General features: G+C 35.9%; 1 protein-coding gene across 1 annotated transcript; it reads right to left on the minus strand.

Moving 5' to 3' along the window:
• Positions 1–980: 980 nt before the first annotated feature.
• Positions 981–57,914, minus strand: TMEM30A (transmembrane protein 30A). The gene is made up of 7 exons (XM_074237336.1): positions 57,502–57,914; positions 25,108–25,218; positions 14,389–14,496; positions 8,810–8,897; positions 6,715–6,855; positions 5,020–5,226; positions 981–3,840 (listed from the first exon to the last, which is right to left on the minus strand). The coding sequence occupies exons 1-7, from the start codon at positions 57,775–57,777 to the stop codon at positions 3,647–3,649; spliced, it is 1,125 nt and encodes a 374-aa protein (XP_074093437.1). The 5' UTR covers positions 57,778–57,914; the 3' UTR covers positions 981–3,646.
• Between the last annotated feature and the right edge of the window lie 14,175 nt (positions 57,915–72,089).

Here is a 72,089-nt window from a genome sequence, read left to right on the forward strand (position 1 = left end):
GGAATCTCTTTGCAAATGTTCAGTGTGTAAAGCAATGTGAGATCAAATATTTCATGAAATATTTTACTTATATTTATATTTTAAATTATATATAGATGTACAATAAAACTTAACTTTTCCTCTTTTATGTATACTAAGAATATCTGTATGGTTTGATTCCTCTGGTAGTTTTTTTCGGTTTATTTTTCTATAAAAATTAAATATTTAGATACCAATAATTAAAATAATTAAATAGACAGACTTAAGAACTTTGCAATTTTTGCACCCTTGGTAACTTTTTTATGCCAATATGCCACTGCCTCTGTAAATGGACAGTACTAAGGGCTCTTTTGTATTTTCATCAGTTTCTGGCATTATCCTTAGCCAAAAGATTCATTATCTAATGGCTAATTGAGTTTGTTTTCCTCCAGTGGATAATAGATAATAAACCAGGGTCATCTGCACACAAGAGTTAGTAAAGCACAGACTAGTAAAGCACCAGAAACTGGTAGAGGGAAAAATTATATCTTGCTTTCAAAAATCTCAGGAACCTGCATTTACACAGTTACTCAACAGCAGCATAATAATACTAAAGTAATGTTTCCAAACCGGATGTTAAAAGTTTGAGGAGATGACCAAACTGGGTGCCTATTCACTAACAATTTTTTCCTTTCATTCAAAATAACCAGCTAACTTCTCAATATCAAATAATCTTTCCAATATGTCACATTTTATACCTTCTTCACCTCTTTTACTGACATATTTTTACTTCTCTTTAATACCAATCTTAAAACAGTTTGACTAGAGTTCAGGTGAGAATCTGATAATTTCTTAAATAGTAGGTAAGAAAAAGTTTTCAAACATAGAAATATTTATCCATTCCCCACCGTATCCCACTTCAACTACTGCAGTTATGGTTGTTTGTAGCACCTAACACTACTACATATTAATATCCTCTGATTTGAAATATCCATAATTTTAAAAAAGTAAAGATGACAGCACTGGAAATATTAAATAACAAGGAATCATTAATATTTATTCATTTAACTTAGGCTGCAGTTGAATTTGATTGATAAAATATATTATTAACAAGACATGGCCAATATAACAAAGTAATCCAGTTCATTTTTATTAAGGTATAACGATGCTAACAATCTTTCAAAAATAAGAAATTTCATCACCATCCAATAAACAAATTATATACCAACTGAACTCTCCCTTTGGTTAGGAATTTCTCTACTAATATATAATAAATTTCCAATAAAAAAAACCCTGCTTTATGATTTCAATAAAATTTCTTAAGCCTTTATTTACTGCATAACTACTTAAAATGGGAAACCTTTCAACAACTCAAAATAATTACAGCAAATTAACACACAATTCTTTAATGTATTTACTAATCTTCTCCAAACTATAAATTAGGTGCCTTTAAAATTAAGTTTAATTTTTTTTGGAAGAAGAATGCCACCTTTATTATAAAGCCCAGAAGTTGGCATAAAGCCTATAAGGTAAAAATATTTCTCTTCCCTCATCCTTCACAAAGATCAATAAATATTGCATATGGACTATCACTAGATAACAGGATTTTTATATGGCTCAAATGAGGGGAGAAAGGAGAGAATTTAGACCTAAACCATATTGATAAATGGATAAACTTGAAAGCCATTTTAGGTTCCATCTTCAATACAAATTAGATATTCATGGAAGAGCTCTTCATTTGTTCTTTTAATGGCACTCCTAATGGCTCAGATTAGATTAAAAGATGTAAAATATTTCTCCTTATACTCCTTGACATCAATTTGTACAAGAAAGAGAGAACGTCTAATTAGTGTAATTCCTACAGAAATAACTTATAAAGTGGAATATTTTAAATGTTGAAAACAAGTGACAGACTATGGAGAATTAACTTTAAAAAAAATGGCTCCCATATAAGGAACATATTATATATTTATAGGGTCCGATTATTGAAAGTTTCCGCAGTAGTCACATGTAAAGGATGCCATACAAGTAAATTTCTTATGAATGAATAAGGTCAATGTATGACTCATATAATCTAATTGTAAATTTATATAAAATATCAAGACGTGTGGCACCTTTCATACTATTAACCATTACACTGTTGAAATGAGCATATGTCTAATAACAATACAACACCCAGACTTTTGATTTAAAACATAACATGGAATATAAACCACAAATTCAAAACAAATTTAACTTTTTCTATGTATATGTATAGATACATATACTGAAGACTGAATTTAGTAAACAAAAACAGTTTGAATTCAATTAAGCTGTCTTTTCTTATTAAAACATGTTCATGCATGTAGAAAATAACTTTACATTCACTTCAAGAATAAGTTTCATTAACAAATTACAGCATTTATTTAATATTGAATATGTATAATTTACCAAGATAGCTGCATATAAAATAACTTCCACCATATACAGTATAATTTATCATATGCATAATTTTCCTTAGAATTTAATCAGTAAGTTTTAAAGAACTTTGTTTAAAGTTAATTCCTAGGAAAATCAACCAAAGAAATTGGCATCTTAATTATATAAGAGGTTGAACATACACTCATACATCACATCTATGAAAATGGAATAATTCCTAGTTAAAAAGAATAATATTCTAAATGTGTTCTAGACTACAGCTTTAATACACAAGTCAAAACACTTACCTGTAAAAATAAACTTAGTTTGAGATACTTCAATGCTGAAACAAATTTCTCAATGCTAAACATCTCCCATAATGAAATATTAACTTTGTATATTTAAACCTGATTTATCCTTAGGCAGAAGGCATGGCTTTCAACCAAAGACTACTATTTTCCCTTTTCAGTTTCTCTTCTTTTTTCTCTTGTGAAAGGGAAGCTCCAAGGGAAATAAATAACCAAGATGTGAAACATTTATAGTTAGCTGGCACACCTGGCTTTACTGACTTAAACAATGGAAATAAAAAATTTTAAATTCGATCCAGAAGGTAAGTGGCCCAATCTCTTTAGGCATGACTAATAATTTATTCCTATGCTACGTATATTATACGTGTCCTGTTACATCAGAGCTAGGCTTGAAATAGGTCTCTAATGGATAGACTGAATATATTAACTACCTTAACAAAGATGGTACTTGAAGCCTATACACACAACTTTTGGAAGAGAGGAAATGTTTTATTTAGATCTAGTTTTCTTTTTCTTCTCATAATCTTTTGATTCCAGAAAGGATATCAAGTATTAATATATTCTTATACATCTTGTTATCCTTTTCTTGACAAAATAAACATACTTATACAGCCTTATAAATGTATATAATATTACCCATAGAGCACAAATATTAAAGCAGCAGATAACATTACAAGGGAAAGAGGTTGTTTACATCATGTGGCCTGTCCAAAAAAAAGCAAACATAAAAAATCATTTTAGCAGTCACAGTGTTGACATGATCAATATAGCTATAGCTAATTTCTGTTGATATACCCGTCATATTTTCACAAGTCATCCAAAGTGAAGAAGCATGGGACAAGGCTCTTAAAAAAAATTAAGGGAAAAAAAATATTACGCATCCAGTTCAGAAATGACCTACTAACCAGACATTTAGCATTCAACAGCGAGGCTGGGTTGGACTGGCCTTGACACACATGCAGATTTCTTTTCACAACACAAAATTAATTGGGAATGTCAGCACTATTATTTCGGTTTCCATATTTATGATGAATTACTAGCAGTACAACTCCCAAAAGGAAGCAAATGGATCCAACAGTGATGTAAGCAATTCCTAAAAATGGATTTTTTCCTCCCATCCAGGAAATGGTGCTCAAGATCATCCGTTTTCGTCCATCAAAACTATGTACTGGATAATCTGAAGATAGTATAGGAATTTTTTTTGTGTAATCAGCTAACTTATTTTGAAAACACTATTTAAATCAGCATTTTACACTTTAAATTTTTTTTGACACAATTAATTTTTTGCACTTTGTTTCCAAGATGTAATTTTCTTATAAATACCCAAGAGAAAATAAATTCTAAGATTGCTAAAAAATTAGACATGTTAATTATGGGACTGGGGAAGAATGTAAGTGAACAAATTTGAGATATTTTCAATAAACAAAAGGCTTATCTAAGTATTACTAGAGGACTTACTGTTCAATTTATAAAGCAATTATGAATAAATATGCAGTCTCCTTTTATATATGTATATACATACATATGTATATATAGTGAAGAAAATCTTAGTGACTTGACCAGGATCATATAGTTAGTGTTTGAGGTCAAATTGGAACTCAGGTCTTCCTGATTCCACTGCACCACCTAATTGCCCTTACTCTACTTACTTAGTAAGAAATATAAGGCAATACTGACAAATTATCTGGACTCCTTGGATGAATTAGCATGTAATTGTTAACAGTACAAGAAAATTTAGGTTTCTTAAAACTTAAAACAAAACATTTATAAGATAGGTTAACTACATTCAAATAAAATAACCCATCCAGAGAAGCAATGTGGTATAGTGAAAAGAGAACTGGCACTGGTCAGGAAGTTCTGATCTAAGTCCTTTATGGTTCTCAGAACTTGAGCAAGTAACCGAAGCCACTCATGGTCTGGCCAACTCTTAAGATGTAGAGTGTGTCAAGCTACACTGCTGGTGGAAATCTCCTCTCTTGAGTTTCCTTTATCAATGAAATCACGGGTCCAGTCGTTATCTACAACCCATTCATACTCTTATTTTTCATAACTAAACTAGTATTTCATCTGATCTTTGCAGCTTGCTGGTTACAAGTGGAAAAAATTTTAAATACTTTTGTCATTTGATGCGCTCGAATCCCTAAAGCTGCATTGGTTTCCAAGGAACTTTTCTGAAAGCTAAGATTTGTTCAGTTCAAACAGAAAGCATGCTCAAGTATAATCTTAAGTAAAAACACAAGCAAATAAATAAGATTACGACACAAATTAAAAACCAAATTTGTTTAGCCAATACTTAAAGATATCTCAAAGAATTTTTTTTCTAAATCTTGATTCTATAAATGTAACAAAAGGATACTGTAGGTGACTCTCAAAAGGTAATGTCCAACAGGCAGAGTTGGATGTAATCCACCTTTTTTCTCTATCAGACGATAAAGCTTACGAAAAGTGGGTAATGCTGCAGTACGCATCCAGACAATAAAATCCTCATTTATGAATCCATTGTTTTCATCATCTTCATCCAATTCATACACTGGCTTAGGCCAGTTTATAGGCTTTGTTGTACCTGGAACAAAAAAAAAAAAGCAAAATTTTCATTCCATCAGAAGTTTTATTAAAAAATTATATAAAAACTTAAAAATACTTAATTTAAAATATTTTTCTAGATCTTCTAGATTTAAATGTAGTCATCTACTGATTAACTCATAATTTCCTGTTTTGCAAAAAACACCTGATTACACTAATAACTAAAAAGGTAGACATTTGTTGGCATACAGAACACTAAAATATATAAATAAAACACTGAAGTACCTTTCAAAACACAATTTTTTTAAAAAGTAAAGATAAAACAATGGTAAAAGATCAGAAGAAATTTTTGAAAAAAATCATCTAATGTTTTTATTTTTAGGGGAACACTTAGCCACAATATGATGTAAATATTAAATTTAAGTGTAAGAAGACCTGAATTTAAATTCTAGCTCCAACATCATTTAATTTATTCTTGGTTTTTTTTTCAAAGTATAATATTTAGATAACAGTACTCATGAAACCTACTTCAAGAGAGCTTATGAGAATATATTCTGTGAATAATTCTAAAGTAATCATATAAAGACTTATATAAACTTTAAAACAAAGAATATTCATGAAATAGCAGTAACAAATTATCCCTTCCACACTGTGGGATTAGGGGTATGTTGCCCCAGCAAACTGGAAAATCTGTTTAAATTTTTTTGCCTCTCTGTACCAGATAAGAAGTCTGAATTATTATAGAACTGAATGACAAAATATGTTGCTATTATACAAAACTATACATATATTTTATGCATTTCTGTTTTTTTAAGCTTTTTTTTTTGCAGGGGGGGGCAGCGGCTAGGTGGCGTAATGGATAAAGCACCGGCCTTGGAGTCAGGAGTACTTGGGTTCAAATCCGGTGTCAGACACTTAATAATCACCTAGCCATGTGGCCTTGGGCAAGCCACTTAACCCCATTGCCTTGCAAAAACTAAAAACAAAAAAAAAAAAACAAAAAAAAACAACTTTTTTTTAATGTTGTCTGCTGGTCTTCACATGAGAAGCATCTGCATAATCCCCCCCCCCATTTAATTTCTTACATTGACCCATGATAAATCAAAACCAGAATCAGAAAAGTCAAGATGTGAAAGGGATAACTATAATTTCAGGATTAAAAAAAAATAATTCCTTTAACAGCAAGGAGAGGGACCACTGGGTGACTGGTATAAGGAGTTCATAGTGAGAACTCTACCAATGCAAACCTATAGTCTTACAAAATTAACTGGGGTACTGAGAAATCAGGTGATTTGCTCGGAATCACAATACCTGATTCTTCCTGACCCAAGGCCAGCTCTCTATATACTGTTAACCAAACAATTATTAAATCATCCTACAATTTACCTGTAGAGATAATTAAGTTTTAATAGGCAAGACTGGAAAGTACAAATGACTCTTCTAGCATTCTTCAGGTTCCCTACATATGCTATTTAATATTTATATATTAAAATAATATCAAGTTTTGCTTGGTTATTTTTAATCTTACCTTTAAAAATTTCAGACAGGTTACTACCTCCATGTGGATTTCTGAATTTCACATTTTTATCTGTCCACCAAGCAATACCTTTCTTATGCAGAGGAACACGTATAGGTAAACTTCCATTCATCTGAAATAATTCTAATGTATCTAAAATGAGACAAAAAGGTATAGTAACTTTATGCTCTTACTTGATAGTTTCTCATTCTTAACCCATCAGGGATTATTGTTCTTGTACTTCCCTTTCTTTCTATGCTTCATCCTCCTAGGGTCAGCTAATTTGCTAAACTCATTAAACTAATGAAAGAAAGATATGAGTTCCTTAAGGAACTTCCTATTGTTCCAAGCCATAGATGCAGAATTTTATAAAGACAATGAGGGGAGAAATAACAATAATTTGATATTTCTAATTTATTTCATTAAATAGTAAAAATTTATAAATTAATACAAATGAGATTGATGTAAAAATCTCTGGAATCAATTAAGATAGATACACAACAAACAAATTAATTGCAGGAATTCTTAACCAGTTTTATGTTACAGATTCATTTGACATTATGGTGAAGAATATATTTTGCTATCTACTTTCAAAATTAACTGAAATGTTAAATTCACAGAACCCTAAGATATCCATTGATAGATCCCAACTTAAAAGTTTTTGATTTAATATGTGCTTTGTTTTTAAAAACTGTATCCTGAGAAAATTATCAATAATGTTTCTGACCTCTGGTATCTCAGATCATTCCCCTTTTGTTTTTATATTCAACTAAACTTATCATAAAAGTACAAAAATATAATCCAAAATAGGAACTTATCAATAAAAGTCTACATATATACCTTTCTGATTCCCATATCTACCCTTAAAAAAAAGTTGTTGTTTTTTTTTAAAGAGAAAGCCAATGTGATATAGTGAATAAAATGTGGGACTTGAAGTTAGAAAAATTTGGGTCTTTGGTAGGAATATCATTTCCCCTACCATGACCAGGTCAATGAAACTCCCTAAACTTTGGATTATTCTCTAAAACTTCAAAAATCCTAGATTACAATGAGTTTCCAAAATCACAGGTCCTTGATAATATTCTTTGACACAGCACAGATATCATATTTTCAATTTTGTTAGTTGCACTTTTTGACAATAAGGCTTGTTAAATATAGTAATTTCTCTATTTCTGAACTGTTAAGATATCATTTTTGAAAAATGGTACACATAAGATATCACTCTAACAGTCTTCTTGTACTTAACTTATTTCAAATTTTTCACTATTACATACAATACTACTATAAACATCAGTATATAAAAAGTTATTTCCTTTTTAGGTGTTTTCTGGTAGCAATTATGTAATGCATGTTTTAATTACACATTAATTTCCCATAATTACCAAGTATTTTTCTAAATACATCATACTACTAGTTGGCTACATAAAAAGGGAATTCAGGTGTATGTTTTTGTTTCTTTTTTTAATGACCAAGTAAATGAAAATTAGAAAGGTAAAAACACATTCATACCCACATCCACTCACCAAACTACTCCAAAAATTCAATAATGGATTGCTAAGTTAAATAGCATTTGCATTACCCATTGCTCCTCTAATTTATTAATATTAATGGTTAGTAGGCAATTCCATTATGTATCTAATATAGGACAGAAAGCTAATGAAGTATGTATTTCCTTTGCTAAGTACTGATCATTCTTCTTTCTTTCCTGCCCTATGGACAAAAGGTTTCCCAGGAGGATAGAAAAATTTACTAAACAAGTCACAAAATACTAAAGATTTTACAACGTTTTGAAAAATAGACTAAGAGGGTAAAGATTTATCAACTTTCTCATATATATATATATGTATGTGTGTGTGTGTGTGTGTATACACACATATATGATATATAAATATTTACTTGCCAAAAGTCAATAGCATTCAAAATTCTATAGTCTCAAAATATAAAAATATACATTACTGTTATTTTCTATTTAATAAAGCCTTGGAGATATTTTTATTCTTAAAACTGTCATATTTATGGTTCTATTCATGGGTTTACCAAAGCATTAAATTTATAACAGACTATATAAAATGTCATAAGATTTTAAAACAAGTTGAAAAGATCATACCATTAAACATACTGTTGGCAATAGCTCCACAAGGAGCAATTGGCTTAGACTCATCCGTGCGATAGGGTTCACACTCCTTACTGGGGCTCTAATTTTTATAAAGAAAGACAAGTAAAGAAAAAATGTAAAGACAAATATTTATTTATTAAACCAAAGTCTAAATTCTCTAAATCTGCCATATAAAATACCCACAAACCATTCCAATTGGTTAAGTATAAGCATGTAAACATGCTTACCTTTAAGTATCTTATGTTGGACTTCTCATGAAAAAAATGTACTAATATGCACTAATTTTTCATTTACATCTTTAACCTGAATTTTTTTTTTATCAATACAACAAGAAGAATTAGCAATTGACATAACTCTATAATCAGAAGAACTAGGTTTGGATCTCAGCATCACTACCTAATGTTGGTATAATAAACACTGAGGAAGTCATTTCTCAGGGTCTCAGTTTTTTTCCTGTAAAATGGTAAGATTGGAAAAGATGGTTTCTGTAATCCCTAAATCCTCAACACATAACATGGTGTCTGGTACATAGTAAGCATGTAATAAATGCTTATTGGCTTGACTTGATCTTTTACAAAAAAGTTAAATATCAAGTTTCATGTTGCTATAAAATTGTTGTTAAAATCCTTGTTATCATATCAATTCCTACATTGAATCTCTCTTCTTTTATCAAGATCTCTGAGGTGTTTTGAAAAAAAGGAAAAAAACTATTTCTCATCCTTATTACACAGAAGGGTTTGCACTCACATTATATTTCCAAAGGTTGTACTACAAAAAGGAATAGATAGATGAGAGAAGGGCAACAAATTTGAAAGATGATTCACATCACTACATTTCAGATTTCTCTGAATCAGACAGTCACATTTATTCAGGTCCTTTAATAATCTGTACAAATATAATAAGTATAGTGGAGCTATGAAGAGTGATGAAAAAATAAGTCATCAACATTTTATTAAGTGTCTCCTCTTTGCCGGGCACAGTACTAGGTACTAAGGATACAAAGAGAAAAAATAAAACAGCCTCTGAGTTCAAAGAGCTTACATTTTATTGGTGGGAAACAAAATATACTTAATTATTTTAGATATAAAATAAATGTAAGGTAATTTTCCAGGGTAGGAAAGAAGTCCTAGCACCTGGGGAGATTATTAGCAAAAGCTTCACATAGAATATATATGATCTGAGAAGAGTTTGAAAGGTAATGAGATTATAAGAGATGGAGGTAAGAAGGGAGTGCTGTTAGGTGTTGAAGTGGATAGAGCTCAGGCCTGGGAGTGAGAAAGACCTGAGTTCAACTGAATTTAGCTGGCTGTGTGACCCTGGCCAAGTCACAGTATTTGACTCAGTTTCATCATTTGTAAAATGGAAATAATAGCATCTTCCAAGCTATTGGGCTGTTGAAAAAAAAATCAAATGAGTATAAAGAGTAATCTGCAAACTTTAAAGCACTAAATTCATGCTAGTTATTATTAATGTTGTCATTGTTGTTATTATTCTTGGGGATGGGAGAAACTTAAGGCAAGGAGCCAACTGGAAGATTACTGCTATAGTCCAAGCTCTAGGTGATAAGAGCCTGAACCATGGTGGCGACTGTGTGACTGAAAAGGAAGAGATGGATGTGAGTAAGAGGTAGAAATTACATGTGTCAACAAATTGGATATGTGAGGTGAAGGAAAGGTGGAAGCCAAGGGTATAATGCCAAGAATGCAACATGGGTGTATGGAAGGACAGAGGTATTCTCAGCAGAATTAGGAAAATTCTGAAAGGGGTAGGATTTGGGGAAAAGATAAAGATATCACCAAGATATTCTAGATCCAGTAAGCATATGCAGACTCATGAGTGATGCTCAGAAGAGACTGAGACTAGAATAGTCAAAGACATTTGGGAGTCCTCTGCTTAGAGATAGATAATAATTAAACATACAGGAGTTAATGAAATCAACAAGAGAGAGAGGGCAGAGAGAAAGGAAAACCCAGGACAGAGCCACAGTTAAGGAGTGTGCTAATTAATTAACAAAGGAGATTGAGAAGGAATAGTTACAAAGCAGAGAGAGAGAGAGAACCAAGAGAACAGTATCACACAATCTCAGAAACCAAATTATGTTTTCTATAAAGGAGAGATGTTGAACAAGAGACTGAGATAATGGCAAGGTCTAGTGGATTCTTTTTTGTAGGCTTCAGTACAGAAGCCAGTAGGCAGGAAGAGTTGAAAAAAAAAATAGTGGGGCAGGGAGTAAAGGTGAAGGGGCAATCTGCTACAGAAGCCAGGAGGAGCTGGAATAAAAAGTACATGATATTTGAAAAGAAAAGGGATTACATCAAGGAACTTTGAGATGCAGAAAAGGGGACAATAAAGGGTCCACAGAAACTTAGTTTCCATTTCCTTAGTTAAATACAAGTCAGAGTCATCAGCTAAGAAAGTCTAAGAAGAAATAGTATGAGAGGTCTGAGGAAAGAGCAAAAGCTGTTTTCCAAAAGCAAAAAGCAAACAACTATTGGGAATAGAATGGAGAATTAAGTAGGGAGGATTAAAAGAACTATTATCATTTCTATTTTTCCTTATTTTTTTAAATAACTTAATGATTTCACATTAGTTGCATTTCTTTGCAATAACACAGTTATTAAATGTAAATTTACAGTTTATGCACATCATCCATTTTATTAAATCCTTAGGATGCCCTGAAGGTACATCAAATAGATAATATCTATTATTTAAAATATGGTCTAGTCTTAAAAAATTCTTAATTTGGATAACAATAATCACAAATTCCACAGAAAGATAAATATAATAATATGCTGTGGATAGGCCCAATTAAATATTACACAGTACATCCTATTTATTAACAAAGAAAGTTTACAACTTTATAGGAGTATCTTAGCTACAGAAGTTATTCATCTTTGACCCAGCAATACCACTACTGGGTCTATACCCTGAAGAGATGATGAAAAAGGGTAAAAACATTACTTGTACAAAAATATTTATAGCAGCCCTGGTTTGTGGTGGCAAAGAATTGGAAATCAAGTAAATGTCCTCCAATTGGGGAATGGCTTAGCAAACTGTGGTATATGTATGTCATGGAACACTATTGTTCTATTAGAAACCAGGAGGAACAGGATTTCAGGGAAGCCTGGAGGGATTTGCATGAACTGATGCTGAGTGAGACGAGCAGAACCAGAAAACACTGCACACCCTAACAGCAACATGGGAGTGATGTTCAACCTTGAAGGACTCGCTCATTCCATCAGTGCAACAATCGGGAATAATTTTGGGCTGTCTGCAAAGGAGAGTGCCATCTGTATCCAGATAAGAAGCTGTGGAGTTTGAACAAAGTGCAAGGACTATTACCCTTAATTTAGAAAAAAACAGATATCTTATTGTCTGATCTTGTTACCTCTTAGACTTCTCTTCTTTAAGGATATGATTTCTCTCTCATCACACCCAATTTGTATCAAGGTACAACATGGAAACAAAGTAAAGATTGACAGATTGCTTTCCATGGGGGTGGGGTGGGGGGGAGGGAAGCAAGACTGGGAGGAAAATTGTAAAACTCAAATAATATCTTTAATAAAAATAAATTAAAAAAAAGAAGTTATTCATTCTCTTGGATGTATAAGTCTAGCCTATACTTCAAATCCAGGGCTCTTTCCATTATATCATACTACCTCTTTCATATAACACTATCTCATAAAATATTTTTATTTTTGAAATTTGTTTATTGTTCTGACAGCTGAAATTTCTTACCAAAGTGCATTACTTGTAAACAGTTAAGCATAAACACCTGATAACAAAAGCAACACTATGATATGATACTTTCTACTTTTTTTTTTTTTTTAGGTTTTTGCTAGGCAAATGGGGTTAAGTGGCTTGCCCAAGGCCACACAGCTAGGTAATTATTAAGTGTCTGAGGCTGGATTTGAACTCAGGTACTCCTGACTCCAGGGTCAGTGCTCTATCCACTGCACCCCTACTTTCTACTTTTATAGGGTTAACATTTATTATTAGAAGAGGGGGGAAAATATGTACTTTTAATTTTTAACAGTGCAGCCCATTGTATTTTACTTCAATTTTCTTGCTATTTAATGTTTTCAAATTATAGTGCTGTAATTGGTTTTTTTGTTTGTTTTTTTTGCAAGGCAATGGGGTTAAGTGGCTTACCCAAGGCCACACAGCTAGGTAATTATTAAGTGTTTGAGGTCGGATTTGAACTCAGGGACTCATGACTCCAGGGCCAGTGCTCTATTCACTGTGCCATCTAGCCACCCCTGCTATAATCGTTTTGATGTTTTATGTGAGGCTTTATTTTATTAGCCTCTGATACTTCTAATTCAACAAGCATTTATTATTTACATTACCTTGTGACAAAGACAAAAATTAAAATATGGTAATTGTCCTCAAGGAAGCAAACTGTTTATTGGTGAATATAGCAATATTTCCTAAATATACACAAAAAAAGAAATGAGTTTCTTTGAGGTCTATAGTTTTAATAATATATTCTGCACCCCTCCATGGATTAGATCAGTGTTTTTTTTATTGTTTTTTTTAAATAGTTAAATATTTCATTTATCTGTTGTTTCAACTACATGGAACAGTAGTTTTCAACAATCATTTTTTCAAGGTTTTGAGCTTTACATTTCTTCCTTCCTTATCCCACCCTCCCCCTGACAGAAAGCCACATGTAAAATCATGCAAAACATAGATCTATGTTAGTTATGCTGTGAGGGAAGAATCAAATAAAAATGGAGAAAAAACAATGAAGAGAAAAAAATATACTACTTAAGATAAATTTTAAACATTGAACATAGCAAGTTTTGGTCTGTATTTAAATTCCACAGATTCTTATATTCTTAGGTAAAACTTGGTAACATTACTTGGACCTTTGCAAAAAAAAGGGGGGGGGAATTAGTACTATTTGCTGCTAATTAGAAAAATAGGAAAGGAGATCAGTAAACAACAAATCAGTTTAAGTATCTGAGAATTAGGATTGAACTTAATTATCCAGGACTCAATAACCACAATACCATGAACAAATGTGGGAGAAAACGCCCTATTTTACAACTGTTAAGAAAATTGAAAAGCAGTTTATAAGAAACTGGGTTTAGACCAGCTTTTAAACTGTGTTGAATCTGCCCTAAATAGAGGGTACAAAGAGTATCCCCATAAAAGATGATTTGGAGAGAGTTCTTTCCCCACTATGACTAAGGAATGAGTTCTTAATCCCAGAATGGAGAAATTACAGAAGATAAAATAAAGACAACTCAATACAGGAAACTGAAATTTTGAATTAAATCACTGAAACAAAGATAAGAGAAAGTATCCATTTGGAAAAAAAAAAAGATATATAAGATGTATTGAGAATTAACAAGACCAAAAACCATTTTCAGTTATTTAAGAGGCCAAAAGATACAAAGAAAATAGTTCTCAAAACAAGAATTGCATAGCTATATGAATATTTCTACCAATTAACTAATTAGAGTAAATGCAAATCAAAATAACTGAGTTTCCACTGGATATTCCACAAAATTGGTAAAGATGACAAAAGACAGGAAGTTTGTATTTCATTATTTTTTACTTACTCTTAAGGACTTAATATCTCCATTTAGTTGACTATCATCTCGAGATTTCACATAGCGACGATGATTCTGATAGAAATTAGACAGCCCATAATACATAAAGACATGTCCCTGTGGAGATTGAAAGGAGAAAAAAGTTTTTATTTCAAAGACTGAAAATTTTGAAGCAAAAATATATATATATATATGTATATATGTATATATACACACACACATATATATATATTTCAGTATGAATGATGCCTTATGTTTAGCATGATTTTTTTTTTTGTACATCAAGGATCCATGATCTTGCCATTGTGTTTATTCCCTCCACTGATGCAGACTAAAGATTTATTCTTTAATAGATGGTCTTCCTGAGTTGCTACGGCTGAAAAATTCATCATCCCACAGCCAAACTTGGTGATGTCTCTTCAAACTTAGACCAGACTTGAAGCCATTTCAGTGTAGGAGGATCTGCTATGACTTTTGTACCACTGGTATGGCTCTGAGAAGTCAAGATCACCTCAACATAATGATTCATTGATTAGTTAGCAAAAAAAAAATTTTTTTACTATTCATGCTAAACCTTCATTCACTTCCAATTTAATTAAAAATCTGAGATAATTTAATTATGTTCTATGTTGAATTTAACTTTCACTTATCAAGTTATTTCCTTGAAGATAGTGTGCAATTTCCTGAAAGGAAATGTGTGCAATATTTTAAGGAAAACTGTTTTAAAGTAACCTTAAACAGGTTAGAAGGGTCATCAGTAAACAACTGATCTTTGTTTCATGGGTTGAGGTGACCCAAAGATCATTGGAGAGAAAATGGGCACAAGAAAGCTTCAGTTTATTTCCAGTGATGACAAGAAGTGACATATATGATGATACTGAGCAAACATATGATTGGAAAAAGAGGTGAGGTAGTCTTATAATGAAAAAGATGACAAGATGGACAGCCTGAGTGCTACATTGGTACTCACGAAATGGTATAAGACCTAGAGAAAGGCCTCCAGCACATTGGATGGATCTTCTGTGGAGGATCTATGATAGAATATGGACAAGAAATACACAGGATGAGAAAGTGTGGATGGGTTGCTATCAACACTGATGGAAGGAATACCCACAATGATGAGTTCACAGATCCACTGAAGTATTAAGAAATCAATCATTGGTTCACCAAATCACTGCTCCTGAGGAATCTAAGAGGTAAAACTTTTCCTAGTTTGTCCAGCTATCTGTAATTAAAATTTTAAATCCTGCAATTTGAAGATCTATGACTTCCTCAATGTGGGTAGTCCCTCCAGTGAGGCAGATTGCAATCCATTCATGCCTTACTATCCTGTGCAGTTCTAGTCCATTTCCTCCCAGAAATTCACCACAAGGGATCCACCCAGTGAGCTAGGGAATATTTCTCTACACATATTGATAAAACCTGGATATTGATGGTGCATGTAGACTATTCAGTCTCACCCATCTATCTTCTGACCACATATCTCTTTGGGAATAAATCTACACAACTATTCATTTATAATGTATTGCAGCCTGTTCATGAATAGTACTGATCTTTGAGTAATTTCCAACTTCAACAATTCTTGAAGATATGCAGTACAGGAAAAATATTAATATTAAGAGGATGGGCCTTTGTTTCAGGAAGAAGTTTGGAGCCATTAAAAGAACTTCCCCATTTCTCAAAGACAAACTAATATATTCTCCTCCTATTCAATTCTGGACCATATCCTAGTTCATTTTAAGAATTTATGAACTCAAACAAAAAACATTTTTAAGTGTCTACCATGTACCAGGGCCTAGGGATGCAAAGATAAAAATGAAACAGTACCTTTTCTCAAGGAGCACACATTCCATCTGGGGATATATGTGCAGATACAGGGTGTCCCAAAAGTCTTAGTGTATTTTAAGTTGTTGAAGCTTAAGAGCTAAAGTATATATTAATTCATACAAAATTTAAATATAACTATATAACCTAATTTTAATAATTTATTTCTTTAATAAAAGGAACTAATTGTTTAGGGAACATGAATAAGTCTCTTGTTGAAGGTATATAAATCTTGAGATTAGTTTTAAAGGAAACCAGAGATTCTAAAGAGTGGGGGCAAGGAGAGAGAGCGTTACAGATATGGGGACAGCCAATTCAAAGACATAGAGATGGAAACTGAAGTGTATGAAAAACATAGCAAGTAAGCCAGTATGACTGGATCTTATCATATATGAAGGGAAGTGAGGAAATTAGTACAGAAAGTGATAGGGAAAATTGAGTGGACCTCAATGACTCCATCTTGTGAATCAATTCTGGAGCTAGTTCAATTCCCTTTCTATCCAATTTTGGGTCTAGTTCAATTTCTGCCTTATGAAAAAACTATTCAATTATGAAAATTGTGAGGAAAACTGTTGTGTTGTTTGAACCTAGCCCTGTGTGACTGGGAAACTTGGAGCACCTCTACTGGCTGCCTAGAGACTTTTAACTAAGGACTAGGTTATACTGACCAGACACCTGGTCAGGTCCAAGTATTAAAGTCACGAGTTTTCTCACAATTATATATCTCAAAAAACCCCATATGTCTTATCTGAAAACTGGCCTCATACTGGTCAATTAATTATTGTTTCCATGGTCCTTTGATGGAATTTAAACACTTGGGGAAGGGTAGGCGGGAAACATAGTACACCTAATTTTTCTGATTTCAGATAAATGTACCTATTCAACTCTCTTCCTCCCAGCTTTAAAAGTTCTTAATTTTTCCTCCAATTAGAAATCATATTATCTAATTTTATATCCTTTTAATTATTTGTTCTTATTTGGTTGTTTTCAGTACAGAAAAATTTGTCTCCCCCTTTTTTCTAGGTCCAGTGCCAAAGCTGAGGGACCTGTTATGTAATTGGCACACATTGGTTAATAAGAAGTTTGTTTCCTCAGTCATTTCATTTTTAACCCAACCATAGGAGCAATATATAAAAAAACTAAAAAAAAGCAAAAAGTGGTCAAGTTGAACTTAGATTGCTGAAGAATCAAAACATGTTAAGTTTTATGATCACAAATGACAATCCAGTTTATATCTGAAAATCCTAGAGGTAATAGGATTTTTGGAGTTTACTGAATAGGGAGGTGACAGAATGATACTTTTGGTGGCACTATGGGCTAGATTAGAGTAAGAAAAAGGAAGAGAGGGAGGAAGGGACACCAATTAGTCAACCTTAATAGCTCAGTAAGGAGAGAGATGTAGTAAGGATGAGGTACAGGTTTAAGAGTTTTAAAAGGGGGCTAGGTGGCACAGTGGATGGGGCACCGGCCCTGGAGTCAGGAGTACCTGAGTTCAAATCCAGTCTCAGACACTTAATAATTACCTAGCTGTGTGGCCCTGGGCAAGCCACTTAACCCCATTGCCTTGCCAAAAAAAAAGTTATAAAGGGGAAACATGGTAGCTTTCTTCAAATAAATGAAAGGCTGACATGTGGAAGGGGAGGTAGATTTGTTCCATCTGATTCCAAAACTCAAAATCAGGGGCAAATGGAAATAAATTGCAAAGGCAACTTTAGGTTCAATTTCAGGAAAGAATTACAACAGTGGAAAAGTGGAAGGGTTTGCCTCAAAAAATAGTTTTAAGTTTTCCTCCTTGGACCTCTTCAAATAGAAGCTTTGTGGTGTGTGTGTGTGTGTGTGTGTGTGTGTGTGTGTGTGTGTGTGTGTGTGTGTGTGCGTGCGTGCGTGTGTGTTTTGAGTTAAACTAAATGTCTACTCAGGTCCTATGTAATACCCATTCTGTGGATTTATGAATAGATGGAAGAATTTCAGATTTCTTGAACATGGAGATGGAACACTTAAAGATAATGATAAGAATAAATTAATCCCTGTATGCAGCTGGGATGGAACAGAGGTATATAGTCATGGGAATTAAGTAGCTTGAAGAACTGAGAAGAGTATTTGAGGCAGTATCATCAAATATATTGAAGTCCCCAATATGAAGGAAGAATTTGGGTTACAGAATTGGGACTGAGTGAAAGACAATGAATTCACTGAAAAAGGAGGAAAAATGTCCCAGAAACCAGTAGTTGTATATTTGAAAGAATGGACTCCAAAGGAGAAAATGATACTGAATGATGGGGGTAGGAGTCTGGTAATGGCAACGAGAGAAAAAAAAAGTGTATTCTGATTCTCCCATTAAGATTGGAGGTACGAGAGTACAATGAGTATAGTTGTATAGTTTAAGGATGTCTAGAGATTTAGTGTCATTCAGAAGAAGCCAGTGGTGGAAAATATATAACCCAGATGGCTAAATGTTATGGGTTGTCCAATCTTCACTAGGAAGGTAATCTCCAGTTGTGAATTACAGGGAATGTTAAACTGTGGATTATTTAATATCTGTTATCAATGCCAATCAAATTGTGGAAGAAACACCATTGTTTGTCCTTCATTTCCAAAGAAGACCAGTGACAACTTGGGGAGATATCCTGATTTGATAGTGAATTGGATTTAAGTGAGGCAGCGTTGCACATATGCTATCTTCTGGAATCACTGAAGTCCAATGGCACTATAAAAGTCAACACAATCAGCAATGGCTCATGATGTAGTGGATGAACATGAAATCGTTAACTCCATAGCACCTGCTTCTGCTGCCTTTATTAGAAAGAATTGTTCTCTTTTGTCCATTCCATGATTCCTTTGCTTGGGGAAGATATTACCCTAACTCATCAACAAGTTTGAGGCATGTCAGTTACCCTCAGTCTGGTGTAGCTCTCTGTCATGATTGTTTTACTGGGATGCAGCCACTATGCATGCTACAGCTTCCTGAAACAGCGGATGAGAGTTGAGAGCCTGGTAGATGCCAAAGGTGGATGAGAAGCCTTGAAAAAAACTTGGCAAGCCCTCACATCAGAGGTGCTAGTCTCTTCCCTAAATAGCCCCACACACCCCTGTGAGAAATAAGATAACATACAGAATAACAGAGTCAAGATTGAAAAAAAAAATTTCACAGGATGAGAAAAATCTAGTGATTTTAATAGACTGCAAAATCCAAAACAAATGAGCAAAATGATATGGGAAAATATAAGCTGCGTTAAGAGAGATATAGCTTCCAGGAATAAGGGCATAACAATTCCCACTAAACTGATCAGACTATGTCTGGAGCATTGTGTTCAATTCTTAGTGCCACAATTTAAGGATGATATTGATATGTTGGAAGGCATCCAAAATGAAGATAATAACCATGAGCAGATAGAAAAGGGTCTAGGAATCTGTGACAGAGAAATGATTTTTCTTAGGCACATTTCTTACTGGCAATCCCTTAGTCAATAATCTCCAAGAGCTCCTTATTGTCTCTTTGATCAAATACAAATTCCTCTCTTTGACACTTAAAGCCTTGCCTCAATCTATACAACCACACTGTTTCCCCTTCAGCCTTTTGTGATCCTCACAAACTGGACTTCTCTTTCTGTTCTGATTCTCAGAATGTTCTTTTTCCTTTCTCATTTGAGTTCAGAGCCTAGTTTGCAGCTCATATTTGGAATCTTCACCTTGCATAATAAACCACCTCACATACCCTAAATTCCCAATTCTTTAATCTATTCAATCCCCATAATCCACATCTCTTCCCCACCTTAACTATACACACAAACCCTTAATCTTGACACGAACTACAAATTTTCCATATCTATGTCCATGAACCCCGATATTTTTTTTAACTCATAACTTTTTTCTCACATTCTTTCTCTGTCTCACAAACTCTAACATTTTGTTTTTGTCTTTGACCTCTAACCTTTTCACCTCTAGGTTCTTTCCTGGGTCATCATCCCTGTTCTTGCTGAATTTTCCTTCCTTTCCTGTCTCAACTGCTTAGTGAATCAGTTCAACCATCCTCTCTCTGCTTAAATACCCTTACCTGCTTGCCTGCACCCTATCACTAATCATGCCTTATCAAATTGACCTGAGAAGACTCCCAAGTTGCTGAAAATTGTGAAAACTGTGATAACTGGGTTCACTATAGATTTGTTACATAATCTCAACTGGTTCTCACTACAGCAAGGCAGTCTTTTTATACTTTCCTAAATGATTTACTCTCCTAATCACCACAGGATATTTTACAACTGTGCCTGGCATGTGGTAGGTCCTTAATAAGTTCTTGTTGACCGATTATTCCTCAAGACTTCACCATGTCCCATCTCCATACCTTTTTGTGAACTACCGTCCATTTTTGGAGATTCCCTGCTACGTATGCCTCTTAAAGTCCCTTTTTCCCTTCAAAAGGCAACTCTGGCAGCAACTTCTACATGAAGTTTTTACTGATTTCTCCAAATGCAGGTTCTCTACTTCCCAAACTAGTTTGAATTAGTTTTGTATACATTTGAATTATTCATTTTATGCATTTATATATATGTTTTGTGCTTCTTAACGAGTAGGGATTATTTCATTCTCTATATCCAATACCTAGGAACAAAATACAATAAGTGGTCATTTGTATTCTCTCTTTTAATGAATTCTGTAATTATGAAGATGTGGTCTGCTGTAGGATATATTCACAAAAGTCTATCAATTATAATTTCACTTATTCATCAAGTATGCTAGCAATTCATTTGTATATTATTCTCACAAAAATGTTACAAAGGTGGAAAGTGGGAATAAAAGCCCTAAGTTGTTTCCCAACCTTTTATATCCACCCCCCTTCAGATTTATTCCTTGACAACTGATCTCTCAGTTTTGTCAATAATTATGTCTCCTCTAATACATGTCTTTATTTGGTTTAAACCAGCTGATCTTCGTAACTTTATTTTTCTTCAGTGCCATTTTTAGTTCTCTATGCAATACATCAAGAAAGTGACAGTGTAGTACATGTGTATTGATTGGCTCCATTATCCTTACAAGTTAAAAGAATTTATTATAAGGGGCAGCTGGGTGGTGCAGTGGATAGAGCACAGGCCCTGGAGTCAGGAGGACCTGAGTTCAAATCTGCCCTCAGACACTTTATAATTGCCTAGCTGTATGACCTTGGGCAAGTCACTTAGCCCCATTGCCTTAAATTTTTAAAAAAGAATATAAAAAAATCTAGTAATATTTTTTCCATTTTGACCTATTTGGTGTTCTTCTACCTTCATTTTTAAATGTCCTTGAGATGATTTTATTAATGGAGGTTTTTTTGCCAAGCATTCCTCAAATTTCTCTTCCTCCAGTGTTTCTCATTGTTTTAAGAGGCAATGGTGCTTAAAATCTTCAACTATTTGCTTTTAGAAATAAAGAAAATTATTCTAAACCAGAGTTGATTTTATCTGCTTTATCTTCTTGCTTGGCAAAGAAATCAAATATGTGCTAGTTGAAGCAATTTCTAGGTTCCTTTGTGACCTCCCTGATATGACAATTGACTTACATCAATTCAATTTTTTTAGGAAATGATTTTAATTTGTGTCAAAGTTCATTCCTGTGTCATAGCCAACATTTTAGCATCAACAGTTCATTTAAATTATCATGTTAGAATTCTTTTAATTGTATGCAATACCTTGACATGAGTTTTCTATATTGACTTAAAAAAGTCTTTGGCCTTTCATTTCTTTCTCCTGAGGCATATTTTAGTTATATTCTCTTGGCCCTGAAAACACTGGTTATCAAATTTATTGATTTTATCTGGTGGATGTGAAGAATTTTTCATATTCTTTCTCTGATTCAACCTCCACAAAAGATGGTAGGCCATGAACAGCAACCAGTTTCCCTGCAATTTGTAAATCCTCATCAGACAACAAAATCTATTGTGCCTTAGGAAATGATGAATATGAAGTATCTAGAGAAGCATGGGAAGATCTCTATAAACTGATACAGCAGAACGAGGACTACAAATGATATGAATGTTAACAATATAAGACCAAAACTGAATGCTGCATAATTACAATGACTAAGTTTGGCCTCAAAGATGAGAAAATATACCAGTCTCCCTTTTTTAAACAGAGGTTCAAGGCTAAGGCTAGATAATATTACACATATAATCACACTCAGTTGATGGATTTGTTAGTTTTGTTCAACTACTTCCCTATTCTTTTTTATTCTTTATTCCAAGAGATGACTTACTATCCAGGAGAAGGGAAGGAATATATTTGGGAACAAAGTAAAAAATTTTAAACAAAAATACAAAAAAAAAAACCCCTGCTCATTAGGAGCACAGCAATATTAAATGACTAAATGTCCCATGAAATGATGTATCTCGTACAATAAACCAACTCTATCAATTCCTTTAATTGCCTCTTCAAAAAAAAATCATCCTTTCAAATACCTGTAATTTTCTTTTGCCTTGAGCAAGAATATCAAACTCAATAATTCATTTCCTCAAACAGTATATCTATTCTGAAGCCAATGACTAAGAATCTCACCTTTAGCATACCAATATTAAAGTTATGGTCTACAATTGCTCTACAATAATGCCAAACTCAAATAGAAACAGGGCACATTAACCAGTACTTAAGGATCCCCACTGTTTGCATACTGACTTAGAGAACCACATAATAACATTAGTTATGTTTTATTGTATTTTAATTTCTTTTGTTAAATTATTTTCTAATCATACTTTAATATTGTTCAAGCTGCACTTGGAAGTATGGTGGACCACATTTGGTCCATAAGCTATGTGTCTGACATCTTTTTTATACAAGATGTTTAGTATCCATCACTTTATTATTTATTATTACAGCTGTTACAGTAAAAGGAACTACAAAGGACATTTTGCATTTTTGTTTCATGATTTCCTATGGCTAAAAAGTGGTTGACCTACTGGTACTGAGATTTTCTGTACTAAGCTAGGTTATTTCTCAAAAAACAAATGTAAGTCTATCCCTCTAAGTATATTCAAAGCCTTCCCACAATGGGAGCCTGTGCACTGCTAGCAGAATTTCTGATGATCCAGGGTCACCATTCATGTAATGATGAGGCAATAGAAACAAACTTTCAACAATATCTTAAAAAAAGTGTGTGTGTGTGTGTGTGTGTGTGTGTGTGTTGTGGTTACCGATTTTTAAAAAATTTCAACTGGCCACTCTTCCCAGTTAGCCCAACAAGAAAAGTTTTACTTTATTCTTCAATAGCTGCTAAGTCTTTTATTCTTCAGAATTTTAGAACTTTTTAAAGTAAAGTTCAGTATTAACCTAATTACCATTCCTCCTCACATCAGTATGTATATTGGATAAATTTCTTAAATAAGGATTATTTGTAAATTAACAAAGTAATGTTATATTTCAACAACAAAATAAAATAGTATTTATCATGTTCGTTAAAGTCATCTTTGAAATAAAATGATTTTAAAAACGGATTGCTTAAGTTGATTTATTATTAAGTTATAATCTCTCTCATATTCCATTAACATTTTCCCTATATTAAAAAAAATTTGGTTTTCTACCTAAAACTGTCAAATTATACAAACCTTGGCTTTCTGGAGAAAAAAAATTGTTTAAAGGAACTTTTGCAATTTATACAATGAAATTTGATAACAAATATTCATGAAACTATGATGTGATAAAACTATAATAATGAAATTATAAAAATAATTCAATTTTAGAATCAGCACTGAAAATTTAATTCAATAAAAGAAAAAAAATGAAGCACCTTCCAATGAATACTGAGACAAAATAACTTACTTGCATTGTTTTCGTGACCTGACAGTACTTTAGTCCAATTCACAAAGTCTGCTTGGGCTTGTGATGGAATATAGAACCCACAAGAGTGAATCTGTGAATGATCACCTTTGCAGAAGAGAATTTCTGGAATAAGTTCTTTCAATGGGGAGGAATATGAAACTGGAGGCTTAAAAACTTTCCAATTCTCTTTCATCTTAAGTTTGCTGCTCTAACAATAGTAAGAATGTAAAATTCTTAATAATTATATCTACTGTTTAAAAAATTAACATTTTAAAATAAGTTGTGTTTACATATTATCAGTAAAGAATTTAAATTCCTGCCAACTTTATAGATTTGTACTTTTCAAACTATTTCCTGAAATGTTAATATTATCCATCCCTCATTTTGGTACAATAACATCAATTAGCCACAAGGTGGCAGATTCTTTAGTTCTAGCTTAAAGGACAGTAAAATGACACAGCTCTAATTTCAAGTGACTAGAGGGGATCAAACTGTCTCCAATCCAACAGGAAGATCCAATAATCTTTGCATTCTGGTTCCAAAGAAGACTGTTTTTATGGTAACCCCATCATCAGATGAAATGGGTGTGAAATGGAAAAGCAGAGAAAGAAAAAAGATAACAAGTGACAAATGCTTTTAAAAGCAGATGAGACCAATAATGTTTAAGTATTTCATTTAAAAATTATTCTTTTCTAACAAAAAGGTAATACAGATAGACAGTAATGTGCTTTCTAAAATAAAAATTGCATTGAAAGGGGTATTTTTATTAGAATGGCAAATAGACAGTACAAAAATTATGAGAGTTCAAGTAACAATTATTACTAAATAGTTTTAAATACAAGAGTTTGCTCAAGAGTCTAAATAAAGCTTTTAGTCAACATTTTAGAAAAAAACAAAATCACTGTATTATTTAGAAAACTGGATTTGAACACATTATTTCAAAGCTATACAATGTCTTCTGATTACTAATGTACAAAGACAAACAAAAATATTTTTAGCTTCCTAAAAAATGGCATTTTTATACATGGGATAAAATTAATGAAATATAAAATTATGCTCATATATTATAAAACCATAAATTTAAACAGATTTTTTTCTACTCAAACTCATTTGAAATACAAACCTCGAATGGCTGTAGCAGTGTGAAATTTATGTCACAAATGCAAGGCTTTGTATCATTCCAGAGCAAACACTTATTGCAGGGATCTTTTTCATCTATTCCAGTATAGTCAATCTGCAAGGAAAAAAAATTATAATCACCATTCAAAAAGGAAAAGCTGCTAAAATGCTGAAATAACTTATTGCAACAAAGATAGAAAATTAATCCACAGCAGGTAAATTAAGGTACTGAGATTATTTTTAATATTATTTTTAATTGTAGAAAATAGGGAAAAATACTAGCAAAAGAATATTAAAATGGAAAAATAAAATCTAAAAACATTCTATACATCCTAACTTCTGTTGTTAGATACAGTTTTGCCTTAGTACATCTGTCACAAATTTTCTGAAAAAAATATTTATGGATAAGATGCAAAAATTTAGAAGTACTTAACAGAAAAGGTATAAACAGATGTCTGCATTAAATTATTCAAAAGAACACATGAAGGTAATTAATCAATGACTACTTATATAACATTAATTGTATTAATTTTGGATATACGCCTCCTTTTTCTCCCTCCTTTCTTCCTCTTTCTCTCACAATACCAAATCTTATTCTATTAAAAAAAAAACCCTATTGCTTCTATGATAAAATGCAAATGTAAATTCCTCTGATTGAATTTCAAAGCCCTTTTCAACCTAACTCCAAGGTCTACCTTTCTGGGCTTACACATTCTTTACCTTCATGCACACTCTCTGCTCCAAGTCCACTGAACTACCTTCTGTTCTCTGCAGCAACATGCTATCTCTCATGTCTGTGCCTTTGCATAATTTGTTCCTAAGCCCTAGAATGTACTCCCTATCCCTACATTCCTTTACAACTCAACTCAACCACTACCTCTTACATGAGTTTCTTCCTGATTCCCTGGCCTGCAAGAACTTATTATTACACTTTTTTATGAATACATGTTTTTTTTAACAATAAATTCTGGAGGGTGATAATAAAAATAGCACTTAAAAGACTGTAAAGTACTCTCCATGTTATATCATTTGCTTCTCACAATACTTTGTGGAAAAGGTATTGTTATTATTATTACCATTTTACAGATAAGGAAACTGAGCCTGAATGTTTACATAATTTATTCCAGGTCAAGCATCTAGTAAATTGCCTGGGGCATATCCACACTCAAGTCTTCTTGACTCCAGGTTCAGCTCTTCTCCACCATTATCCCTGGCTCTCTTTGTATTTCTATAGCCTAACAGATTCTGAGTAGATATAGCCTAATAAATAGCAGAGATAATTGTAACTCATTTGTTACTTAACTTTGTTTTCCACTCTTCAGTTACCTCTTCTGTTAATATTCCAAGGATCTAAAGCCCCTGATAGAACTTCACAGAATTTCTCTACCTTGAGACAGAAGGGAGGAGCCAATATGGCAGTCCGAACCTAGAATGCTCCTGGACTTTTCCATATACAACATTAAAATGAAGTTTCTACACAGATATTAAAGTTACAGACCTCACCAAAAAAATAAAAGATTGAAACATAGTTTTCAATTGTTGACATCATGGAGGATCTTCAGTGAAGGTCTGTCTCTTTGTGGGGGAAGGGGATGTAAAGCCCAGTTAGGTGGGGGAATGGGAAAGTCAGCAAGAGGCTTCCAGCCACAGTACAGTCCGGGTCCCAGGAGTTAGACAACAGCACTGATGCCAGCAGCTAAATAGGGAGGGTCCCAACTCCAATGTCTGAACCCTAGGAACAACATGGGGGCAAAAGACAGGACTGGGTTGGGAACAAACCACTGCATAGGCAAAGTCTTGACATAAAGGAGGAAACAAACCTTTGCATAAGCAATACCTGGTGCACAGGCAAGTGAAAAGGCAGGGATCAGACCCCAACCCCAGAACAAAAAGCTCAGGATTATACTCTCTCTCTATTCCAGCAGAGCTCAATAATCAAAATGAGTGAATAATCTAAAATAGCAGAAAGCCATGACAAATTACCTAAATGGGAAGTCTCAAAGGAGTCTATGAATTGGACTCAAATCCAAAACCTCATAGAAAAATTAAAAAAGAATTTTAAAAAACAAAGAAGAGAAGAAAAATGAAAAAAAGAAATAAGATCCATGCAGGAAAATTATGAAAAACTGACGAGATATCAACTCCTTTAAAAGTAATAAAATCATACATGAACTGATGCTGAGTGAGATGAGCAGAACCAGAAAAACACTGTACACCCTAACAGCAACATGGGGGCGATGATCAACCTTGATGGACTCGCTCATTCCATTAGTGCAACAATCAGGGACAATTTGGGGCTGTCTGCAATGGAGAATACCATTTGTATCCAGATAAAGACCTGTGGCATTTGAACAAAGTTCAATGACTATTCCTTAAATTTAGGGAAAAAACCCAGATATCTTAGTATCTCTTATCCTTTATAAACGTTTCTTCCTTAAAGATATGATTTCTCTCTCATCACACTCAATTTGGATCAATGTACAACATGGAAACAAAGTAAAGACTGACAATTGCTTTCGGGGGGTGGGGGGAGTAAGATTGGGGGAAAATTTGTAAAACTCAAAATAAAATCCTTAAATAAAAAGGAGAAAAGAAAATGAAGGTCAAAAAACAATAAAAAAGTAATAAAATCAACTGGAAAAAGAATTCAAAAAATAAAATCGGCTAACTAGAAAAGGACGGCAACTCAGTAAAAATGAAAATTAACCAACTAGAAAAGGAAACACAAAAACTAACTGAAGGGGCAGCTAAGTGGTAGATAGAACATTGGCCCTGGACCTGAGTTCAAATTTGGCCTCAGACACTTACTAATTAACCTTGGGCAAGTCACTTAACCCCATTGCCTTGCCAAAAACAAACAAAAAGCTAACTGAAGAAAAAACTCTAAAAAGCCTTGATATCAAGAAGGCAAATTAGTCCTTGAAAGAATACACAGAACACCTCTTGAAAGAGACCCCCAGGATAAAAGCTCCAAGAATTATCAAACTTCAGAATTCTCAAATAAAGGAGAAAATACTGCAAGCTGCCAAAAAGAAGTAACTTAAAAACAAAGAAAGCACAATCAGAATTAAACAGGACTTATCAGTTTCACTACTAAAGGATCAGAATGCCTGGAATATATTTCATAGGGCTAAGGACCTTGGATGACAACTAAGAATTTACTACCCTGCAAAATTCACCTTAATCATTCTGATGAATGTTCAATGAAATAGAGGACTTATAAAATTTCCTGAAAAAATAAAAGACAAGAACTAAACAGAGAATTTGATCTTCAAATACAAAACTCGAGACATAAAAAGGAAAACAGAAATGGGGAAAACAAATATTAATCAAGAACATTAAACTTACATAACTCTACAAGGGAAGACTATGGATGGTTCTTGTCCTTCATTATCGAAGAAGACCAAAACGACATCACTATGTTTGAGACTGTGCTGGGTATTAAGACCCTAACCCAAAATGACTACTCAGAGTCCTCTCAAAGGGGCAGCGAAGACTTAAAAATTTATTTTGGTTCTTGCAAGAAGTGGGGCAGTTCCTAACTCTCTATGAGAGAGAGGGCAGGAAAAGCAGAATTACAGAAGCTGAAGCAGGGTTTAAAAAACCCCACAAAAACCACAACCCATTTCCCCTCCTTTCTGCTGCCCCTTACAACAATTGGTCAAACTTGATGGTCTGAAGAGAAGGAGAGTGCACCTAAGCTTTACCAGGAGGGTCTGTCTTTGTTTACATCTTACATGGTTAGGGTGACATAATTTTTCTAGCCAGAGATCTAGGTTCTCACGCTCACCTGATTCTTGAGAAACAGAAACTGAGACCTATGGATTAGACTAATTTAGCACTGTTTCTGAAAGGCACTTTTGCCTGTCACAATCCCTCCTCTTATTTATTATACTCTCTGCTGACTTTTCACCCATTCTATCCCCTGTTCTGCTTGAATTTTTGTAATAACGCCTCACAATGCTGTTCAATTTCTTTATCTCCACTATCTCGGCTCACAGGAGTCCAACCTTGGTCTTCAGTCAAAAGTATTTGAGGGAGGATTTTATGAACTGCACTAGTAACCAACTGTATCATGCATGGTATACAAGCAGGAAGGATTATCAAGACTCCTAATACTAGAAGTCCGTACAACACTAATTGATGCCACCGGCTCCCTCCGAACCAAGCCCACCATGAAATATTAAAGGGAGAGTTTCAAGTCTGGACAGGGACATGGGCTATTTTTCTAATTTCTGTGGTGATCTCCTTTACCAATTTTCCATTGTCATCAATTTTATTACAACAAATGGACAAATTCAGTTTTCCACAAACACCCCCTTCCTCAGACAACAGATCTCATTTGCCAATAAGTCCAGCCTTTGCTGTTTGATTAGTTATAATTTCCACTACAGCCCGAAGTCTAATGATTCTATTTAATATATAGATTGGTGTCCTGTATCCCCCAACTCCTATCTTGTGCCCACGTAGCAGGGCCACACTCCTTAATTATCCTTTGTGGGGCCCAGGCATTCCCCCAACCATTAGGATCCCCAGTTATCATTGGAGAAGTATCTATACTCTGTTTCAGGTTTCCTATGTCATCATATAACTGAATACCTAAAGAACTTCCTATTAGATCTGGGAGGAAAAAGAACTTAGGTCTAATTAATCCTATATAACAGATCCCTGTCCAATTTAGTGGAAGGTGTGTATAGGCTGTTTGCCCACATACCCAATAATGCCTTTTTAGAGCCGGATTCTTTTTCTGGAAAATCCTGGTCTGATTATATTCTGTTACAGGGTAATACTGCGTATCCTGATCCCCTAGAGGGCCTCCATCACACCTCATCTGTCCATCATTTTTGTACTGGCATTTCCACAATTGTGGCCCTTCCTCCCAACTACATCTCTCAATGCAAGGTTCTCCACCTCTATTTCGGGCACTCCAAAAAGTAATAAAGAACCCTTCCCATCCATTGTCATTTATCCATCTCCAACTTTGGAGCTGAGTAATCAGGGGACCATTGTTCTGATTATACTTTTTACATTCTGCTATGGATAGAGTCACCGTTACACTTTCCCACTCCACTGAGTATATATATTGGCAATGATTCTCATCCTTTTTGCCAGTATAATATCTAACCCAGGTGCCATCATTACACTGTACACGGGTATTATCCCAATGACCCTGATACTTCCCACAATTTGGCACTAATTGTATATTGTCATCCTTAGCAGAGAAAGTTCACCTGCAACTGCTTTGTCCTAAGTCAAGACCCTTCCCAATTTGGTTAAGGCAATATCTCCCTGTCACAGATTCTGTCAGTGGCCACTGGTGTTCTTCCCTTTCTCATTCCAAAATCCAGTTCCACTGTGTACTAAGGACTTTTCACTCAATAACCAAACAGCCATGGCCACGTGCTCAATCCTTGAGGCCCCCCACAAATCCAACAGTTAGTTACATTGAAAGTATTAGCAATGGTTTGAATCAAGTTCTGAAAAGTGTTTTCCTCTTCAAGGAAGGTGTCTAAAACTGAGGCCTGATATAACAATAGGCTCAAATTTAAGAGGGACACTCTTAGAACATAATATCTAAGGCACATTTCTGCAGGATTGTAGTCTTGATCAGAGCCTAGAAAGCGAAGGGGGCCAACTCCAGGGAATGACACTGTAATTACACCCAGGAATGGGTCCCACGTGGAAATCCCTTATATTACATACAATTATACCAGCTAGGAAGCAAAGGAGTGATAGCAAAATTATAACAAAGGGGAGAATACCAAGAATCCTCCACCTCCTGGGCAAGGTGTTGGAGAGTCCATTAGTCCTATACTTGCTTAAAATGCAGTTTCAATTCATTCATGAGTTCAGAGTCCACAGTCCATTCTTTTGGTGGATTCACAAATCTTTTTACTCTGGTATGATGGGTCCAACCTTGCTCCTGGGTCTGCACAGCAGTGTCTTGAGGTCAGGAGAACCTGAACGGTCCTTCCCAATTCAGAGTCAACTTCTCCTCCTTCCATGTCCAGATCAACACCCAATCCCCTGGTTCAAATTTGTGGACTGCAAACCCTAAAGGAGGAGTCTGTGCAATAAGTCCCTTTAATTGAATGCCTTTCAAATGTTGGGCCAGTACCTTTACATATTCCCTGACAAACTTATCCTTATTATCTAAACTAGGATCCCATTGTTCAACTGGGCCAAGAAATGGATGGCCATACAGCCTCTCATAAGGAGATAACCCAGTGTCCCGTCTAGGCTTTGTCCTGATCCTTAACAAGGCAAGGGGCAGGCATCTGGTCCAAGGTACTGTGTCTCAAGAGACAACTTTGTTAAATGTCTCTTAATTTCCTGATTCATTCTTTCCACCTTGCCAGAGGAGGTCGGATGCCAGGGAGTATGTAGTTCCCAGGAAATTTCCAAGGCTTGAGCCAGGGACTGGAGAACCTTGGAGGTAATGTGTGTCCCTTGATCTGAATCAATCCTTTCCACCATACCATACCGAGGAATAACTTGTTCTAGCAGAATCCTGCTGACCATGGGGGCAGTTGCCCTTGAAAGAGGGAAGGCCTCTACCCAGGAGGTCAAATGGTCTACTATGACCAACAAGTAATTGAGGCGGCCAACAGGAGGCAGCTCAGTAAAATCCATCTGTATGTTCTGAAAGTGTCAAATACCCGGAGGCCATTCCCCCTGACTGCCTGTGTTAGGCACTAGGCAGCCCTATTTAAATTTCAACAAATGAGATGCCCATCTACCAATTGCCTGGCTATTGTATGGAGGCCAGGAGATACATACTTGGCTAAGACAGCATCACACAGATTTTGGACTCCCCAATGACTGCCTTGATGTAAAGTCTGCAAGACTTGCCTCATACTTGCTTTGTTCAGCACTTCCCGTCTACTGGGCAAATGCCAAGTGTCCCTCATTGAACTCCATTGCCCCCAGGTCCAACATTTTCTGCTTTTCCTTATTGGTAAAGGATAGTGGAGAGATGTATGAAGGGATCTTTGATATTAGTAATAATATACCTTTTGGTCCTCCAAGCTTTCCTTCCCCAGCTGCTCAAGCAGTCTCATCAGCAAGGCAATTGATTACCTCTAGCTTCAAATGAGCTCCCTGACTGATGTCCTTTGACATGTACTACTGCAATAACAGGGGGTTTAAGCAAATTATTTAAAACTTCTCTTTTTTAGGGCATCATAGACCAAATCTTTCACTTTACTATTTATCATTCCTCTCTCCTCCCATATTTTCCCAAATATGTGTATCATTCCCCAAGCATATTTGGAATCAGTATAGCAGTATATCCCTTCTTTGTTTTCCAATCCTTTTAATGCCTGCTTCTGTGCATATAGTTAAAAAGTCTGAGCAGACCATCCTTTTGGAAGGTCTCCCGTTTGAATAACTGTATTTTTGTTCCCATCTATTATAGCATATCCATTCATCCTTTTTCCTTCCACCACCCTCAAAGATCCATCTACAAACCAATCTTCCCCACCTGGAATGAGTGATTCCTGTAAGTCCTCTCTCACTTTAGTCTGAAAATTCACGACTTCCAAACAACTGTGTTCTAATTGCTGAGAATCCTCGAGAGGGAAGCAAACAGAAACTCGGCTGGATTCTGGTTATGATCCTGAGTTACTATCAAATCATTCCTTTCTAAGAGAATTGTTTCATATTTTAATATGTGAGAGTCCGTTTCTGTTGTTCATCATCCCTTCTAATAAAAACTTTAGTAGCTTCCTTCAAGAGGGTTCCAAGGGACTCTTCATTCCATAAGTCTATCTTCTGTAACTTCCTAGCTATGTCCAGCCAAGCACTGGTTACAAAATGAATTTTCAGCATATTTTCCCCTTCTGGACTATAGGGATCTATCCCTGAATATTTCTGGATCCCTGCCTTTAGTCTCTCTAAAAATGCTGATGGGAACTCATCTTTAGTTTGTTTAATCTCTTTGGGTCTTTGGGACCACATTCTAAATTCCAATTATTATTAATTCCCTTAAATCCTGCATATGGGCTTGATGCACTGGGTTCTTGTTGTCCCAGTGGGGATCCCAGATAGAAAACTTGTCTTCCCCAGGGGCATCCCTCCCACTCCTAATGCTTGGGGGTGGTGAGGGTCCCATTCTAGAATAACATATTCACAATATGCATGAGCTCTCTCCAGGTATTCAACCTCTGACACACCCAATCCTGAGTGGAGCCATATTTGGGCCAAATTACTCCACCACCCAAATTTTTATCCCCCATACAAAACAATACTTAACCATCTTTTTCTTATCCTAGTCTCAATAGTTTGTTCTTTTTCCCCATAATTTAGCATGAGGTCTGTCACCAGTTGAGTCCATGACTCAACAAATCATCCTAGTCTCCCTACTAGTCTCACAGTGGGGATTGCCCACCCACCAGCATTCACCCTAGAGTGCTCAGCATTCTGATGACTCAGTTTCCCCTTTGGCTCATGATTTTGCTTACCTCTGGGTTATATGCATGTAAATTGCCTGACTTCGGGTTTCCTTCCGGGAAATTTTTCGGATCCCTTCCTGGTCTTTGCTTCCACTAAGTTACTCCACTTCAGGTCCTTTGTCACAGGGAGAGGGAGACTCCATGACCAGCATCAAGGACTGTTGGAGTAAAACTCTCAACAGGCACCTGCCCTTGAGCTGAATCAGGGGTCACCTCTCCCCAAGACCACTGATCCAAACGAGTCCCCAGAACTGTGCAGGGTATTGAGACCCTAGCCCAAAATGACTACTCAGAGTCCTCTCAAAGGGGCAGCTAAGACTTAAAAATTTATTTCGGTTCTTGCAAGAAGTGGGGCAGTTCCTAACTCTCTATGAGAGAGCAGGAAAAAGCAGAATTACAGAAGCTGAAGCAGGGTTAAAAAAACCCCACAAAAACCACAACCCATTTTCCCTCCTCTTTTCTGCTGACCCTTACAACAACTGGTCAAACTTGATGGTCTGAAGAGACCTAAGCTTTTACCAGGAGGGTCTGTCTTTGTTTATATCTTACATTGTTAGGGTGACATAATTTTTCTAGCCAGAGATCCAGGTTCTCATGCTCTTGAGAAATAGAAACTGAGACCTATTTAGCACTATGTTTCTGAAAAGTCAGCACTTTTGCCCCTCACAAGATAAATTACAGTGCATTCGACTGTGACTGATCAGACCAATAAGAACTTGTAATGCTCTACCACAGGTGGGGCAAACAGTTTAGGTGAACACCTGGGGTGTTTATGTTCAGCTTTGCTCATAGAACTCAACACTTTTCTCTGATGAGGACACCCTATGCTGGGTGGTCCTTTATCAGTGGCTCCCATGACTTATAATCAATTCTAAAGTTCTTAAGAGAGACCTTCAGGGTGTCCTGGTATTTAGAGTACTTAGAGGCTCTATATATAATTAAATCAGAAGTGACTTTACTAGATACCTAGAGGCATGTAATATACTTGGGGCAGAAGATGGAAGCATACTTAGAAGGGCTAGACATAAAGAGATTAAGAAGTGATCTTGTTTTAATCCATACTTTAGTTCATGAAGGTTTTAGTACCATGATTGGGGTGCTAAAGGGACAGTGAAGAGGATATACCCAATACTTCAGTTGGAGAGGGCTGAGGGGCTATGGTTGGAGTACTACAAAGATGGGTACTTGAAAAAGGGGGTAAGGTATAAAGTGATTATAATTTGATGTGATTCATGATTCCTGAGAAATGTATTTCTTAAGAGACAGAAGAGGGGAGGGTACTTAGTGACTATCAGGTAACACTGTCTATCAATCAAGCAATCATTCAGTCAGTCTTTGAGAATAGTACTTCTATCAGGTCAGATGAAAGGAGTATATTTTGACCAAGAGGATGTAAGTACAAGACAGGATTAAAACAATAAAGATATAAAAAAGAAGGACTATACTAAGAGAAGGCTAGGCATTAGATAAATAATACCAGGTGAAGAGGCACAAAGTCTTATTATAGTACAGGGAAAGAAGGGAGGATGTGAACACTGAGTAAATTCTACTCAATAGATTTGACTCAGAGAGGGTATAACATACATTCCCAATTTGAGGTTACCCTACAGGGAAGTGGGGGGGGGGGGGAGAAAAAGGAAGAAGGGACTGATAAAAGTGAAGGTAAAAGTAAAATCAAAAGTAAACTTAAAATTTCAAAGAAATTAAAGGAGAAAGAGAACAAAACATTGGTGAGGAAGAATAAGAGGAAAGAGGAAAAACGTATAAATGGGAGAAGACAACATGGAGGGAAATACAGAACTAGTACTTTTTTTTAAAAGAAAGATTTTATTTATTTTGAGCTTTACTATATTCCCCCTAATCCTGCTTCCCTCCCCCCATCCCCCACAGAAGGCAGTCTATTAGCTTTAGTATAAGAGATAGCAAAATTACATAATAAGATAACGGGTTTTTTTTCCCTAAATTAAAAGTAATGGTCTTTGATCTTTGTTCAAACTCCACAATTCTTTCCCTGGATACAGATAATATTCTCCATGGCAGATAGCTCAAAATTGTCTCTGATTATTGCACTGATGGAATGAGCAAGTCCATTAAGGTTGATCATTATCTCTATGTTGCAGTTAATGTGAATAATGTTTTTCTGAGAACTAGTATTCTTAACTGTAAATATGAATTGGATGAACTACCTTTGCAATATCTCTCATACAGGTTTTCTTCTCTCTCCCCACTCCAGGCCATCCTCCTCTAATCAACTGTCAAATTGAGCTTCTAAAATGAAGATATGAAAATATCATCACCTCCCCCATTCAATAAGTACAATGACTCTAACCTCAAATATTTCAATGTTAAAACTCTTCATAACCTGATTCCTTCCTGCTTTTCCAGTTTTCCTAGCCCTTCTCAAAATTTTCTTTTTCCTCCAAAACAACCCTGTTCCAGGCTTGTAATAAGCACATAAGCACTGAGATTACAAAACAAAATAAAAACCCAACACAACAGTCCCTGCTCTCAAGGGACAAATATATAAGATAGGGATAAAATAGAGATGGGAGAGAAGAAGGCATTATTTTTAAGAGGCATCGGGAAAGACTTCTTAGAAAGATTTGGAAGTTAGGGAAGCTAGAACATGAAGATAAATTGGAAGAGAATTCTTAGCATGGTGTATTGCCAATGAAAATTCACCATCAGGAGATGGAGTGTCTGGTTTGAGGAACAACAAGGATTCCAGTGTCCCTGGAATTTAGAGTTCAAGGAGGAAAGTAAAGTATAAGAATGCATTAAAAATCAAAATCCTACAATATGTAGTTTACAAGAAACACATTTAAAGTAGAGTTACACATAGGGTAAAAGCAAAATATATTGTACTTTAGCAGAAGTAATAAAATCAGGGGTAGGATCCTGATCTCAGATAAAGCAAAAGCAAACACAGATCTCATTAAAGGGGTAAGGAAGGAAATTACAGCTTTTTAAAAGTCACCATAGGCAACGAAAATACATCATTAGACATGCATGCACCTAGTGGCCAAATTCTCAGAGGAAAAGCTGAAGGAATGACAAGGATACAAAGACAGCAAGACATTAATAATGGGGGACCTCAATTTCCCTCTTTAAGAATTTGACAAATTGAACCACAAAATAAATAAGAAGAAAGTTAAGAGACAATGAATAAAAATCTTAGAAAACTTTAGGTCTCGGGCAACTGGATAGAGTGGCACAGTGAATAGAGAGCACCAGCCCTGGAGTCATGAGGACCTGAATTCAAATTCAGACTCTTTAGACACTTAATAAATATCTAGCTGTGTGACCTTGGACCTCATTGCCTTGCAAAAAAAAAGAAAAAGAAAACTTTAGACCTCTGGAGAAAACTGATTGCGGATAGAAAAGAATATACCTTTTTTCCTCTGCAGTTCATGGCACGTATACTAAAGCTGACCATATATTAGGGCATTAAAAACCTCCCAATCAAATGCAGAAAGGCAGAAATAATAAAGATAAACTTTTCAGTTCATGATACAATAAAAATTGGAGGTCCATGGAAAGGTAATAAAAAATTAACTGGAAACTAAATAACCTAATTTTAAAGAACAAGTGGAGCAAACAACAAAATATAGATATGATCAATCATTTCACCCAAGAAAGTGATAATAAAAAAAAAAGATAACAATGGGACATCACACCAAAATTTGAGATGAAGCCAAAGCAGTTTTGGGGGAAAATTTTATGTAAAGCTTATATACTTATATGAATAAAATAGAGAAAGATGAGATCAATGAATTGAGTATGCAACTAAAAATGCTAGAAAAAGAACAAATTGAAGATTCCCCAATTAAATATTAAATTGGAAATTCTGAAAATTAAAGGAAAGATTAACATAATTGAAAGCAAGAAAACCATTAACCTACCTATTAAATAAAACTAAGAGTTGGTTTTACAAAAAAACCCCAATAAAACAGATAAACCTTTGGTTAATCTGATTTAAAAAAAAAGAGAGAAGAGTATCAAATCACTAGTATCAAAAATTAAAAAGGTTAACTCACCACCAATGAGAAGGAAATTAAAGGGATAATTCAGAGCTATTTTGCCCAACTGTATGCCAATAAATTTGATAACAGAATGAAATGGATGAATATTTACAAAAATATAAACTACCCAGATTAACAGAAAAGGAAATAAAATATTTAAATAACCCCATTTCAGAAAAAGAAACTGAAGAAATCATCAATAAACTCCCTAAGATAGTGTCCAGGTCCAGATGGATTCACAAGTGAATTCTAACAAATATTTAAGGCACAGTTATTTCCAGTTCTACAAAAACCGTTTAAAAAAAAAAAGGAGTTCTGCCAAATTCCTTTTATGATACCAACATGGTGCTGATACCTGAACCAGGAAGAGTTAAAAGAGACAAAGAAAATTACAGACCTAAAGAATATTGAAGCAAAAATCTAAAATAAAATTTTAGCAAGGAGATTACAGCAGGTGGAATGGTTCAATATTAGGAAAACATTCAACATAATTGAACATATCAATAGCAAAACAGAAATCATATGATTATCTCAATAGAGGCTGAAAAAGCCTTTGACAAAATACAACCTCCATTCCTATTAAAACACTAGAGAGCATAGGAACAAATGGAGTTTTCCTTAAAATAATGTATCTATCTAAAAGCATCAATAAATATTATATGTAATAGAGATAAACTAGAAGTATTTCCAATAAGATCAGAGGTGACACAAGGATGCCCATTATCACCATTACTATTATAGCATTAGTAATAAGAGAAGAAAAAGAAATGTAAGGAATTAGAGTTGACAACGAGGGAGCAAAACTTTTAGTCTTTGCATATACTTGGAAAACCCTAGAAAATCATTTAAAAAACTACTTGAAACAATTAACAAATTCAGCAAAGTAGTGGTATATAAAATAAACCCACATAAATCAGCATTTCTATGTATGAATAACAAAATCCAAGGGCAAAAGTTAGAAAGAGAAATTCCATTTAAAGTAACTGCAGACAATATAAAATACTTGGGAATCTACCTCCCAGGACAAACTCAGAAACTTTTCACACAAATAAAGCCAGATCTATACCACAGGTAACATGTCAATTAGGTTGAGCCAATATAATAAAAATGACAATTCTACCCAAATTACTTATTTAGTGACATACCAATGAAATTACCAAATAACTAGTTTACTGAACTAGAAAAAAAATAGTAAAAAAAATTCATCTGGAGCAAAAAAAGGTCAAGAATATCAAAGGAACTGATTAAAAAAATATAAAGGAAAGTGGTCTTGCTCTACCAGATCTAAGACTATACTATAAGATGGCAGTCATCACAACTGCCTGATACTGGTTAAGAAATAGATTAAGGGACCAGGGGTGGAGTGCACTATAAACACTGAAAAGGAAAATGTGATTTGTATGGAAAATCACCAAATAAGGGGCAGCTAGGTGGTGCAGTGGATAGAGCACCAGCCCTGGAGTCAGGAGTACCTGAGTTCAAATCCAGCCTCAGACACTTAATAATTACCTAGCTGTGTGGACTTGGGCAAGCCACTTTAACCCCATTTGCCTTGCAAAAAGCTTAAAAAAACCCCCCACCAAATGCAAGTTTGATCCAAATGGGAGGAATGAAATACTGTGAAATAAGTCTAAGAAAAGCATGTGGAAACCAGACTGTGAAGTTATAAATATTAGGATGAAGATTTTTATATGTTATCCTAGAAACAAATCCACTCTAGATTCTGAGGTCAGGAAATTATATGGTCAATCAAGTCAATAAGAATTTATTAAGTGTTTACTATATTCAGGCATTGTGGCCAAATCTATGCTTTAAGAGTAAAAATTTGGCAGTTGTATAAAGGATATGTTAGAGAGCAAAAAGATTTAAAGCAAGAAGTCTGCTTCTATAGTTTTCTCTGTGAGAAGATATGTGTAGAACCTATGTGTGACTGGAAAGAAAGGACTGATGCAAATAATGGTGTACTAGTGGTAGCAAAAAGATTTGGTAAATTATTGTATACAGTAGATGAGTGAAAGATTCAAGGAAAGACAAGTTTTCAAGAAGAATTGGTTTGGGAGAAAATATGAGTTCCATTTTTCAATAAATCAGTAAACATTTATTAAGTTCTTAGTATGTGCCAAGCACTGTGCTAAGTGCTGGGAATATAAAAAATGAACAAGATATTAAAACTGGACATTTTAGAATTCCTATAGGATATCTATGTAGAGATAGCAAGCAAATAATTGGTAATGTGGGAACTAGACAGATCCGGTAGTCATCTGCATAGACTAAACCCAAGGAAGCTGATGAGCTTGTCAAAATGAGGGGAAAAGAAGGCCTAGGACAGATCTCTGATGGGAAAACCATACTTAAAGGGAAGGAAAAAGTGATATTACTTTAGAGGTGTGATGTTTAAAAAGTTCAAGAGATACAATTTCTGGGTACTTTAATTATTGTATTAATAATGCCAGCATGTTTGTTAATAAAAGGATGGTCATTTGGCCATAGATCAAAGACAATCATAGTGGTGAGCTCACAGATTATCTCTCCTGGAAGAAAGGTGCAAGAGTGGTAATCAATTCTGATTGGTTAACAATTAATAAGATTTATAAATATCACAATAAGAGGCTGGACTATATTACAAGAGGGTATTGGAGTAAAATCATGTCAAAGAGAGATTATCCATATACCCAGACCATCCTCCTGCTTTGGGCAATCTATTCAAAGAATTTATCCTCACCCAAACCTGAGTAGAGCCAAATGGTTTCCACACCCGGGTGAGGTCTGAACAAGATTGTTTGTACTTTATGTTTCTTCCTTAAGGATATAATTTCTCTCTCATCACATTCAACTGGATCAATGTATACCATGGAAACAATATAAAGACTGGCAAATTGCCTTCTGTGGTGGGTGGGGGGAGGGAAGTAAGATTAGAGGAAAAATTGTAAAACTCAAAATAAATAAAATCTTTATAACTGAACAATATTGTTAAGAAAGTTAATCCTGGGGGCAGTTAGGTGGTGCAGTGGATAAAGTGCACTGGATTTAGGAGTATCTGAGTTCAAATTGGGCCTCAGACACTTAGCAATTACCTAGCTGCTGGGCAAGTCACTTAACCCCACAGCCTTGCAAAAAAAAAAAAAGACTTAAGAAAGTTAATCCAATTCTCATTATCAGTAATGTTTTTCAAGAGAATAAATTTTCGAAATCAGGATTTTAGAAAAAGGAAATAACTCTGGATCTTCCCAAATCTTTGGTTATTAATAATCATTTCTCTCATTGGTAGTATTATCCCTTTTGAATAGTACTATCACCTATATAGTATACTCTTTATAAAAATGAAATATCTTAAAGAATGCTAGACTGAATGATAAAGCCTAAATTCTTTAAAAATGTTAATATAAAATGAGAATAAAAAAGATAAGAAATAAGAAAAATGTTTATACAACTAAACAACTTCAAGCTGAACTATTTAAATTATTAATCCTGATAAGAATTTGAAAGTCAACTCTTCTATACCTCTATTCACTATCCTTATAAAATCTCCTTTCCTGGCCACCATTCCTCAACAATCCAGAAGACTGATGCCAGGGACTGTCTTAGTTTTATATTTATATACCCAGTTAACACAGTGCTAGGCACATAGTAAGTACTTAATAAATGCTTTTTTCATTCATTTACTACCAAAGTGTGAAATGGATCAAGAGAAGTGAAGAAATATTTCTATATACCTACCATGTACCTGACACTATTTTAAATACTTTTCCAAATATTATTCTCAGTTGATCCTCACAACTAGTCTGCAAGGTAGATACTTTTATAATCTCTATTTTATAGTTGAGGAAACTGATTCACATAGAGATTAAATGACTTGCCCAGAGTCATACAGCCAATAAATGTCTGAGGCTAGATTTAAACTCGGGTGTTATTGATATCAGTTCCAGCACTCTATCCAAGGTGCCACCAACTGCCTCAACACTAGATTGGAATATAACTTCATGTATAAAAATCTCACAACTGAGGATGGTGAAAGATTTAGAGCAATATTATTTCACAAAACATCAAGGAGTGTGGGGAAAACAAGTTTAAAGAACTCTCAGAGAATAGAAAAGTCACCCAAGGTATACATGGATGAAGTTGGAAGGACATCAAAGTTATAAAAGATTGAAAAACCATGTAAAGATTTTTATTATTCTTTTTATCACTAAGGACTGAAGAGTTATAACATTTGAAATCTAGCTGCATAGTCCCAGATAAACCTCTGTAGTAGTGGTATTGTCCTAAAGAAAACAAAGATGAACAAAACAATTTGTTCAAACCAGATATATACAAAGAGACTCATTAAGGTAGGGTCACAAAATTTTGAGGATAGGGAAAGAATGATACTCAGGGTATTTTCTTTTTTCTTTTTTGCAAGGCAAATGGGATTAAGTGGCTTGCCCAAAGCCACACAACTAGGCAATTATTAAGTATCTGAGGATGGGTTTGAATTTAGGTACTCCTGACTCCAGGGTTGGTGCTCTATTGACTGTACCACCTAGCCACCCCCTCAGGGTATTTTCAAGAAAAAAGGTGTAAGGGAGATCTTAAAAGTTATTACTACCCTAATAGATAACAGAAAATACCAATAACCCCTATTCTATATATTTATTTTTCCAGACTACATAAAATATTTTTTGAAAATGATCTACATAAACAACTAGTACATCCTTGATGGAGACTGCAAAAGGAATATTGCAATAGACATTTTATAGCAGGCTACATCTTTCCATCCTATAAAATGTCTGAAAGATGTAAAGAATATATATGTTGTTCACAAACATAAGCATTTGATTTGAAAGGGCAAAAACACTTCAGAATCCTAAATGAGATTCATAAATACTTAAGATTTTGACAATTCTTCCCACAGGAAAAAGTGGAAGAAAAAATGCCTATGACCAGAGAATGCTAGGCAAGAGAACTTAATTCATTTATATATTTGTATGTGTGTATGTATGTATGTGATTGAAAGGCAATGAAAATGCACAGTGAGTTGAGGTGAACTCTCACTGAGAAACTATAAAGTGTTTTTGATGATTTCAGTAATCTCCGTTAAACCAAAGGACCATTTTTAAAAAATATTTATCTTTATCTAGTGATCTTGGATGGCTGCTACATTCTCCAATGAACTAAGTTGAACATCACTCAAAGGGTAATGGAGATACACATGGGAAGAAGCAGGCCACAACACAATATAATAAGAAACTGAATAAAAAGAACAGTGGAAATGAAAGGAACAAAAACACATGTGATTGAAAAAGAATAATGGCTGCCACGAGTAAAATTCAACAAAAATAGCCTGAGGCATGTTTTTTCTGAGCGAGATAACATTTTATTTATTAATAGGGCATGAACCTATTAATAAAATGGTCAATGGTTTTCTTTGATTGATGCCAATGACCACAAAATGAAGACTTAACTCATTTTTATAAGGTTAAAACAAAAAATATAAGAGGGTAGGTGACATCAGTTTTTATTTTTTGTTTTTATTTTTTTAGGTTTTTTCAAGGCAAATGGGGTTAAGTGGCTTGCCCAAGGCCACACAGCTAGGTAATCATTAAGTGTCTGAGACTGGATTTGAACCCAGGTACTCCTGACTCCAAGGCTGGTGGCTTTATCCACTACACCACCTAGCCACCCGGTGACATCACAGTTGAGGAAAACAATTAGTTGCATAGCTGAGGTATGGGGGACAAAATGATTGGAAGTTGGAGGAGAGGAGCTAGCAACCACCTCCTATGACTAAGAAAAGTCCATTGTTTGAATCCATGGGCAAAGTTAAAAAGATAGTGGGCCAGATGTCTCTGGGTAGCAAACCACATATCCATGAAGTGTAAGTTGGTGGTGTAAAGAAACTAGCCCTAACTCCCTCGTGTCCACCAGCATCCTTCAAGGATTTCAGATACCCTTGGGGCAAGAACAGAAAAGCAAATAGCAGAACTAGATTTCTAAACTCCTTACAGACTAGCTGAATTTTTGGGTTAAGTTCAGAGACAAAGAACCATGACTTAGGCAACTACAGGACAAAAATCATTAACCAGTGGTGGGATGAAAATAAATTAACAATCAGTTCTCTGCCCTAATGATCATTTTTAGTATACAAAAAAGATATACCACAAGAGTTTAATATTTCATGCACTTAATACTCAAATAAGAACATAAAACTAGAAATGTTATATTACTCACAGTAAGCAAACATATCCTTATGGAGTGAAAGTAGTCATGTGACCACAGCAGGCAATGTTGGAGCACATGCAGAACCAAAACTTACTCCACCTATTCTATTTTTTTCTTCTACTTCCATGATTTCTGAAATGGGTGATAAAACAACCCTTGAAATCTATATTTCTCTTGGTTCATTGTATCTCAGCTTCTTATTGGTTTCACCATTCAGGGAACACCAGTGCAATCAATAATATCTCAGGGGTATTTTGGGCATAACACAAAGTGGAAACAAATAACAGCTTGTCATTCCCTGGCTATTTGGCACTTTTTCTCTCTACCTTATGTGTTTGTTTACTCAAGTAATAAAAATGGGGGACTAAAATACAGTATTTCATCAAAGGTATAATGACTTTTAAAAAAGGAATAAATAAATATTACAAGCATAGTTCCATCAATTTTTTTCACCTATGGATGGAATAAACATTACCATGGGCACTTAGAAAATGCTGTTGCGCAGATGAATGTTAAAAAGTAAGGAAGTACATTTGTGATTTCTATACATTTGCCCAGGAGCCCACCTTAGAGAGAACCCCTGATTACAAGTGCCATTTTAAAAACTGGTTTAAAAACATAAAATTAGGCATTAGTTCTGCCAAACTGGTATGAGACGGCAGCATCTGCATCCCACCACTGCAAATAACTGTAGACAGGATCGATAAAAAATTATACAGAATCAATTTAATTTTTTCATGGTCTAGTAATGTACTAAGGACAAGAGATAACAGATGGGCAGCTCGTATGCTCCACCGGTATCCTCACCATGAGGAAGGAAGGGTCCCCAGCACCTTGAGGGTGAGCTTATGGAAATACATGGGACAAGAAGCATACAGAATGGACAAGTATTCATGTGTGGCTTCTGCATGGCTGGAAGTAATACCCCCAATGGAAGAGATTACAGATTCACAGGAATACTCAAAAAGCTCTTACTTACACTAAGCTCTTACTATGTACCAGGTACTATGCTAAGAGTTGTAGATAAGAGAGACAAAAATGCATTTCATGTCTTCAAAGAGCTTACAATCTAATGGACACAACATGCAAACACCTATATTTACATAAGATATACATATGGGGGGGAGACCTAAAAAAGGCCTCTTGTAGTATCTTAGAATTATCAATTTTTAGGTTATAATTTTTAAAGGGCATCACCATGTTTATACTAATAATCTATAACATGGATAAAAGATTTGCTAAACTTATAAAGAAATCACTAAATCTTGAACTTGGAACTACCTTCTTTTCTTTTACTTTTCCATATCCACTATATCAATTCTTCAACCCTCACAAATCACAATTAAGATGTGTGGGACTTTCTTGGCAAAGGCACTGGAATGATCTGTCATTTCTTTCTCCAGTTCATTTTACAGAGGCCCAGGGTCATACAGCAGTAAGTATATGAGTCTGGACCCGAACTCAGGAGAGGAAGCTTTCTGATTTCAGGCCTAGCACTGCATCACTTAGCTGCCCCTAAGTGGTCTAACCCCTTCATTTTTTAGAAATGAGGAAACTGAGGCCTAGGAAGATGAAATGGCTTATCTATGGTCACACAGCTAGTAAAAAATTAAAAGCAAGATTTGAACTAAGATCTTCTGACTCCAATTACTTCACCACTTTAGCCAGATAATCTACATTTTGCCTCAAATTCTTTAGCTGTGTAAAATTCCCATAATAATAGCACCTACTCCATAGGGCTGCTGTGAGGATCAAATAAGGCAACAGTTGTACAGAGCCTAGAATATAGAAGGTTCTTTATAAACACTTCTTCCCTCACTTCCCCTCCAAATTCCTTCCTTGATAATTCAAACTAAAAATTTATAATGATGCCAAAATTTTCTGACTATTCTTAAGTTCCCTCAAAGTTCCACTTTTCATTAATGATTTCACCTTTTTTTATAAAGAAAACTGAGGTTATAAAGGATGAACTCTCTAAACTAGACATTTCACCTCTAAATATCTATCTAAACATTTTTTCTTTCCTATGTCAGTTAGTATATCCCTTCCAAGATTCATCTTTTTACTTATACCCTTCCTCCATGTCCTCCTACTTCTTCCAGAACTTAATTCTCAGAATTAATCTCTCTCTAATGTCTTCCATCTCTTTTCAATGAATTCCCTCTACCTTCAAATATTCAAATATCTTATTTATCTTGGGGGGAAAAATATCCCTTCTTTCAACCATACTCTTTCCTTTCACTACAAGACTTCTACCTGTTGCCTCAACTTTATCACTTAATTTTCTCTACTTAATCCCCTATAAACTGGCTTTTGCTCTCTCTCTCTCTCTCTCTCTCTCTCTCTCTCTCTCTCTCTCTCTCTCCAAATACTGAAACTATATTATCAAAAGAAAACCTTTATATTTCTAAAACACTTTGAAGTTTACAAAGTAACTTCCTTAAAAAGGCTCTGTAGGGTCACAGCCAAGATAGCAGCAGGAGAAGAGCCTCTCTTAGGTATTCTCTCCAAAATATTTCAAAGACTTTGAAATTATAACTCTAACTAAATTTTCAAGAGACAGAACCCACAGACAGATCCAACAAGGCAATTATCCAACTCAAGATAACCTGGAAAGTAGGAAGTTCTATTCCACAGGATTGGAGGAGGCACTGGAGGGAAGGAGCTTCAGCCACCCAGGAACAGCCTGAAGGCATTTGGGAGCACCAAGCACAACTTGGAAGGTCATCAGGGAGACCTCTGCCTCAGCGTGGACGAAGCCCAGGCCCTCAACGCAGCCGTGGTACTCTGCACAGCCCAGGCCCTCAGTGGGGCAGTAGAGCAGCCCAGATCCCAGGAATCGGAAGCAGTCCGTGGAGCCATCCAGCAAGAGCCTCCAAGTAGCGGTACCTTGAGTGCTCAGCCCAAGGAAGGCAAGGGAATGGAGGGAGACTGCCAAAGTCTGTCCTCTGTCCCTGGAACAGGACTATGGGGCTGTGACCAAATTCAGACCCTGGTCACAGTCTAAACCCCCCATAGAGCAGGGACTCCCCCCTCCCTACAGCCTCCGGGGCAGAGGGGTGAACTTGTAGTCATTCAAAGACCAGGAAGAGCAGTCAGAGCCCCCCCCACACACTGAGTTCCTTGTGGGGGGTATCCCAATAAAACTCAAAACCTCAGGAAGCACCCCAAAAACCAGACACAAGCTGGGGAAATGAGTAAACAGAAAAAAAAAGGAACCTGACCATACACAATAAGGTCCCATGGAGGATCAAAGTACACAATCCAAAGATGAGAAAGTCCAAGCCTTTAAAGACTCCAAGAAACATAGAAGTTGGGCTCAGGCTATGACAAAGTTTCACACACTGAGATCCTTGTTGGCGGGGGGGGGGGGGGGGGGGGGGGGGGTTGTCCCAATAATACTCAAAAGCTCAGGAAGCACCCCCAACCAGGCATAGGCTGGGGAAATGAGTAAACAGAGAAAAAAGAGGAACATCATTGAGAAATACATTGTCTATGATCCCAAGAAGGATCAAAATACTCAATCTGAAGATGAGGAAGTACAAGCTCCTGCATATAAAGACTTCAAGAAAAACAGATATTGGGCTCAGGCTATGACAGAGCTCAAAAAAGATTTTGAAAATCAAGTAAGGGAGATAGAAGAAAAATTGGGAAAAGAAATGAGAAGAGAGGCAGGAAAACTATGAAAAAAAAGTCAGCAGCTTCGTCAAGGAGATTCAAAGAAATGCTGAAGAAAATAACACGTTAAAAACCAGCTTAGGTCAAATGGATAAAACAGTTCAAAAAGTTATTGAGGAGAAGAATGCTTTAAAAAGCAGACTAGGCCAGATGGAAAAGGTGATAAGAAAGCTCTCTGAGGAAAACAAATCCTTCAGACTTAGAATGGAGCTAAAGGAAGCTGATGACTTTGAGAGAAATCAAGTCACAATACTTCAATAACAAAAAGAATGAAAAATTAGAAGAAACTGAAATATCTCATTGAAAACAGATTCAGGAAAGATAATTTAAAAGTTATTGGGGTACCTGAAAGTCATGATCAGGAAAAGAGTCTTGACCTCATTTTTTAAAGAATTTCTACAGGAAAATTGCCCGGATATCCTAGAAGCAGAAGGCAAAATGGAAATTTAGATAATTCACCAATCTCCCCCCAGAAAGAGATCCAAAAATAAAAGAACCCCCAGGAATATTATAGCCAAGTTCCAGAACTCCCAAGTCAAAGAGAAAATATTACAAGCAGCCAGAAGGACACAATTCAAATATCATGGAGCTACAATCAGGATCACACAGGACTTAGCAGCAACTACATTAAGGGCTTGTAGGGCTTGCAACATAATATTCCAAAAGGCAAAAGAGCTTGGAATGCAACTGAGAATCAACTACGCAGCACAACTGAACATCCTCTTCCAGGGGAAAAGATGGACTTTCAGTGAACCAGGGGAATTTCAATTGTTCCTTTTGAAACAACTAGAGCAGAACAGAAAGTTTGACCTTCAAATACAGGACTCAGGTGAAGCATAGAGAGTGGAGGAGAAGGGTAAAATATGAGGGGCTTAATGACGATGAACTACATGTATTCCTACATAGAAAAATGATACTGATAATACTCATAAGAAACTTCTCATTTAATAGAGTAGGTAGAAGGAGCTTTTATAGATGAAGCACAGGAGAGAGATGAATTTGAAGATATAATATATTGTAAAAATGGAGTCAATGGCTAATAGGGAAATGTAATGGGAGTAAGAGAAAGGAGAGGTGGAATAGGCTAAGATATTTCATATAATAAGATTTTTTTTTATTACAATGAGCTATTGCAATGATATGGAAGGGGGAAGGCGAGGGAGAATGAGGGAACCTTCGCTCTCATCAGAGGTGGCTCAGAAAGAAAACAGTATATATAATCAATGGGGTATAGACATCTAGAGTTAAGGAGAGAAAGGGGACAGAGGGAAGGGGGGATGGGAGTGATGGAGGAGAGGCTGGACCATGGGGGAAAGTGGTCAGATATAACACATTTTCTTTTTTACTTCTTGCAAGGGGCTGGGATTGGATGGCCTGTTCAGGACCACAGGGCCAGGTGGTTGCTGGGCCTTAGGGGCGGTATTTGGGCTCTGGGCCTCTTGGCCCCAGGGCCAGTGATCAGTACACTGTGCAACTCAGCTACCCTACAGCACATTTAAGAAGAGGGACAGAGTGAAAGGGAGAGAGAAAAACATAGTGTATGGTAGTGGGGAAGTACAAATGGAGGGAGTTGCAATCAGCATTGGCAGCAGTAGAAAAATATGGAAGTAGCTTTTGTGATGGACTTATCATAAAGAATGTGATCCACCCGTGACAGAGGTGGTGGTGTTGGAACACAGACTGAAGCACATTTATTATTATTATTATTATTATTATTATTATTATTTTTATTATTTTGGTTTTTACAGGGCAATGGGGTTGGGGTGGCTTGCCCAGAGTCACACAGCTGGGTGATTGTTGGGTGTCTAAGGCCTGGATTTGAACTCAAGTGCTCCTGGCTCCAGGCCAGTGCCCTGTCCACTGTGTCACCTAGCTGTCCCTATTATTATTATTTTTTTATTTTAATTTTTTTCTATTTTATTGCTCATGAGGATCTATATTTTTTGTGGGGAGGGGGCATTATGTTTACTCTTAAACAAGAATATTTTAGTAATGTATAAATTGTACAAAAATAAAAATAAATATAATAAAAAATAAAAAAGAATGATAGTGGAAAAAATAAAAGAACCCTTCTTCCTTAATTTCCCATTTCTGTGATTAGAATCATTATTTTCCAATTTTTGACTCCTCTCTCTCCTCTCCCTCACTCCCACAAGTCAAATCAAATCAATACACCAGCTTTATCAGAGCTTTTTTTTTTTAGGTTTTTTTGCAAGTCAATGGGGTTAAGTAGCTTGCCCAAAGCCACACAGCTAGGTAATTATTAAGTCAGGTACTCCTGACTCCAGGGCCAGTGCTGGCCAGTGCTTTATCCACTGCGCCACCTAGCCGCCCCTTATCAGCTCTTCTATGGTAACCTTCACAGCATCTGCCTCTTTTCCTTTCCATTTTCAAAGACATTTACACTAATCCAAGATCTTAACAATGTATGGTACAGGGGCAGTTAGATGGCACAGTGAATAGAGCACTGGCCCTGGAGTCAGGAGGATCTGAATTCAAATCCAACCTCATATACTTAATAATTAACTAGCTGTGTGACCTTGGGCAAGTCACTTAGCCCCATTACCTTAAATAAAACTTAAAAAAAAAGCAGTATATGGTACATTATTTCAATAATCTCTTAAAATATCTGTAATCTAAACTTTACATTTCCATCAAATCCATGTCCCTGAAACAATGCTTGGCAGTTTATTCTTCAGCTCAAAAAACAAGCAAAAAAATGCACCTTTCCTTCCCATCTCTATCACCCTCCCTGGTCTACAGAATAATAAAGTTCAAATATTTCAGTCTTACATTCAAGACTCCCTACTAATTTTAACCCCAAACAATTTCTCCAACTATACATTCTCATTCATGAAATTTCTACTCCAGTCCAAAGGTCCCCTCAATACACAATATATTTCTTGTGTCTTTTACTCACATCTCCTCATGCTCAACAAATGCTTACCTCTTGATAGAGTATATTCCCCTTTTATCTGTTTTATCAAAATCCACTATACAACTAGCTCAAATGTCAAGTTATTTATGAACAGAAATAATCTCTTTTCAGTAGGAAGGTTTAAGAATTGAAGTAAATGAATGTAATGAATATATTACTGCTTTCTTAGAAATGATGAATGCAAGGAAATCTGAGAAACATGGGATAACAAACTGATACAGCCTGAAGTAAAGAGAAGCAGGAGAAACAATATACATAACGATGGACACAATGACAATAATGTAAATTAAAAGCTAAGATTTAATGGATAATTATAATCTCCAATGCAGGTCATAGAGAAGAGATGAGGCAACAGTATGATATTGACAGAAAAAACACTAGCTCTGGAGTCAGAGGACATAGGTTCAAATTCTGTCTCTGCTATCATTCGAGGGGACAACTAACTAGGTAGATAGAGTGCTGGGCCTAAATTCAAGAACTCTTTCTGAGTTCAATTATGGTCTCAGACACTGACTATCTGTGTAACCCTGAGCATGTCACTTAACTCTGTTTGCTTCAGGTCCTTGTCTCTAAAATGAGCTAGTGAAGGAAATGGCAAATGACTCAAGTATCTTTGCAAGAAAACTTCAAATGGGGTCACAAACAGTTCAACATGACTGAAAGATAACACAAGTGAATTTACTATGAGTCTGCTATTACTATGAGTAATTTTACTTCCATGGACTTCAGCTTCATCATAAATAAAAGGAGGACTAGATGACCTCAGGGTTCCCTCCCAGCTCTATGTCTATGACCTTTATAATATTTTGCTAGGTGAGAAACTTTGGGTTAATAATTTTGCTGCATACATTGTCAAATATGGTTAATATGTAATATGCCAGCTGGTTTTACTTAACACAAGAGAGAGTTAACTGGTAGACAGGAGAGGGGATAAAAAAAACAATAGCTATGAATAAAATTTTGTTTTTGAAAAGCAAGTTCTTGCTCTTTTCTGAACTCCAAAACTACTACTTTTTTTGACATTTATATTCTGCTGTAGATTCTTAGAATTTTAAAAGTTAGCAGAGATTTTAGTCCAACTTTCCAACTTAAATGCATGCATTTCTTCAATAGGTAAACACTCAATCTGTTTTAACATTTTGTACTATTAGTGGCAGGTTCAAGAATATGAAATTTGACCAAGTTTAAACCTGTAAAGTTGGAAGTCAATCTAAAAACAAATAAATCTGAAGAACTCTTTATTCAATCTTATCGCATCTCTTTAAGAGAAGGGGAAGAAAAGAAATATGAGCAAATACTTTTGGCCTATAGTACAGAGATATTACTGCTAAAATGAAAAGTCTGTGAACATGGCAGAGGCAACTATTTTCAAACAGTCATTTAAAATAATTTACAAAACAATGTCTCATGAATTTAATGTCAAATTCTATCTTGGAGAGAAAATATAACTCAACCCCCCCCCCCATATTTTGGCATTCTACAAATAGCACTAGACTATGTGATATATCTTATCTCACCCAAATAGATTTATGTGCCCTTAATCAACAACTATGTCCTATATTTTGTAGTATTTACAATGCCTTACATGCCTTAATGTTCAATATATATTTACTAATTGATTAAAATCTTTTACAAATTTAATAGATCAGCAGCACCCTTTCACATGGTGTTCTTCATCACTGAAACTTCAAGGATGGCTGTTTCTCTCTAATGTCCATTTTGTAAGGAAATTTGTTGGACATAATAACTGTAAATGAAACAAAATTTGTGCTGAAGATAACAAAGATCTTTTCCATTATATTTAGAAAGAAATAAAAGCACTCAGGTCTAAAAGCAGCTTAGGTTCCATTATTTTTAAAAATTCATGCTTATTAACCATCAAAAGAATGAAAGGTACAATGCAGCATACAATGACAAGCTAGTTACCTGCCAGGCAGGCTTAAGTCTTAAAGACAATAAGCCAGAAAGCAAAACAAAACAACAGATGTGGATGAATAGATTAGTTATGGGGTTATCAAGTTTCTGAATTTTTTTTCCTACCACTGTAATTGTTCCTCTAAATCAAAATGGTTTTTTCCCCTTGGTAATTCTAAAAAGTGAGTTCTATTTCCTAAGAAAAAGACTGAAGGCCAATGCTTTGGAAAAGGTAGAATTAAAGACTATGTACTTTTTTACCCTGCACAGAAGTAGTGGAAAACTTCTATTTCTGAATTAACTCAGCTCTAAAGGAAATCAATATAAGGTCTGTATTAGGTAACTCAAGAAAATGCTGAGTAACAAAGCATTCTACCAGTAGAATTAAACATATTAATATCAAAATGGAATTCTATGTCCTATATTTATCCCATAAAAGTACTTTAGTGATGAAAAGAAAAATGTTCTGTTTCAATGAATTATTTCTAGCTCATAAAAGAATATGAAATCATCAGAACACTAGATTTAAAGTTACCTGACCCCCCCCCCAAGGAATGTTAATTTAGTCTTCTACATGGTAAAGGAACTCAAGCAGATTCAGAAAGTTTAAAAAAAATCAAAATATTTTGAATTAGATTTCATTTATAATTAAAGTGAAATTTAAATTTCTTTTTTAAAAGAATGCATTAGATTTAAGTAAAAAAAAAAACTATCACAGGATGGTTTCAAAGGGACTAATTTCATGACCTTAATTTTATCTTAAAAATAATCTTGCCCAATTTTAAAAAGCAATTTCTACCAAATGGCTTTTTTCTGAAATCTAGGCAAAAGTATCTCATCAGTGTCAATTATGCAGAGCTTGAAAATACTTAATCAGAGAGGTAGCTAGGTGGCACAGGTCTTGGAGTCAGGAGGACCTGAGTTCATATCTGACCTCAGACACTTAAAAAAAATTTTACCTAGCCCTGTGACCTTGGGCAAATCATTTAACCCCATTGCCAAAACAAACAAACAAACAATCAAAAAATACTTAATCAGAAAAGACATCTATTTTTACACTTAAAGAGACTCTTGGGGACCAGAGAGCCAAAGATAATAATCTCAGCGAAAGACTATCATTAAACACAAGTGATAAAATAATCACAGGGATAGAATAGAACCAATTATAAGCATTTGGAATGTTACAAGAGAAGAGAAAGAAGAATATGATTAGTTTGGGATCAGGAGGTGGATCTACAAATTACTACAGAGAGAACACTATATTCAGTATCTTGACACCTAACACTGAAGACCTTAACCTAAAAAACATTACTTTTGTTTCAGAAAATTTTAACTATATCCCACCTATCATTATACACTTCAAGAAAACACTAATTTATTCTTTGATATATTTCAAATTTTTGTGACATGATTAAACATTAAAAATATTTTCAAAGAATTATGTTGTGATTCACTCAAAGTTATGAAGAGTCATGTGATAGGTGTAAGAAGACTTCAAAAAGCACTTCAAAAAGCACCAATCAATAACTGTGTAAGGAGAATAAAGGATAAAATAAAAAGAATTTACTGGAGGATATGGACAAGAGTCATATCTGCAGGGTTATTTAAAATATCTACACATTGATTAAGACACAGATCAACTGATGAATATATTTCAAAGTATTAAAACAGATAAATTAACAACTTGGACTATTCCTATTAATTTAATTAAATTTTATTTATACTAGACAAATGGAAAAAAATCCACAAAACGTAGAAAATAAACACATCTATTGGGGGGGAAGCAGGCTCTCAGGTACAAGCATTAGAATGTAGAAAGAACACCTTGTTCAGGAGTCTAAGATAACCTATATAGTCTAATAATTACTCTTTTAAAAACATTACTTGGTAGCACATAATGATCAACTGACTATTTCAGACTTGAAAAATCTGACGTAGATTGCAAGAATATCCTGATCTTCAAATGAAACCCTACATAAAAGTGTCAAGTGTACTTTGCCCTGGTATTCTGGTATATATAGTACAACAAAATGACAAAGAAATTGAGAAACAAGGAAATACACTTTAAAAGTGTGTGAGGATTATGTTTCTAAGTGATGACAACAACTTCTTTATATGTGGAAAGAACACCTTTTTTCAGGAGTTCAAGGTAACCTATCCATTAATTCTTCTTTTTATAATTTTACTTGGTAGCAGGTAATGATCAACTGACTATTTCAATTTTTTTACATAGCTGTATGAAAACAAAAAACCTTTGGGCTACATACTTGGTTAAGCAAATTAAAAACCTTGGTATAATGAACAGTATTTGGGAAAATTATAAGAATTTTCATTTGTTGAAGAGATTGGAGGGAGTTTATTATTTATAATTGCTTCTCAACAAAAATTTAATCCCCTAGTAAATATAACATTATAGTCTTGTAAAGTCACAGCCCATCATCTTGAAATCAATGACCCTGAAACATTTTAGGAAATGCTATTTTTCTGTCCAAATGCAGTTATTTTAGATAAAATCCTTTAGTACTAGAAAGATCCTTGGACTAGAAATTCAAACACCTATAGTCTTTGTTTCAGGCATACTTTGAGCTTGCTGTGTTTACTTCTAGTGGGTTTCAGTTTCCTATCTGTAAAATGAATATCTCTCGCCTACTAATCTTGGAGGACAATTGTAAGGATAGTAGACAATGCAGGCAAAACATTTGGAAAAGTTAAAAGTGCAATAGAAATATATTTGTCATTATCAATGAATTTGAATCATTTTAAATGCATCATTTAACCATATAGTGACATATCCTTTTAAATCTTAGGAAACTTTTGCAATCTCATAATCATGTCTTTTACAGATGAAGCAATTGAAGCATAGTGAGCTTAAGTAATTTTCCAAAGTCACAAAGTCCTGTTAATGTCAGAGCCAGTACTGAAACTCAGAGTTTTTGACTCCTAGGTCACAACTCTCTATTATAACATAATGATTTTATTAGCACAGAAATAAGCATTAAATGTACATGCAAACACACACATATGGAACCTGCCTTTGGCAATTATACTATCAAATAAGAAAAAAATTATGAACAAGAAATTATGCCCTTATTTGATAAGCTATATACCACTGGGGGAAAAAAAGAATAACTCTAAAAGCCCTTATAAAATATAAATGCAAAAGCACTATAAAGATTTTTGTTCATTTTTGCAAAATTGGTTAGGTAAATAAAGCAGTTGATCACAAAAGGGAAATCAAAAAACTTCAGTATTCATCTTTCTTTTATTTTGTGATTTTTTTTATTATTTTGGGGAGGCAAGTGAAGTTAGGTGACGGAGTCACATGGTCAGTTAAGCATGTGAGTCCGTATTTGAACTCAGGTCCTCCTGACTCCAGGGTCAGAATTTGATTTTCCCCACCACCTAGCTACCCCTAATCCTTCTCCTTTTAAAAGTAAGAAAATTAGGGATGGCTAAGTGGTGCAGTGGATAGAGCACTGGCCCTGGTGTCAGGAGGACCTGAGTTCAAATCCAACCTCAGATACTTAATAATTACCTAGCTGTGTGGCCTTGGGCAAGTCACTTATCCCCATTGCCTTGCAAAAAAACCTAAAAAAAAAGTAAGAAAATTATTTCAAATACTCAAAAAGATAATATTATGGTTGCATAGGAAATGAGTAATTATATACAATTTATTTAACTGGTAGAATGGAAATTCTAAAATGGCACTTTAAACCCATTTTCACTCCTTCAGAAAGTCAGATGTAAGGGCACAATGACAGTATCTCCTTGATTCTAGTCTCTCCTGTCATCCTTCATGTATAATTGCCAAATTCATTCATCCAGAGTATACTCTGACCACCAAGTCACTCCTCTATTCAAGAAGTTTCAGTTAACATGCCAGGGCCTTTAGGACAAAATAAAAATTTCTTCAATAGGCTTTTAAAACCTTGTCCAACCTAGCTCCAAACTCTGTTCCTGGCATCATTCAAATTACTCCATTTCAAACATTCTATCTTCCTGCCAAAGTGGCTCACTTATCATTCCTCTTTCTAACGCTCCATATTTTAATTCTTCAATTTACGGGTTATATGTTGGCCTTTCTCCTAGTCCCCTAAGGAATTTGTGGCAATCTCATCTGCGCCTTTTTTTAGGGTCCTTACTTCCTTTCCAGGCTTAGCTCCTGTCACCTACAAGGCTCCTCCTCATGAAGTAGTAGCGCTGACATCACTATATGTTTTCAACACACACACACACACACACACACAAACATACATACACACAAAAATATACATACCTTTCATTTATATATATACACACAGAAGATATACATATCTCTCTCTCTCTATATATATACACAAAATATACAAATCTTTCATATATATATATGTATATATATATATATATATATATATATATACACAAAAATGTACATATTTTTTATTTATAAGACAGAGCCTATCTCTTTCTTATTTGTTATCTCCATTTCCTGGCACATAGTAGTAACTCAATAACAGCTTGTTGATGGCTGTTTTCAAAGATGTCATTAGTGGGAGATTTCTTCTTGGTTGTCTGAAAATAATCCTAAAAAAGTTGGCTACTAAACTACCCACATAAATACAGTAGTCATCTCATGGCTTTAAGGTGATACTCTCTTCCCACTCTCAGCCTTTTTGCTTTTTTAATCTGCAGAACTAATTAGATCCCATCTTGGAGTATTAGGATGGGAATTAGTAATAAGATAACTAAATTTACAGGTAAAAGATATGGCGTTTTATTCCAAGTTTTAATGAACGTCAAACCTTAAAACTGAAAATAGTCTGTTTATACCCAAACCCTGAGGTTAACCGTGCGAGGCTCTTTCACGAGCCGGCTTTTGGTCTAAGTTTTGGATGAGAAGCCCCGATATGGTTGTTTCAGACCCCCTTGCTCCCCTAGGATGCTCTTTAGTCCTGCTCGCTTCCAGCCGGGCATCACGTCTTCCCTTCAGTTCCCGCAGAAGCCCTGTCCGCAGCTGACCGCTGCCACACAAAGCGGGCAGCAAGGGGCCTTCCCACCACGAGTCCACCAGGAGCGTCCGCCCAACGGCCGTTCTCGTCAGTCCCGGGGACGCCCGGGCCCGTTGGGCAGGGGAGCGGCCGGCGAGCAAGGCCGGCTGCGCGGGGGGCCACGACTCCTCCCGCCCGCCCGCCCGCCCTCGGCCTTCACTCCCTCACCTCAAACTCACGGATGTTGTTGGAGGTGACGAAGACGCCGATGCCGATGGGGATGAAGATGAGGCCGACGATGAAGAAGGCCGGCAGCACGGTGCCTGCCGTCAGGATGGGCTGCCAGGCCGGGAGCCGCTGCTGCTTGAAGGCCGTATTGTCCGGCCGTCGGCTCTTCGGCCCGGCGCCCCCGATCGCGTTGCCGGAACCCGCGTGGCTGCCCACCACCAGGCTCGACCCGTGCCCGCCGTCGACCTCATCTTTCGCGTTATAGTTGATCGCCATCAACCCCTGGGGCCCGGCTCCCGGGCACGCGGAGGGGCCGGGGGCGGGGGGGGGGGACGTAAGGCGCCGAAAGTGACAGGAGACCGGGAGGAGGAAGGGGAGGAGGAGCAGCCGCCGCTGCTGTCGGGGCGGAAGGGGCGGGACGCCCTCGGGCCGGTGGCCGCTGACCGGAAACTGGCGTCAGCTGGGGGCGCCGGAGCAGGCGAGGGCGGAAGGGCGAAGACGCGCGGGGGAGGGGCGGAAGCGCGCGCCAGATTACCGGCAATCCGGGGGCTCTCGAGGAAGTGGGTCCGCCCGGAGGCCTGGGGCTCGGCGCAGGCGCGGTGACCGGGAAGCCGCACCTGCGTGAAGCGCGCCTCCCGCCTCCTACTTTCCCTGGCCGGTACTCTAATGGCTCAGCCCCTCCTCGTGGAGCCTCGTCCCGCCCATCTAGAGTGCCAGTCGCCCCTGGACCTTTAGATCCGAGAGTGAACCCGAAGGGTCGTTCGCAGTCACCTGCCCCACCCCACCTGCTACTCCGAAGGCCTCACGGGGAGCCCGCGACAGAGCCGGCTGCTCTTTCCTCTTGTTGCCCGTCTAGAGAAGAGGAGGCTGCCTCTGCTTCACCTCAAGTACCAAACTATCGGTAGGGGTTTCTTGGCAAAGACAGTGAAGTAGCCTGCTACCTCCTGTGGGTTGTAAAAATAGTAGTAATAATAATAATAATTTTTTATCCTTCATTTTCAAAGACCACGACATCAAGGAGGTGTCGTAACAAGCGAGCTGGATTTGAGTGAGGGGCTGCTGTGCTAAGTCACCACCTCACTTTCTCCTCCAGAGCCATCTGGGTCCAGGGACCAACTATGGATCAAGATGTGAGGAAATCACGGTTAAGACTTGCCCAGGGTCACACAGTAAAGTGTTAAGCGTCTGAGGTCAAATTGAAACTCCCCTCCTCCTGAGTCCATAGCCAGTACTCTTATCCACTGGGCCACCTAGCTACCCTTCCGGTGGATTCAAGGAGACAGGTTAAATGATTTGCCTAAGGTCTGAAGCCACCTTTGACTCCAGCATTCATCCACTGAGCCATCCGGTGGCCTCTGTTAGAGAAGAGCAAGCTTTGGTGTTTACTACTGGCCACCTTCTCAAGGAGAGCCCCTACTCACCCCTGCTTCCTCAGAGGAGGGACCATTAGTTGAGCCAGAAAAGAGTATAATCCTGCCCTTTTAATTGACTAGTAAGGAAATTTAAGGGTCAACAGAGTGGGGAATGAATTGCTATAGGTGACTCCCTTAAATAGTGTTAAAAAAAAATTTAGATTGAACAGAACCTGAACTTATAACAAAAATCTCGAAATGAATCTCATTTCTGTTTCTGCTACATTTCCTCCTTCTGAAAAACCAGTTAGGATCTTCCCTGTTTGCTTCCCATTATAGAATCATAGCTTCTGGATGAAAGAACTCAAACTTCTATTTCGGGGAAGCCTGGAAAGTTTGTTTACTTTGAATAAGGAAGATCAAGAAAGGGAAATGGAAGGAAGTGCATGTATGTATGGCATCTTTGGCTGTTAGGTATTTAAGTAGGATAAGCAGAAGAGCCTGTAAGACTTTTAGTGGGATTGGTCGTCTACATTTGATAATTCTGTCTGATAACTATTGGCAGCATGCATCCTTGAGTTTTTAACCTTCCTTAAAACACTGCTTGTACTAATGCTTGGTAGCCTGTTTCACTAAGACTCTCAAATCTTGTAACATAACTAAGTCTTCAGTGAATGATTTTACCCTATATTGATTTGACCCATGCTATTCTGACCTTGTCCAAAGCATTAGGTTTCAAAGAGAGAAGGCATGAAGCAAAGAACATTTAATTTTTTTTTCAAATAAGAATGCATGCAGTTATAAAGCAGAACAGTGGTAACAGTGCAAGCAATTGTAAAGCAGACGCAAATATCAGGAAAAGTTTCAGTGTGGTACTAGCCTTCCTCACTTTCCTTCCAGTCTAGACTCAATAAAGACCTTTCTAGCTCTTAATCTATGGGTAAAGGATTCTTAGCAAAATGGCTGGATTAATGTGTATAAATGATGCTATTTTTTTGTCTTTAGACTGCCTGATGTGTATTCAAGTGTGTTGTGCTTGAAACTGTTTTATTTTATTTTCACTCTTCCATTTTAAAGATTAACTAACAGAATCCCGGTCTTTACACAACCTCAGCATTCACATCCACAACAAGAGAACTCGCAACTGAAAATAAAAATCCTGGAAAACTTTATGCACTGTCATATTATTTTTAACAACAGGTCTTCTACCAGCATATGTTCTTATGGCTGAGTTCAGCTTTGCTGAGCAATCAAATTTGAGGACAGTTGTAATTAATACTTTCTCAAATTTTATTTTAATTCTCAAAAATAATACATTTGCCTGACAGGCTTGAGATTTCTTCCAGTTGGGTTCAGGAACTTTTCTTAGGTAATGAGTATAAATATTTAAAATAATTTTCATTTCCAATATTCATATTCAGGACCTCTGTTACTTAGAACAATCAGTCTAATGCAGATAAGATATGAAGTTTTTTTTTTTTAACATTAATGTCTGTTCAAGATTGATTCTGTCTGCTTTAGATGCTATTGTCTGAATGCTAAGTCTTGATGTAGTCATGGAGACCTTGGGAACAAATATTTTCTGAAAGGTCATTGAGGTGATTAAACCAGTCTGTTTTAGAGCAGAGCCTCACCCTGAGACCTGAGCCTATTAAGAAAAAAAAAAGATACTAGCTGATCTCCCTGAGATTCAGAATATGTTTTGCACAGACTAGAGACCTAAGAGTTAATGTCTCTTCTCCAGACTTAGAAATGGCAGTTGTAGAAAGGAGGCACATGACTCAAGCATGTGAGTAGAGCCACCAAAGAAGGAACCATATAGACTAAGAAGGAGACAGAGAACCACTTTGAAAGTCTTGGATCTCACTTATTAGAGATGAAAGATGAGAGTTTTAGAAGCCCTTGAGCAAAGAAGCAAAGTTGTTGATGGCTTCTGCTTACCGAGAGGAGGGAGCCAACCATATGATCTTAAAGATAATAAACTATGAAATAATAGACACAGCCTCATAAAAGAAAAAGAGCAAGCACATGACAACATGGAAAAGCATGTAAAAAACACTGAGGAGCAAAGCAGAATCCTGTTCTCCTACAATCAAGATTTAGTTGGACTGTGTAAGTCTCACGGTTGCTTTCCAGGAACCCCAAAGTGAAAAGTTTCCCTTTGAGGGAATCTTAGTCTCTTAGGGTATTACTGTAAGACCAATGGAAGTTATAAGATCTTAGGAGAAGTATAGGAATCACTAGAAAATCAAACATTGACTGTTTAACAACCTTGAATACAAAATCCCTTTTCAGCTGAGTTTCAAACCATAGTTTGAAGTACTGCTAGACGTCTTTTAGAAAAGTGAGTGACTCACATGAAGACTAAGATCAGCTTGGGGAAGGTAGGTGGAGCAGTGGATAGAGCTCCAGACTTGGATTCAGGATCTGAAATTAAACCCAGCTTCACATACCTATTAGCTATGAGACTCAGGGCAAGTCACTTAACTCTGATTGACTCAAAAAAAAAAGAATTAGATCATTTTGTTACACTGAGTGTGTGACTGACCTTGTAACTGACCAGGTGTGACAAGTCACACTATCTCTTGGATCTCAGTTACTTCATTTGTAAAATGGAGGATGGAAGGGGTAGGACAGGGAGTCAAAAGACTTTTATAGAAAAGGAAGAAATAGCCTACTTATTTACATTCATTAGTAAAATGGGGATAACAATAGCAAATCTTCTTCACAGGATTGTTATGCAAATAACATGTAAAATGCTTTGCAAATCTTTGAAGCACCTCATAAATGCTAGATATAATTTTTGTTATTTGTATTATTTTTAAGATAAAATAAAAATGTCCAGTAGCTAATATTTTTAATGGTATTGGAGAAGCTGTAGCCCTTTAAACCATATCTAAAAAAACCTAAACAAGCTATCAAGTCATATTATGTTTCCAGCAGAATTAATGAAAAAATGCATTTTTTTTAAAGTACTTAGCAAGTATAAATTATTTTGGGGTTTTTTTCAGTTTTGGTTTTTTGAAAGGCAGTGGGGGTTAAATGACTTACCCAGGTTACACAGATAGGTAATTATTAAGGGTCTGAGGTCAGTTTTGAACTCAGGTCCTCCTGATTCTAGGTCCAGTGCACTATCCACCGTACCACCTGGCTGCTCCATCATTTTGTTAAGTGAAAAACGTGGTATCAAAAGCCAAAGAATGATTTTTTTGAGAAGCAAAATGAAATTGAATTTGGTCTTTTAAAAGCCCAGAGAATATGGTTCTTGGTCACTAAGAAAGGAAAAAGAGAATAAAAAACAGAAAACAATATAGGTTGAAAATTTAATCCATGGAAGAAAGCTGCTTTATTTTTTTAATATTTGGCAAAAATATCATACTAGAAACCTATCTGTTAGATTCCTTTGAAATTTTTTTTTCAAATGACATGGTTTTTAGCTTTCACAACTATATAACTCTCTACTGGAAATTGACTAGATTTTTAAAAATATCTTTTCCCTTTCATATTGACCCAGAACTCTACAAATTCTCCTAGAAATCTTAAATATTAGAGTACTTCTTGATTTGCACGAAAAGGTCAGGATCATTTTTCTAGTTAATTATGTAAGTCTTAACCAACTAATTACTTATCATAGAAGTGAAGCTGAGTTCTCAGAAGCTATGCCAGCTATAAAAATGACCTCGATGACAATAATAAGTACCTAGGTGGCTTAGTAGATAGAGTGCTCGACCTGGAGTCAGGAAGAACTAAGCTTAAATTCTGCCTCGGACACTTAATTGCTATGTGAGGCTGGGCAAATCCCTTAATCTGTTTACCTTAATTCATTGAAGAAAGAAATAGCAAACTACTCCTGTACATTTGCCAAGAAAACCCTAAAAGTCTTGGAGTATCTGAAACAATAACAGCCAAAAAAGAATTTTTTCCATATAGTTGATGGGAGTTTGCATTTCTGCTTTTGAAAAATTGTAGAATTGAAAAATTCAAGAGATTACCTCAAGATGGCAGAATGAATGAGAACAGAACATCCCAGTTCTACTCCAGCAAGGATGAAAAATTAGTACTAAACCAAATAATGATTAAGAAATATAAAGAAAAATTATATTACATTTTAAAGTCTGAGTTGTAGATTGACACAAAAGAGATTTTAGCAAGAAGTGCACTCTAAAAGTTCACTGCACAGAAGACTTCCAGCATAGAAACCAGTGGAGAGGAGATCCCAAGGAAACCTGAATTATGTAGCTGAATACCCAGGGAAAATAAGACCATAACAGCTAGAACTGTAGCAATGTTTCTCAAATCTCAGACTGGAGGTCTGATCAGGGTTCAGAGCAGAAAGACAAAGGAAAAAAATCAGACTCAGAATTTTTCTAGTACAATTTGCTAACCCAAATCTCCCTGAAGAACACAACATACAGTCCCTGGAGGAAGTAAGGACAAAACCCTAAACAATGATCCATACCAAATATCACCATTCCTTCCAAAAGTGTGTAATCTGGTTTTGACACAAAGTCTTAATTTAGGATTGCAAAACTGAATAAACAAAAGAAAACCCTCATGACATATGTCTCCAGGAACACCCAAGCCATAAATTCAGAAGAGAACTCCGTGTTATCTACAAGGAAATCCTCAAGCAAAAACACAAATAGCAAATACTGAAAGTACTTGGAAAGAATAGGAAATTAAATGCAACCAAACAAAAATATATGACAAAAGTACCTAGTACCATATTTCAAGAAATCTCGAATGAAACTTGCCAAGACCTAGTAGAACCTGAAAACAGTGTGAAAATAGAAAGTATCTACTCTCATCTGGAAAAAAAAAAACAAAAAAAAAATTGAAAACTCCCAAGAATGTCACAACCAAAATTCTAAGTCACACAGTCAAATTAAAAACACTGCAAGTCAAAAGAATTCAAGGATAAAAGATAAATATTACACTGGATCACACCAAAAAAAATTTTGAAAAACTGAATATAATTTTAAGGTTGGGGGGGGTGGGCGATGAGAAGGAATAGACCTTTATTGAAATGAAGAGCTTCTATTCATTCCTAATGAAAAGACCAAAAAAGTATTGAAAAAACTAATAGATTTTTTAAGTTTAGCTTGTCCTTGACAACATAAATGAACTTAACTAGTGAAGCAGAAATATTCCAAGAAGCAAATGTTCTTATCTAGTCAGTTATTACTGATATTTAACTATAATAGTAGTTTATTAGTCACCTATCTGTAACTGCTTTTTAAAAAAGCATCCTATACCTCTTCAGACTGTTTTCTGATTCTCCCCATGTACTTAATAAAAAACTTGTTCCTAATGCAGTTATCTGTGTTGCCTGCCTACTTATTCTCATTCTGTGATATGTGCTGTCTTTAGACATTTCCCTTACATAAGACATTTTTAACCTCAGCTAAGCACTAAAATAGAAATTTGAAAATTAAAGAAAATATTATAAAAAATGAAAGCAACCTACTGAATTGATAAATAAAATTGAGCTTTTAAAAAACCTAATAAAACATACAAAGAAAAATTTACCAGTATAAAAGTGAATAAAGGAGAAATTCACAAGTGAAGAATAAAAAATAAAACTATTCTTGTCTAATTTCATGCCAACAAAAATTACAACTTAAATGAAAAAACTTGGATGAATATTTACAAACCATAAAATACCAGGTTGACAAAATAAAGAATTTAAGTAACCAGTTCTCAGAAAAAGAAATTTATCAAACAACAAATGACTTCCCAAAGAATTGAAGATCAGATGAATTTACATATGAGCTTGATCAAGCATTCTATTCTAATAAACTAATTACTCAATAATACGAAAAATGTTGCAAATTACTAATAATTAAACATATACATATTAAAACATAGCTTAGGTTTGACTTTATACCCATCAGACTGGGGAAAGAGATGAAAAGGATTATTATAATTACTTAAATTATATCACAATTATTGAGGCAGGCCTGACAATTTCTCCAAGGGACCACTTAGCTACCCATATTAGGGAAAGGTTGGGGATGGAGCTGGGGAGCTGGGTTGAGGAGTAAGTATTCACATCTGTGCTTTAGAAATTTTTAAATTGACAACTGATAGTAGGGTTCTGAGTATAGACCTCTCCTGGAATGGGGTTGTTTCTATTCTCCTGGCTCAAGCTGAGATCCAGATGAAGAGCTCATTCACTCTTTTTTCTTCTTTGGTATTTTCTAATCAGTGTAAAGTCTCCAATTTCCATTTGCTATTTTGCTTGGATAAAGGGGTTTGTTTACTCAGTATTTGCTATTTGTGTTGGTCTTTTATGTATCCATTGTTTGTGAGGAAGGAGCTAAACTGACAAAAGAAGTGGCTTTTGTTCTGAACCTAACATCCACAAGATTTGAAGGAAGCAGATAAATATAATTCTAGCTCAATGTCCTTCCTAGACACTGGGGGAACAATGCCCAGTCTTGAGGCACCCTCTCTTACCCTCCCCATGTACTCAATTATTATGCTGGTTGCAGGCACAGCCTTTGGCTCTCCCTTTATCTGTAGAGGTATGCTGGACCTCAGATCATATTTATCCTTACTACCTATAAACTCTGTATGTTTAGAGAACCTATATAGACACATACATTACAGTCCTTAGACTCTTAGTATATCTATTAAATATTTAGGCCAAGTGAAATAATGAATGTAAAATGTTTTGCAAACTTAAAAAATGCTAGATAAATATTATTATTATTCTTTCTAGACTTTTAAGTTCTTAGAAAACCAAATGAAAAAAAAACCCTTTAATTACATGCTTGTTTTCTGACAATTTTTCACCAATTCTGACAATTTCCCCCCAGTATAGGATGACTGTATTTTGTTGGGGGAGACCTAAATGGAATAGCATTCTTTTTTCCATTATTGATTCCAGTGAGCTGAAAAGTAATTTACAAATAAGCAAAGAAAAATTTTCCCCCATTAAACATTCAAAAAGTCTAAGATTCAAAATCGGGTACTGGAGAGAGAATACTGTTTAAATATTTTGTTTTTCTGAGTTGTATGCTTTAAATGCAGCTGTAAAATCAGTCTGTATCCTGCATTAAATGCTTATGAGATTTAAATTGTAAAGTCAGGAAAAGCTAAGTTAAAAAAATCCTCATGGACAGATATTGATTCTTAAAAATCAATTTGAACCATAAATAGAAAAAGTAAGGATCCTATTTCAAATTTTGTTTTAAAACAAGAGAAACGACATTAGTACCTGAAGTGGCCATCTAGCAACCCATCACTCTTTCCTGAACTCTCTGTTCCAGTCACACCAGACTGATTATTGTTCCCCATACATGATGTTCCACCTCCAGTCTCTGTCCCTTTACACAGGTTGTTCTTCCTGACTGAAAGGCATTCCCTCACCTACACCTTGAAATGGGGGAAATGTATGCTGATCCCTCCAGTTCCTAGTGTCTTCCCCCAGAAAATCACTTTGTATTGTATGCAGATTGTATGTTTATAAATAAGCATAATATAAACATATATAAAACATACACACATACACACTTTTGTACATATATCTATATAGATATATATATATAGATATCTATATAGATATATAGATAGATATATTTGGGATTCATCCAGCCAATTTATACCCCACTTGCTTGTTAGATTCCCAGAGGGGTAACTGTTACTACTCCTAGGATTTTAGTGGTAGTCCTGTAGATCTGACTGCCCTCCTAAACATTAATTTAAACAGCTGATAGCTTCAAGTAGATCTTTAGTTAAAACATTTACTCAAATGGCATAACAAGGAACAGTAATTACAAAGCATTTCCCCCAAAATATCAGGGAGCATACTCTCCCATAATCTCACCCAGAATGCAGGAGAGGAAAACAATGGGCACAAACTTAAAGTACAATGGCAGTGAGGCTCATGTATCAACTCCAGAACTGCAAGGCCTTGATATCCCCTCTCTTAGCAGAGAGATTTCTTGAAGTTTGCAAGGAACAGTGTTCCTGTTTCCAGTGGAACAATATCGCTGGGCTTGCACCTCCTACCATGCAGTGTCTCTGCTGAATGGGCAGTCAAGTAGGTTTCTCAATGGCTGTGTTAACTCCTCACCAAGCTTCTCAGGACACAGCATCTCTTCAAAACAAATTGTTCCTCTGATCTCTTAGGCTTGCTTTCCAATTGACAGCTGCAGTCATTTTTCCACCTTGCCTATTCCATAGGCAAAAAATTCCTCTTCATTATAAATCTTTTTCTCTCCCATTCCTTCCATCTTCTAGTTATTACTGAAACTTGGCTCCCCCTCTGATGACACAGACTCTCTGGTCTCCCTTTCCAGGACTGACTGTTCCTTCACTCATTCCCCTCAGTTCACTGCTCAAGGGGGAGGAGTTGTAATATTTCTTGTTCCCTTTTGCCACTTCCAGATTTTCTCTCTCTTCCTCCATTATTCAGTAACCTCTCCTCCTTTGACATTTATGCTATTCATCTCTAGCACCAATCAAAATCCTGGTAGCTGTTTTTATGGATCTTCAGGTCACTTCCCTTCTCTTAGTGAATTCATAGCTTACAATTTTTACAATTAGAATTTTTCTTTGCTCCCTTAACTCCTGGCCTCATAATAGGATACTTCAACTTACAGATTTACTCTCCTTCAAACATCCTAATCACTCAGTTCTTCACACTACTCCCAAGACCTACTCCTGCACCCCACCTCAGCCGAACACAAAGATGTGTAATGTCTTTGATCTTGTCATCATCCACAAATGTTTCACTTCCATGTTCAAGAATTCTGAAATCCTCATATCCAACCATAATATATTGATTTTTCACCTCTTCCTCTGACTTTTCTTAACCAAACCCCAACTCTTCATCTACACTGTGACCACCTAAACCCACTTGACAATTATTTGGGTGCTGATTGATTCAGAGTGGATTCAAAGAGCAATTGTTTCTGTTTTGTTCAGAAACCTTGAAATCTGTCTCCCCTAAATTGATTTTTTTTGACTATGCAAAAGAGACTTTTTGCTTCTTTTCTTTCTTACCTGCCTTAATCACTGAGATACCATGAGGGGCTTACCATTCTTAATTTTTTTCCTTCTTTTTGAAAGTGGTCATTCTTGGTTTCTTGGACTCAGCTCTTTCTTACCTAACTTTAATGACTGAATGGTCTCAGTCAAACTATGAGCTGGGAAAGGCCTAGCTTTAAAAACCCAAGGTCTTCCACTACACCCAGTGCCACCTCCAGTTGGCCTGAGCCATATCTAATCAGTGAACCCAGATACTCAAGGAGAAAGTGAGACCAGTGACTCTGCACAGCACTCTCTCATTTAAATCCGATTAACTTGCATTTCATGACATTACCTCCCTGATGCCATGGTCTTTTTAGAGAATGAAGGACAAACAACAACAACATTTTCCTAACTCCTCAGTTCTCTTCTAAGCCATCTCCCCTGAAAATGACTCTTCTTTTTCCTATCTTGACCCTTTGGTGAACCCATTTACCTTTTCACTGTCCTCTTGAATCCCTAGTCCTAAGGATCAAAGACTTAGGTGAGAGGTTTTGAGGATGAGGGAAACATGGAGGGAAGCAGCCAGTAGAAAGAAAGATTAAAAATAAGTGAAAAAAGTGGGATTAATAGAGGGGGGGAACTCTGTTGGAAGAGATGGGCTAGATAGAATAGGATCATTTGAGCAGGTAGAGGAATTAATGTTGGTTAGGAGAAAGACCACTTCATCATGTGAGACATGAGTAAAGAAGATAGTTGCAAAAGTCATATGCATGATATGAGGTGAGAAAAGGGGAGTAGCTCAAGGTCAATGTTGTCAATTTTTTCTGTAAAATATGAGTCAAGATTCTCAGCTGAGAGGGTGAGGAGAGGAGGGAATCATGGGAAGCTTGAGTAAGAATGAAAAGGTTTGAAAGAGCCACCGTGGAGAATGGGATAGTGAGCTGAAAGAAAGGGTATGGAGAGGGACAAGATGAATAGAGATGGGAGGACATTATGTTCCATAGAATCAAAACCAAGCAGAGTTGATGAATGAAAATAGAGTTATTTAGGTAGTTCTGATGTCTCTATAAAGGAAATTTTCAAGAGAAAACAATGCTAGGCCCCCTTTTACCATTTTTTTCATTGATTCTTTTGCTATAAAGACCATTTGTTCCTCTGTTATTTTTTTCTTGGTCTATAAAGTAATTCTTTGGTATGGTACCAAAAGAAGTGAATTAACTTAGTTAGTCTTTTCATTTTTATTACACTGCCTTCACCTATTTATGAGCAGTTATCACTTCTCTGCTTATTTAGAGATGTCATTATATAATAAATGTCATATAATCATGTTCATACTGTTCCTTTTTGTGTCTTGCAAAGTAAGTTCCCAGTATTTTATAGTGTCCATAGTTATTTTAAATAGAATCACTCTATCTCTTCTTGCTGGGTTTTCTTGGTATAGAGAAGTGCTAATGATTTTTGTGGGTTTTTGATCATTATACAGTATTGCTATCAGTGTGTATAATGTTCCCCTAGTTCCACTCATTTTACTTTGCATCAGTTCCTTGTAAGTTTTTCCAGGTTTTTCTGAAATCATCCTGCTCATCATTTCTTATAGCACAATGATATTCCATTATAGTCATATGCCAGAACTTGTTCAGTCATTTCCCCATTGGTGAACATCCCCTCAATTTCCAATTCATTGATAACCCAAAGAGCTACAATGAATATTTTTGTACAAATAGTCATTTTTTAAGAAAATCTCTTAGGGATACAGACTTAATAATGGTATGGACAGATTAAAGGGTAGGCACAATTTTATAGCCCTTTGAACATAGTTCCAAATTGCTTTCCAGAACGATTGGATCAGTTCACACTAACAATGTCACAACGTATCTTAACCCTAGGATAGCTATGATCGACTGGATAGCCCCTGAAAATTCTGAGGCACTGTTGTATTCTCCGAGCTGGCCTCCTCAGACTACAACACCCCAAGGACCTATGTAATCAATAAGCGATAATTGTTTAACTTCACCTTTTAAAGAATGTCACTCACCCCAACTCAGAGAGACCTGGAACCTCTGAGGAGAATACAATCTGGTCTCCAGCACAGAAAGACTTCCTTGAAGAAATAAGGAAGGAGCTTAAAAATTTGGGAGAGACAATTAATACCTTAGAAAGTACAATTGGACAAGCAATTGGACAACTACAAAATGAGAATAATTCTCTCAGATCCTCAAATGAACAAATTCAAAAAGAAATTAATTCTCTCAAAACCTCAATTGGTCAAATGGAAAGCTCTTTCAAAAGTAGAATTGACCAATTGGAAAAGGAGTTGCAAAAGGTTAATGAAGAAAACTCCTCCCCCCCAAAAATAATGGAGTCTACAGAAACTAATGACTCCATGAGACAGCAAGAGTCAGTTAAACAAAATCAAAAAATAGAAAAAATAGAAGCAAATGTAAAATACCTCATCAACAAAACTACTGACCTCGAGAATAGTTCGAGGAGGAGCAACCTGAAAATTGTAGGACTTCCTGAAAACATTGAAGAGAAAAAAAGCCTGGACTTAATATTACAGGATCTAGTGATGGAAAACTGCCCTGATATCATGGAATCGGAGGGCAAAGTAGTTACTGAAAGAGTACATCGATCCCCACCAGAAAAAGATCCTAAAATCAAAACACCAAGGAATGTTGTGGCCAAACTCCAGAACTCTCAGATAAAAGAGAAAATCCTGCAAGCAGCCAGAAAGAAACAATTTAAATATCAAGGAGCCACAGTAAGGATCACGCAGGACCTGGCTGCATCAACTTTAAGGGATCGAAGGGCCTGGAACAAAATATTTCGAAGAGCACAGGAGCTTGGAATGCTGAGCCTTCTCTTCCGGGGAAAAAGATGGACATTTAACGAAATGGAAGAATTCCAAAAATTTCTGATGAAAAGACCAGAGCTAAACAGAAAATTTGGACATCAAACAGGAGGTTCAAGAGACACATGAAAAGGTAAAAAAAAAGGGGGAGGGCGGTAAAAGGAAAAAAAATGCAATCCACTAAGTTGAAACTGGCTATATCCCAACATGGGGGGGGGGGGGAGGAAAGAGACTCTCATAAATCCTGAGAAATGTAACTCCAACAGAGAGAATATACCTAGCCAGAAATGTTGGACATCCATGACCTATCCATGGGATTGCTATCTAATGGGATGTAACTGGCTTTAACCCCACTTGGGAGAAAGACTCTAATAACTCTCAGGAATTTTGACTCTATTTGATAGAATATACTGAACTAGAAGGGACAGACACTCAGAATTTTCTATGACCTAGATAGAATGATTTAAAAAATATACTACCTCCCTAAAAAGGGGGACAGGAAAGAGACGGGAGGAGGGAGGGGATTGAATGGGACAAATCTCATTACACTAAGAGGTACAAAAAACCCTATGATAATAGAGGGGAAGAAGGGAGCAGAGGAGAAACACCTGAACCTTCTTCTCATCAGACTTGGCTAAAAGTCAACCTATACATACTCAGTTAACTTACAAAACATCTAACCTTTCAAGTATTAAAAGAGGAAAAGGGGAGGGGGAATGGAGAAAGGGAAGGGGAGTGGGGGAAATAACAAAAGTAAGGGAAGGGAAAAAGGGAAAGAAAGGGGAGAGTGTGATATAGGAGGGCAAACACACTGAAGGGGGTGGTATTCAAAAAAATACTGGGGAATATGGATAAAAGGGGGAGAAAGGGGGAAAAATACAAACAGAGGGAAGATAGCATGGAGGGCAATAAAGAATTAGTAATCATAACCTTGAATATGAATGGGATGAACTCTCCCTTAAAACATAAGCAAATAGCAGAGTGGATTAAAAACCAGAATCCTACAATATGCTGCTTACAAGAAACTCATTTGAAGCAGAAAGATACATATAGAGTAAAGGTAAAAGGTTGGAGCAAAATATGTTTTGCCTCAGCTGAAGTAAAAAAAAGCAGGGGTAGCAATCCTTATCTCAGACAAAGCAGCAGCAAAAATAGAAAGCGTTAAAAGATAAGGGGGGGAGGCAGCTAGGTGGCATAGTGGATAAAGCACCAGCTTTGGAGTCAGGAGTACCTGGGTTCAAATCCGGGCTCAGACACTTAATAATTACCTAGCTGTGTGGCCTTGGGCAAGCTACTTAACCCCATTTGCCTTACAAAAACCAAAAAAAAAAAAAGAGATAAGGAAAGTTTATCCTCCTAAAAGGTACCATAGACAAAGTCATTTCAATATTGAATATATATATATG

The sequence above is a fragment of the Macrotis lagotis genome, chromosome 5 (assembly GCF_037893015.1).
Source record: "Macrotis lagotis isolate mMagLag1 chromosome 5, bilby.v1.9.chrom.fasta, whole genome shotgun sequence".
Taxonomy (NCBI): domain Eukaryota; kingdom Metazoa; phylum Chordata; class Mammalia; order Peramelemorphia; family Peramelidae; genus Macrotis; species Macrotis lagotis.

Coding starts and splice junctions, on each gene's coding strand:
- TMEM30A (XM_074237336.1), bottom strand. CDS start 57,777: ATGGCGATCAACTATAACGCGAAAGATGAGGTCGACGGCGGGCACGGG. Junction 8,898..14,388: donor GAGATATTAAGTCCTTAAGA/GTAAGTAAAAAA, acceptor TATAAAAATTAG/AGCCCCAGTAAGGAGTGTGA. Junction 6,856..8,809: donor TGCCAACAGTATGTTTAATG/GTATGATCTTTT, acceptor GTCTCATTTTAG/ATACATTAGAATTATTTCAG.